General features: G+C 34.4%; 5 protein-coding genes across 5 annotated transcripts in view; 3 read left to right on the forward strand and 2 right to left on the reverse strand.

Annotated features, from left to right (window-relative positions):
• Positions 1-20,590: 20,590 nt before the first annotated feature.
• Positions 20,591-26,602, forward strand: LOC132552039 (probable U3 small nucleolar RNA-associated protein 11). The gene is made up of 8 exons (XM_060216182.1): positions 20,591-20,705; positions 21,573-21,634; positions 22,173-22,275; positions 22,968-23,084; positions 23,347-23,440; positions 23,715-23,845; positions 25,051-25,161; positions 26,066-26,602. The coding sequence occupies exons 1-8, from the start codon at positions 20,646-20,648 to the stop codon at positions 26,150-26,152; spliced, it is 765 nt and encodes a 254-aa protein (XP_060072165.1). The 5' UTR covers positions 20,591-20,645; the 3' UTR covers positions 26,153-26,602.
• Positions 26,603-28,471: 1,869 nt separating this feature from the next.
• LOC132552027 (small ribosomal subunit protein uS9m-like) lies at positions 28,472-42,367 on the reverse strand. Its single transcript, XM_060216174.1, has 13 exons — positions 42,281-42,367; positions 41,241-41,355; positions 40,600-40,766; positions 39,920-39,950; positions 38,693-38,772; positions 35,952-36,031; positions 35,151-35,226; positions 33,871-33,993; positions 33,554-33,596; positions 30,580-30,685; positions 30,176-30,345; positions 29,162-29,240; positions 28,472-28,701 (listed from the first exon to the last, which is right to left on the reverse strand). The coding sequence occupies exons 1-13, from the start codon at positions 42,365-42,367 to the stop codon at positions 28,689-28,691; spliced, it is 1,170 nt and encodes a 389-aa protein (XP_060072157.1). The 3' UTR covers positions 28,472-28,688.
• Positions 42,368-46,240: 3,873 nt separating this feature from the next.
• Positions 46,241-50,034, forward strand: LOC132552214 (uncharacterized). Its single transcript, XM_060216364.1, has 6 exons — positions 46,241-46,523; positions 46,806-47,030; positions 47,524-47,682; positions 48,222-48,290; positions 49,072-49,150; positions 49,620-50,034. Exons 1-6 carry the CDS (start codon positions 46,241-46,243, stop codon positions 50,032-50,034), a joined length of 1,230 nt encoding a protein of 409 aa, XP_060072347.1.
• Positions 50,035-51,324: 1,290 nt separating this feature from the next.
• On the forward strand, positions 51,325-55,620 carry LOC132552226 (uncharacterized). Its single transcript, XM_060216375.1, has 5 exons — positions 51,325-51,354; positions 53,434-53,564; positions 54,229-54,375; positions 54,818-54,982; positions 55,338-55,620. Exons 1-5 carry the CDS (start codon positions 51,325-51,327, stop codon positions 55,618-55,620), a joined length of 756 nt encoding a protein of 251 aa, XP_060072358.1.
• Positions 55,621-69,439: 13,819 nt separating this feature from the next.
• Positions 69,440-72,089, reverse strand: part of LOC132552235 (uncharacterized) — a 2,855-nt gene continuing 205 nt past the window's right edge. Inside the window, exons 2-5 of the mRNA XM_060216387.1 lie at positions 71,685-71,860; positions 70,829-70,942; positions 70,273-70,431; positions 69,440-69,737 (exon numbers count right to left, since the gene is read on the reverse strand). Of these exons, the coding sequence (XP_060072370.1) occupies positions 69,440-69,737; positions 70,273-70,431; positions 70,829-70,942; positions 71,685-71,860 (747 nt within the window). The remainder of the gene's footprint in view (positions 69,738-70,272; positions 70,432-70,828; positions 70,943-71,684; positions 71,861-72,089) is intronic.

The following is a 72,089-nucleotide window of genomic DNA, read 5'->3' on the forward strand; positions in this document are numbered from 1 at the left end:
ATAACTAGTATTCCTATCACCGTCAACAGCCCATTTAGCATTCGATCTCAAAATCGCCCCATTACACTTTTCTTTTTCAAACTTTTCCAACTTGGCTTGCTGTTCTTTGTATTGGTCAATGTATGTATCTATCTGAACGCCAGTAAGCTTAGCAGATAAATCACTTAATTTATTTTTAATTCTATAGTGTTCGGAATTAAATCTCTTTATTCTACTTTTACCATACAGTTGCGAAACTTTTTAAAATTTCATATCTTAGATTGTCCCACCAAATTAAAGGGTAGGTGTAATATATTTCATCTTGTTTTCTATCAGATATAATTTTTTTAATTTTAGACACAAACTCCGCTTCCAATAAAAGGCTGTTGTTAAGAATCCATAATCCTGGACCTTTCTCTACGTTATCTAATGATCGAGATCAAAATCTGTTTGAGTTAAGTATATATTGCTGAGTGATTTGACATGATTTTACACTATCTTCATACGAGTAGTTAATGCTACCATAACTGGGCGAATACGTATCTGGACATAATTGTGCTATTTTTTTAAGTAAAAGGGAAATAACTCTCTGAAAAAGGAGGGATATTCAAAGTCACTTAAGGGAGCACATCTCCATATTATACTACCCATTCCTGTACAAAATGTTTTTTTTATTGAGCAAATGCACAGCCGATCCGACTCTTTGTCTCTGCGAGTTATCGTCCCTTCAATCTACACATCGACAAGTCTTGCAATCACAGGTTGGAGCGTTTAACAGTTCTTTTACAAAAATGATAAAAAAAAATAATCTATTGTCACAATATGTATGAAGTCACTTTTGGGTGACAGGTGTAAATTTGGAATTTTGCTCATCATTAAATCTTAACAAGACTAAGTTTTTAAATATCACTTTGATTTCAGTTTTGTACATCACAGTGTGGAATAAATATTTCCTTGCAGTTTAAACAGAGACGTATATAACACGTTATATATGTCTCTGGTTTAAATAAGACAAAAACACATTAACACCGGAATATATAGCCCAACATGATAAAGGATATCGATATGTAGATTGGTTGTCAGAACTGATTTTGATTTGATTGATTTAAACATATTTATTGCCCCAAAATTGAGCAAAGGATTAGGCACAAGTTATTTCAACTTATGACCGCCTTTTCCTCTAATACAATACATGATAAATATTTACATGATAACATTAACAAGGCATACATAATATATTTAACATTTAGTACATTTTACTTTAAATCTGTTGCTGGATTTGATAAAAATTTGCACGTGTCAGAACTGCACTAGACATTTCCCGAAGGAAACAGTCCATTGAAGATCGAAAAGAAAATACTGTGTGGTATTTAAGATAATGATAGATATATATACGTATAATACGTCCCTGGATATATTGACCACGTTATGTAAGATATGACACAAAAACCAAATTGCGATTGATGTAGATAACACTTTGGTTTTCTCTATTGTTAAATTGCCCGTTCTTTGTATTTCTTTCCTCTCTTTATGACTGTGTGATAGTGCTGATTTTATCGTGTATTTTATTATATTCACAATATCATAATGTTTATATTTCATCTATTTTTATACGCGTCGATCCATTTGAATTCTATCCCGCGCATTGCGAGTGTGTATGCTTGTGAATGTCGTGTGCAAGAGTCACGTGGTGTAGTGTAAACCTGTTTGGCTAGGTCACGTGATTGGCTATTTTTATTTGTGGTCATTGTTTAAGTTAGTTTTGGCGCGAGTTGGGCAGTGTTGGTCAGCGCGGTCGTAACGACCGGACGTGTTCTTGGGTCTTCGTACTTTCAGTCGTGGTAGACCTTAGAATTTAATGTAAGTACCTGTTTAAAATATTAGTTTTTGATATGATAATTGATGTATGAAAAGTAATATTTTTAATTGGTTCATAAGTATAATTTCTGGGATAATCGTATTTCCTTGAGTAAAAGATGTATTTTTGGGCGTAGCCATTGTTCTAATTTTGGCTTAATATTTCAATTATAAAGTTAATTCAAATGGATAATTTTCCATATACTAATTGTACTTTCTAGGCTAAACGTACTCAGTACGTATAAGGCGACGGCCTTTCAGACAAAATTTACCGATCCTAGCCTTCTCATTGGCTGAAATATCGAAAAGAGTTAGAGCCCTCTAGCGGCAATTTTCTGCGTAAATAATGCCGCGATCTTTCAAATCGCTATTTTAAAAGCATCCACAATAAGTTTATTTTTTTTAATAACAATACGATTACTATATATAAAAAAAGTACAGTACGGTTGAACAATTGGTAAATTTTGAACAAGATGACGGAATTTGCTCACGGACATCCCCGACCTGTGCTGTTCAAGAAGATCTAGCTGACGTGATTCTTATCGTCTGCTGTGAGTATTCCTAGAAAACAACCATATTAACCGTAAGCAGAGATACGTCTTTGCCGTAAGTAAGCAAAAAAAATGGTTTCTTGTATCTTCAAAGTTTATTTTAACTGCATGACTTGATTTAGTGTATTTACAGTATGGCGGCTTATGATTCCTACACTGTACGTGCGAGTTGGCGCCATGATATGAAGGTAGTCGGGGGGCTTGGTTTGAATTATTAACTAACAGCACTTATAAACAAACAAAACTTACAAACAGCATCAATTTTGCTTTAATCCTTGTCGTTGTGGCAAGATCGTCTTAATATATAACATCACTTTACCTCATTAGACGTCACAAAATTGGACTGTTCGTCCGACGCGCTTCGTAGGCAAGGTACAATTGGTGCTCATGATTTATGAATAATATATGTTTAATACTGTACTGATCATGATTTTGACTTTGTTATAACTTAAATTTTTTGTCTTTTAGTTTTATTTGAGACGTATATATCACATGTATGTGATATATACGTCTCTGGTTTTATTTGAAGGTTGGTTGTGCTGATTTCTCTAGGTTTGTTAATGTGTATCAAAATTCCTTGAAATGAAAATATTCCTTTAAACAAAGCTCGTATAAAAAACCTAAATATTCATGTTTATAATCATCAATTAACTAGAACGAAATATTTTCATAACATATTTATTCATTTTGCGTGTAATTTTTGACATTCCAAATGTAGGAGATCAGAAATAATAGTAGCTATAGTGAAAATATTGTAAATTTTGTATATACATGAAAGTCTAGTTTAATCTCTCGGTACTTTTAGTACTTTGATTATAATTTGTATTCGATAGGACAAAGTATTGAAAGGCGGTTCTTACCTCACGTATATGTACCACTAGATATTTGTTGTACGTCACAACTGGGTGTGGAAACTCTCTTCTTACAGAAGAGGTAGGTACACCGTAGTTTCAGTATATACTGTATATTAACGAATGTCATTAATTTAGTAATTTCATGTGATTTATTGTCAGATGTAAAACTGCTAAATTCTTTTGGATTATTAGAATTATGATAACAGTTAAATGTAACCTTTTTAATATTTTGTAATAGCAGAACGGCAGAACGTGTAAGCGTTAATTACAGTGAGAATATAAAGGTATTAATCCATATATATATATATATGTTGTTATGGAATTGTATTTTAATCCTATGTAATGTTTCATGTTTTAGGTTTTTTTTTCATCCCTTTGCTAAATTAACATGATATGATTGAGAACCCCCCACCCTTCCCCTGGAAACACGACTATTACAACTGCATGACACAAAAATTAATTAACCTGATCTCTACACGTGTAATACATATCTGCAATTGCACTGGAGATAAATTTCGTCCAATACAGCACGGACATAGATGTATTTACATAAATATTTTAGAAATCTATTGATTATGATTAACCTGGAAAACAGGTTTCTTTAAAGCCCATTATTCTAGTAAGAATGGAAACATGAAAATCGTGAACATCAACAGCTAGATAAAACAGCAGAAGGTGCTTCGATTTACATGTACATGTGCGTGGACTAAAATGTATTACAAGCAATGACAATGCGAACTTAGAATGATCTTGGTTTGAAATTTAAACTCGCCTTTTGTTAAATGTAGGTTGCTTTTAAAAACGAATAAGAAAGGCCAACTGTAATGTATTGGATCAATAATGATAATACGGTCGGACACTGTTGTCGGTGATGTTGGTCATTCAGTTAGATCCTAGTCTGATAAGGCACCTACTCCTGATCCGGAAGTCAACACTTCACCAATGGTGGCACATTCTCCGAGACCACAGGGAGTGAGGAAAGCCCCGGCTTACTTGAAAGACTATGCCACATGAAACCATGCTATGCTTTTGTGAACTCTTAATTAGTGAGCTTTCAGCACTTTCAAGTTGTTTTGAATTATAAACCGGTCAATTTGCTTTGAAAAGGTTAATTAGTTCATGCAGAGACATGTAAAACATAATGGTTCATGTTCTTGGATAGAGTTTAATTTATATGTGCAAGGTTAGCATATTTCGGGAGCAGTGAATTCAAACCGCTGAAGACTTTATATTCTTTGTTTCAGAACAGATAACAGGACAAGAAATTAATGAATGAAAATAATTCAATAATCAACATTGTAGTTTTCAGGAGATGTAATGTATTGGATCAATAATGATAATCCTGTCCACAATCCGGATCCTTCTGATATTTCTGTGTATTACGTCACTGGTTTTTGTTACACATTAAAAAAAAGTTGTTGTAATGAGAAGTCATGCTTCTTTGATATTCCTGCGGGGCAAACATCCGTGCTTTCCTGCTAACCCGTGATCGGTACACTTCACCAACATTATGTGGCCTGGTGAACTATTTCACCATACAGTAATTGTAGTTATTTGCATTTGTCATGTTTTAATTTTATCATTTCTTATATAATGTTTTAATGCAGAGTATGTATATATAGATATACGACATATCTATATAGTAGTGTCTACTCACACTACCTGTGATATAAATAGATTTTTACCTGGACGTGTTCTATGTATGTTTGATCATGTGATCTACCTGTGGTGTCCAGTTGAGTATGTACTGTCCATGTCCTGTGACTGTGTGCATGATATATATATATGTAATGTCCAGAACTAACTTAACTTTGACATGACCTTTTAGTTGACCTTGTGTTTCATTGGTTGATACTTTTTGGAGGGAAAGTTCCTTTGTTAGAGCTTTCCACCCAGGGAGAAAGATAGACCTTTGAAAGAACCAGTTGTGTTTTTGAGGTCTTGGTACTTTTACCTATTGGCAAAGACAAGCATTCCAAAACGGTAAGTTCTTATTTTTAACTACTTAAGGATAGGATTTCCAGTATTGATAGTTCCAAGTGCATGAGGTTTAATTTATTACAAAATGTATTATTTTGATAATAGATTTGATAGAAATACCCTAAGTATGTATTATAATTAGAATAATTGATTTTACTGTCAAGACATCTTTTTATAATACTAAATTATTACACTTTTTGTTTAGATTGGATATTTTCATGATTCAAATGTACAATAGGGAAATAAGGCTAGAACATTGATGAAACCCATAGTCATAGTTTTTATATACATGTAGAAAACTAATGATTATAAATATAGTTATCTGACAGGAGTACTTTCCTTTTGATATTACAGTAAAGGATCAGATATACGTTTATAAGATTGGACTGGTCCAATGTAAAGGATCAGCATATGACCCTGAACCCATAGTTGGGGTAAGTAGTATTTTTATCTATTGTTTTAATTATATGTTCATCAAGTATAAATGCATCCTAGGGCGACTCATATGTCTCAACAATAGTCTGTTTTCTTTCATTTAAGAGTTGATTTGGATCATATCCATTATCTAGTTGTAAATGAATACTGTGGTTATTAGTTGACAAGAGGATTATCTCCCCTTGTTTATACTTTATAGTATTGGAATGTATAGCAACTAGGAAGAGTTTAATAGTAATTTTTTTTTTACCTTTCTAAGTCATCATGATTGATCATGTATGTACATGTATAAAGAGAGGTGTAGACATAAGTGAAAGAGGTAGATGATAGAGATGTTTGTTTTTTTGTATGATTAATGTAATTGTAACTCATGTTATTTTGTATTTGTAGGGTCCTCAATTCAATTCACCTTTCTTAGACAAGATATCTGATACACATGATTGTGTGCTGTTATGAAACCATGAATCACCAGAGATCGAACCCGACCCGGTTGTATAGTGTCTTTGATCCAGAGTGCTTCAAGAATTTGCAACCTGGTTACAAATTGGCGCCCATGTAGGGACTTGCACGGAATCGAGGGTACTCGGCATCCAGGTGAGAGGATCCGAGTGTCGCCCATATGGACTAGTCTAGCACACCATCTACGATATTATAGGTGTGCAGTGTCCACCTGTGTATTCTCTGGGAGGCAATTTCTTCCCCAGGAGGGGTATACAGTGTTTGGGATTTATTATCTGTGTGTGTGACTCATGTGGTTACGATGGGACTCAATGGAGGCGTTTGATTCACGTCATTGACATACAGATGATGAGATACAGCATACGGTAGGTGGATATCGTTTGAAGGCTGATTTTTCTTGAGAAAAGACTGCTCACAACACATTATCTTTATTGGTATCAGCTGAAATGATGCGACCTTGACCCAGGATGTACTTCTGGTTCACATTTTTACCTGTAGTTGTTGAAAGTGGACATTTCTGAGACATTATGAATATTTCAGTTGTGTTTAGTCCTCTTGTATGTTTATTTGCAGATTATCCCATTTTTTACTCCGAGCCATTTATAGTGTACTTTGTCAATTAATTTTGCATTATTAGGAAGCTATAAGGCCAATTTAGATTTTGTGTACTTTGTGTTTGGTAATTAGTATATCAGCAAGTTGTATTGGTGCTGACACATGTATATATTTTTCGCTATTCATTTTTTTGTAGTGCCTATATGGCTAGTTGATAGGAAACCTTTAGGATCTGATTTATTTTGTTGAAAAGTTTACGTTGTTCTTGGGGTTGGTACTGATGATGGCACCTGACTGTAACAGAAACTGTATCAATACATTTATGCTATCTCTGGTGCATGTTATGTGTAAATGTGTTGTGTATTTATTGCAGGTTGAAGAATACATGCCTCTGAGGTTTATATACTGAATTACCTCTCTTGTGTCACCAGTATTATGTGGAGTATGAGCATTTTGCTGTTTTTTTTTTTTTGCAGGGAAATTGTTACACCTTGTTTGTGTTCTTTCAGTTTTAGGTTATTGTCAATCGCTGTTCACCATTGCATTGTTTGAATTATCCAGGTATATACTGTATTGTTGAATTGTGTAATACAATATATATGACCCAGGTCTGCATTTTGGGATTCTATGATTATTATTGGTACTGGTATTTCCTTATCCTTGTTATGTCGGACATGTCTGATCCTGTTGTGGAGATAGAGGAAGAGGAGATGGAGCCTACCAACGAGGGGACAACCCTATTGGAAACATTCGCCAAGTTGGGTGTTAAGCCGAAGTTTGAATCTACCACAGACCTTGAACTATGGATGCTGGACTATGCCAGACACAAGTAGGAGGCTAACAGTACATCAGCAGATACAACGCCTCTCTACATTCTCTGGTGATAAGGGCAAGACAGACACTACGTAAGAGCAATGGCGCTATGAGGTTGATGGCTACTTGCGTGACAAGCAGCACTCTCGGCCAACAATCCTGCAAGCAGTCGGACGCTCACTGAAGGGAGAGACTGGACAGGTTGCCATGACAGTGGGATATGAAGCCATGTTATCAAAAGTCCTGGATAAACTGGATGGGATTTACAAGACAGACGAGTAAGGTGATGATTTGATGCAGGAAGTGTACACTGCACAACAGAAAGAGGATGAAGATGCCACCAGATTGGGATGTAGACTTTACCCTGGCCATGAGGCAAGAGAGTATGTGAATCCATTCAAGGCTAACATGCTACTTCGGAAGATTTATTAGAAAGCTGTCGGAGTGGTTTCCTCAGGCCTAAGTGCTCATAAGTATGACACCATCGATGATTTGTGAGCTGCAGCCAGTTACAGTGGAGACAATCAAGGACACTTCTGAGGAACATTTGGGAAAGCCCCAAGAGATACCAGTAAGTATCAGTACCGAGGATTTAACAGAACAGCTTATGAAGGGGAGAGAACTCGTATGTAAGTTTGACAACATATTCTCCAAGGATGACCTCAACATTGGGCATTCTCTTCTTGTCAAACATCGGATAGAGGTAACCAAGGTGGTGCCAACTTCTAGCTGTAGGGATCATCCGAAAGTCACTCTCCCTGGACCTCTAATATTGTCCAGTGCAGGAAGAAAGATGGGAAGCTCCGAATGTGTGTGGATTATCGACAGCTGAACCAACGAACCTACCACGGATACCACTGTGCTGGACATGAATACCACCAGCTGGAGATCGAGTTCAACAGATTACCTTTTGGACTAGCCAACGCATCGGCTATGTACCAATGGCTGATGGAAGAGACCTACACCTGAAGTATTGCTTCATTTATCTTGATGACCTGATCATTTTCTCAGACACCTACAGCTTTCTCTATGCCAAAGGTCAAGTATGTAGGTCATTTAGTGTCAGACCCACAACACCTTAAGTGCGATCATTCCTTGGTTTTATAGGATATTACAGCCAACACCAAGGAAGGCGGCCAAAGGGAAGTAGTCAGGGAGTGGAGGTGGCTGCAAGAGCAAAGGAAAAGGGCCAAATCAAATGACACGATTAGAGCAGTTTGTGGACCCATCTATCCAAATCCTTACATGGAGAGTTTGTGTCGGACACACAGTACAGCAACAACAAAATACACCAGTGAATATCCTATAGCTTGTGCATAATGTTTAAGGCGGCCTTGTGACGAACTGGTCCGGGGTCACATGATACTCATGTAAAAATTGAGTCCATACAAATAAATTAATTACAACAAAATTTTTTATTTACCAAATTTACCTATCTGAAACTGGGATTTTATATTATATTTAAATATTTGTATTCTTCCTATTATTGTATTTACATGTATACTATTTATGTACTTTGGTTTTTTCTTTGCTTTTCCTCCAGCCTCCACTTTTTCTGTTGGAGTACACAAAGTACGAAACGACGGAGTTCCTTGGTTTTAGAAACTTGTCGAGAGTGGTCTTTCTTAGATGACTGTTGAACAATTTATTGCCTCAAAGAACAACACTTTGATTTTGAGCATAAATGGGAAATTTTTCCAGGTCTTCTTTGATGTCAGTAGATGAAAATAAATTCTCAAAGTTCAGTTTTTTGATGCGTCATCATTTAGGCAATAAAATGGATTTATGTCCTTTGATATTTAGTGTTATTTTGCTCAACTTGTATAAAACAAAATAAAATGGATTTATTATGTCCCTGAATGGTGTGGAAAGTCTCCTTTGATTATCTCTCAATTATCGCTGGACTATATTATATGTTTGATTTTTTTTTTATAAATATATATGATAGCATCCCAGTATAGAACAGACAAAACAAACATCATGGGTCTTCAGATTTTCAAAATGTTACTTGGAAATTTAGACAATTTGACCTAAATCATCTAAAAAGCAAATGTGGTAACAAACATTACAGCATGTTATGACACAAACAGCTGGATGCTGTATAAATTTAAATAAACAGTATAAATTCATTCTTGATCAAAAACGTCTTCTGAACATCCCACTATACATCACAAATCCGGGTTATGAAACGGGCCTAGACAAGATTTAGTTTTCTGTTGCTTTATGAGCTCACACGTTTGGGGAAGTGGTACTGGAGCAATGGTCCTCCCAAAGTCCTTCACTTCCTTGACGGCATGTACAGCCCACTGCCAGACTTTTTGTTGAAATTTCTCTGGTATCTGCAAACAGATTGTAATACCATTGGTTGGTAATGTTAAATCCAGAAGTCCAGAGATGAACTGTACTTTTCTATTGTTCTAGTACTTCAGTCTAAAATGCATCTACTATGACATAACCTAGTGAACATACCGAGTTAAATACTTTGATATGTACTACCATGTAATCTGTACTTGTTCAACAAATACAACTCTTTACCAAGCGAAATGTAATCTCCTTGTGGTCGAAATTTCTTACAATAATTGAGAAAGAAATTGATGTACATCTAAAGATATAGCTTTATTTTTATTTTCCCCTTGATGATCTACATCACATAGGTACATATAATACAATGTTTTAAATTACATTCTAAATGATAGCTATCTAGAGAAAACGCATCAAACACTTGATGTATGCCTTGGTCTTATTCTTCAACTCCTTCTGAAGGCGATTTTTTCCATGCTGGTGCTTTTTCCACAAGCCTCTCGTTTGTCTAGCGACACAATTGTCCATAGCTGTATACTGGGCATTAAATCCCAGACTGTCCGTTCGTCCATCGCCTAGTTAACACAAATGAAAATATACGTGAAATTTACTATGATTTATAAATATCAATAAAACAGAATGGTGTGTATATATATATGTGTAAACCGATTCAAAACCACAAAACTGTATTAAAATATATATGAAATAAATTTTGTCTTGTGTTGTCACTTGGACTTGATGCCTGGAAAGCAAAAGAAAAAAAATGGATTTGCTGACTGTAACATGCATGATTTTTGTTTTTACCCCCCGACAAATGAGCCATTATATTAGCTATTGCATCAACTATGATGGAACTCTACCAAAGAATGAAGTTGCTGAGTAGACCTTGACCTCCTTTGAGTAGGAAAACATGATGATCATACACGTCTAATAAATGACCGTGACCTTGAAATGGGGTTACTCCAGGTACAAAAACCTCTTAATATGGGTAAATGGGCTGGTATTGTGGCAAGACATCACATATACACATGATATTCTTGATAAAATAATTTTATGCTACAAATTTCAGTTCATAACAAGTTTGCAACATACCAAGTACAACAATTTCCTTTTGTCGATATGCTTTCATAAGGTTTGTTGTTTCTGCTCCCAAAGATTCTCAATGGACGGCACCAAGTAGTTTCTTTGGATCCGGACATATGTCGATGAACTTGTGTGTCGGGAATTAGGCTTTGGGTAGTGAGAGGGAATATACATAAAACCATCTTCAACTTAACACATGAGAGTTACAGTAAACAAGGGAGGCAATCATGTAATAGTTACCTCCCCTTCGACTATCTGTGGTTTACATACAGCTACTAATTTGTATACATAACACATGAAAGTTAATTTAAGGAATTTTGCAAACAATGCAGTCTCGGCAAAATTATTTCCAGCACACATCAGATTCCCTCCATGAAGCCCTCTGTTGTTGAGTACCGGCTGTGAACACCTTTTATGTACAATGTGCCCACTGCCACATTTCTGCAAAGAAATATGAATACATAAAAATTAGCTAGCTTCATACAAAATGATGATTCTTATTTAAGGGTTTAAAATGTTATCTGTTCCTATATTCAGCTCTTTTTCCAAACCATACGGAGATCATTTTGAAGGGGAAAATAGTACCCTTAATTACATAAATGAAACTTGAAATTTGGTGCGGTGAATAAAAACTATGAGTATCAGTATCAAGCCACTGTGGCCAAGAAACCAAGGCTGGTTTAACGAGGCGCCAATGTATATTAAGAGGAATCAATATTTCCCTTCATTCAAATGGAAGACATAATTTGATTGAATATTATTTAATTTCTCAGCAAGAACTTACCCATGTGAGGTAGACAGCCTTTTTTTGGATTGGATTATTTCTATCGATTCTTTGCAATTTTTCATGTTGCATTTTACATCTATTTTGGTTTGAGCTAGTGCTATAAGCCTTTCCATATACACTATGCATGTAGAATCCTTCGTCAGATGGAAACAAGACTCCTAAACTAACACTCTCCATCATCAAAATCATCATCGTCATCTCCGCTCTCTCCTGCTCCAAATTCTTGGTCTGCCAGTGGCAATTTTCCCAGCTGTTCTGTGCTTTTAAGTCTGCAACAAAATGATTATGAGATTACCAAGTAATATCTCAGTAGACAGCAATGCCTACCTGTAACTTTTGCACAAATCTATTCTTATAGACATTTGTAATGTTTTATGTCTTATTCAGAGCCAAGGTCTTCAGAAACTTGCATGGTGAAGTCTTATGAAAAAATTCTTTACTTTTTAGGAGACTCTGGACAAATTATTATTTGTAGAACCTACGTACCTCTATTTTGTTTTTTGTTTTTTTTAATTGATGATAGCATTGTCTTACCAAAGATGGGGGTAAAACCGTTGATAACCAAATGCTGCTATGGACGAAAAATTGATTGCCTGTGATTTACAGACCTTGTACTGTTGAAAACAAAGCTCCGCTGCTGGTATCAACTTTAACACTGTTTGCAGGGGAAGAAAACACCATGTACAGAAAAAAAGCTCAAATTCGGCACAAACAAACACCATACCTTCTCTCGTCACAATTGAATGATGAATTCGGTTGATCTATCAGCAGAGTCACACTGTATTCAAATCCTGTTTCACAACCCCGCAAAGCAAGAAAACCCTGCTAAGCCACATACAAAAACATTCTCACCCCATGAGTGTGTATGGAATAACGAGTTCTTCACTGAATGCATGCCAACTGAAATTCCCACATGTTCAGAGAAATATCTGTATACGACTCCCGAACATTTACCTGCCGAAGGAATTTGCGATGTCGGAGAAGTACACAGTTTGAACGGGCCTGATGAAAAAACTAATGTCGTCCAGTCCTAAAATGGCTAGAGTTTCCAGTGGGGTCTGAATGTAGCCTTGTAAGAACTTAAATCCAACACACAATATAACACACAGGTATAGAACAGAACCTACTTCTATTTTGGTAAAAATTCCTACAACCAGCTGGCTTCTCCTCTCCCTGTCGCCAGACCTGCAAACATATAAGTCTGAGAAGTGTGAATATATTTGACAGGCCATGTACTGTTGAAAACAAAGCTCCGCTGCTTGTATGTAGCCACCAGTTTTGGTGAAATTGGTGATGCTCCACCACCATGGTGATTATTTCGACAGAAACAAAATCTAAATCAAAAATCACACACAAATGATTTTAGAAGATTTTTCAACAAAACATTCACACTATTTGACATTCATTACAATAAAATTGAACACCTTAAACAGGCCACCAATTATTCAATTAATCAAAACATATCTAAATTTGGTACAAATGTACCTCACTGCAACCTACAGCCACGATCCTTCAATTCAGAGCAGCCATGCGAAGTAATCATCTACAGCAGCTCCAGTACAGCCATGCAAGGTCTGCTCATCCCAGGATTCAGCTGTACAATATTATTCTGAGAGGATTTAATATTTTACATTATCAACAAAAACACTGAATACCCACCAGTTTTGTTGAATTGGTGATACTCCACCACCAAGGTGATTATTTCGACAAAAAATCTAAAAAATAAAGGTACAAATGTACCTCACTGCAACCTACAGTCACGATCCCCTAATCCAACCATTGCAACCATGTGAGGTCTAGTACATTCACACTAGGTCAGCTCATTCAAGGATCCATCTGTGAAATATTTTTGATTGGTGTTGAAATCAAAATTTTATAAAATGTTGAAAAAAAATCTAGTAGTTAATTTTACCTCTCCAGAGAAATGCAAGACCTTAGGGTCATGGAATTCACCCATATTCTCCTAGGTCAATGTCACATTGTGTATCTGATTTTTTTTTTCCTTCAAATTATTTTTATCATAAATATACAAGCATCACATTTCAAATAAACTTCCACTTTCATTCATATGATGCCATCATTCCAATTTGTCAGAAACAGGGCTGCAAAAATAGGAAATCCAAATGCCAATTGAGCCTGTGTTCTTCATCTTTCATGTGCTGAAGCTGATTTAGTTTTTAAAAAAAAAAGAAAAAAAAAAGAGCAACTTATCAATGTTTTCTCTTTAACAAGAGGCCCCCCAGACCTAAACAATCATGTGACCAATTTCAACAATGTCCACCAGTAATAAAACGGCAAAGGGCCATAACTTTGTAACTTAATCAAATCAATTCCATAATACCAAGGTTGCAGACCCAGGTTTCATCAAAATACATTCATAGTTTTCATGGATATTTATAGATTAACAATTGATTAAACAGCTGCAAATAGAGCGAAATTAAATCCTCTGAATATTACCAACTACACAATATATCAAAACATCTTCCATCTTAACACAACAAAATTGTAATCAGTCATCTGTCTCAAATCCCTCTGGTCTTTATTTCTAGGGCGCAAAACATTAGATAACCAATCTGTTTACAATGTTCAGTACTTACATAAGGTATCTGTTATATTTTCCATGTACATGTAAAGCAATGAGACACATAGAAACCCAGTCAAGATACTTTCTGCATCACCCAAAGAAATAAACTGTTGTCATGTGTATACCAATACATGTAATCGAGAATCGGAAAAAATCTCAATGGCCACCTACAAAAATGTATCAACCTGCTCTTACCTAGTTAGAAATAAGAAAATAATGTAAAAAGGTAAAATTAATTGCAACAAGCTCAAGTGTCACCAGTAAATTTGATACCTTATAGTTGACAAGAAAGTTAAGTATTTCACTTACCAGTGACACTTGAGCTTGTTGGGATTAATTTTATCTTTATATATTTCATTAATCACCTTGTATACCTTTGGTTTCCATGCTGAAGTGCAGTACCCAACTGAAGAACCCACCTACCATGAAACTGACGGCTCTAAAATAAACGAAAATAATGTGATATCCAAGATATGAAATTAATTTCAGATACTTTTTATCACATAACTAAGAAAAATTATATAATGGCAGATTTTAAAATAAAAATGTGGAAAATGAAATTAGTCGGGGCAGCCATTTTGTTGGATAATTTCATTTCATGATATTCAAAAGCTCCTGAATACCAGTTATATAAAGCAATGACTTGTTTTCAAATTCTCGTGTGTTCTGACAATGCACAGCAGTATTCAAACCAAGAGTTTTCTTGTAAGAACAAGAACGAACATCTCCCATTTGCCAGTTGAAAAGCTACAGTTCTGAAAAGATATTCCTGAAAAAAGGACACCATCGATTCTAATTCTCCTATTTTCTTCTTGAAGGTGTCAAATTATGAAATTTAAATGGTATAAAATTAAGTATAGGAACATTGACAAACAATTAAGCATCATTAAAGCATCATTGTATTCAATAAATGCTTAAAATAAGGGAAAGCAGTACTACATCAAGTTTACCATACATCAAATTATACATCAATGAATGCACATGCAGTGCAGTTTGATAAGGAACCAAGGAACTCTCAATTTTGGTAATGACAACTAACTTTCATTTTACATATAATAATAAAATACAAAATTTGAAATCCAGTCTAAATACATTCTAAGGTTGTTACTGACTTATGTTTTACCTGTTACCTACTGTAGAACAGTTTCCCAACTGATACCAATCCTTTTGAAAACAGATGAAATTCTCACCCACAAGAGCACCCAAATTACCTCCCTTTATGCACCAAAGATGAAATTAAAATAAAATCATTATGAACAAGTTTCAGTGTGTTTTTCATGTATTTATAGCAATTATGGAAAGGATTAAACTTAATCAAACATAGTAAAGCACATTTTAAATAGATTAATTTTTTTAATGTGCTTTATATATCACAATTAGTTTTTTGAATTTAATTACAATCCTTCTGAGTGTTTAGAAAATGATCAGATCAACAAATCCATATATCACTTTACTGTGTATCTCGAATAGGTATTGAGTAATATATATTTTCCCGCATAGTGTGTTTTGACCAATTCTGCTCTCAAATTAGGAAGAAAGGGAGGCAATTTGAAAAATTAAAACCTCAATAAGTCTTAAATTTACTTGAATAAAGTTGCAATTAAAACAATCTAGTAGTTTGTGCTGTGAATTTAGATAACTGAAAAGCAGATTAATACTACATATATATAGTCTGATATTATGATGTCATCAGTAGTATGACGTCATCAATTGCACTGTGATGTCAAAGGCTAGAAATCTCATAAAAACTTCAAATTAGCATCCGACACGTTTCTCTGTAATTAATTAACAGTGATATGACATTAAATATTCTTAAATGTCATGTGTATGACATCACAAACACCTATTCTTACTGCCCCCCACCCTTCTTCAAGTGTGATATTAGAAACCCTATGACATTACAATATTGTTCGAAAAATAGTATGTTTTTCAGCTGTAACTATGGAAATGTCATTTTATGACAATATTAACATGATTGTATGCCCATTCTAGGAGTAAAAATCATCAGAACAGAGAATTTATCCAAAATTCAAAAACTCATACTTTCCTTCTTAGTTACCATGGATACCACACATTAAACTATTGGAATTGCCCTGAAATCCAGTCTAAATACATTCTAAGCTTGTTATAACAGAAATCAGATGGTATCCCGTCCATTAACCTATATATAGGACTGGGGGCTATCCTTACCCTTGAGGACTATAAGTCTCTTGTTAAAACAGAAAGCAGATATTATCCCGCCCATTAACCTATATAGGACTGGGGGCTTCATACATCTTAGGACCAAAAAGTTTCGTTGTTACACCAGAAAACAGTAATTTCCCTACCAAATTATTTTCATGGTTCTCACAAGGTTTTGTTGTAACAGAAAGCAGATATCCCGCCCATTAACCTATATATAGGACTGGGGGCTATCCTTACCCTTGAGGACTATAAGTCTCTTGTTATAACAGAAAGCAGATATTATCCCGCCCATTAACCTATATATAGGACTGGGGGCTATCCTTACCCTTGAGGACTATAAGTCTCTTGTTATAACAGAAAGCAGATATTATCCCGCCCATTAACCTATATATAGGACTGGGGGCTATCCTTACCCTTGAGGACTATAAGTCTCTTGTTAAAACAGAAAGCAGATATTATCTCGTCCATTAACCTATATAGGACTGGGGACTTCATACATAGGACCAAAAACAGTTGTTATTCCAGAAAACAGTGATTTCCCTTCCAAATTATTTTCATGGTTCTCACAATGTTTTAATTTAAACTACGACATGACTATGGCGAGACTCTCTTTAGCTGTAAGAATTCACAAATATTCTCTTATCCCCGTGAAAAGAATGAGATATCGACACTACAAGAGTGCAGTAAGATTTGTATGGCCACACCGGGTCACACAAAGGGACAAACATGTACATTTTCTCGTGCGTGTATACGCAACAGTCACAACATACATCTAAAAGGTGTGTCTAAAACAAAGGAATTCTCATTTCTTCAAGTTTTTACACTTGGTACATAAATATATATGAGAAAACTGTCACTTACATGTCTGTTTCGCAGCAGGTGTTTTCTGAGTGACCAGTCTCGTGCCCAACGCTGAAAATTTCGTCGCAGCACTGAGCAGAATTCATAACAGTCCAATCTCATTGGTTGTCTGTCCCTTTTCTTTAACGTTTTCATTGGCCAATGCTATCTTGAGACGCAAAATTATTGCACGTGCCCCGCGCGCAGCTCAGGTGCACACTGTGTTACTGAAACAATAAAGCGCCCCAGGAAAGCCTGGTTCCTAAATTGATCTGAAAAAAAACATTGGATGAAAATTTCTAGAGTTTGATGATGATTATATTGATATTTTTTTGTTTTGTTTTTATTGGGATTAAGGTTGGGATGGTTTCGACTGTAAGCCCGGCCCGCTTAATTACAAACTATATATAGGCACACAGAAAATTAAGATATGTACCACATCTTGTGTCAGCTTAAAAAAAGAACAAAAGATATTTTATATATCTACGGTACTCTGTATCTTCTATTCACACCAGAGACATTCTTCTAGCCTCGTGTGTTCGTTGTATATTCAATGAAATTTGACATATTGATGACACATTTATAATAAATTGAACTTCAGTTATAAAATCAAGAACACCGCAAACGGACGTACGACATCCGTCTGACCAGGGACGTGCAACATAAATGTCACTGATCTGACCCAGGCTGGTTTTTTCTCTTTGATTAGGCGGGTTCTGCTAGACAGAATTGCCTGAAATGTTGTTTTTTTTTCTCTTCCTCCAAACATTTCATTTCTCACGTCCTTAATTTTATACTGTCACTCTTTATCGGATCCCTTAAATCTTAAACCTATATATTAATGGACCCCATTGGAAATAAGCCTATTTTATAGGCTTGATGGGTAATTCAAGGCCAAAGGCATTTTCATCTGGTTTTATCAAATTTCTCTTTTTTATTGATATTTCTAAGATTTTCAACTATTTTACTTAGAAGATTTGCAAGCACAGTGTTATTTAATTTCTGCGATACTAGTTTAAACTGTGGTATTTTAAGGTATGTGAAATTCTTCTGTGATATCTTATATTTTATAATTAATAATTTTAAGAAATCCACAATAATTTATTACTGATTTTAATTGTTATTGAATTGCTTATGTAATGTGATATTTGTAATGTGTAATTTTATTATGACTGAATAAACATAATAATAATAAAAATATATAGGAATGGAGGCTATCCTTACCCCTTAGGACTTTTAGTCTTGTTATAACAGAAAGCAGATATTATCCCGCCCATTAACCTATATATAGGACTGGGGGCTATCCTTACCCTTGAGGACTATAAGTCTCTTGTTATAACAGAAAGCAGATATTATCCCGTCCATTAACCTATATTGGGCTGGGGAATTCATACATCTTAGGACCAAAAAGTTTCGTTGTTATACCAGAAAACAGTAATTTCCCTACCAAATTATTTTCATGGTTCTCACAATGTTTTAATTTAAACTACGACATGACTATGGCGAGACTCTCTTTAGCTGTAAGGACTCACAAATGTTCTCTTATTCCCGTGAAAATAATGAGATATCGACACTACAAGAGTACAGTAAGATTTGGATGGCCACACCGGGTCACACAAAGGGACAAACATGTACATTTTCTCGTGCGTGTATACGCAACAGTCACAACATACATCTAAAAGGTATGTTTAAAATATAAAGGAATTCTTATTTCTTCAAGTTTTACACTTGGTACGTAAATACATATGAGAAAAATGTCACTTACATGTCTGTTTCGCAGCAGGTGTTTTCTGAATGACCAGTCTCGTGCCCAACGCTGAAAATTTCGTCGCAGCACTGAGCAGAATTCATAACAGTCCAAGTTCATTGGTTGTCCCTTTTCTTTAACGTTTTCATTGGTCAATACGATCTTAAGACGCAAAATTATTGCACGTGCCCGACGCACAGCTCAGGTGCACACTGTGTTACATGATAAAGCGCCCGAGGAAAGTCTGGTTCTTAAATTTATCTGATTTGATCCCGCCTATTAACCTAGTGTGAACATAAATGATTCGTGTACAAACGGGGGAAAAATGCTTTCTAAAAAAATATGAAATATATTTTTCAACTTTCTATTAACTCTTTTATGGAATTGAGTTATAAACCCTGTGACTTTTATCTGAGTATGTGGAGATCTGCCATTGTCCATAATTCATATATGGATATCAACAAATGATTGATGGATACGAAAAAATGATAATGTATGAATATCCATAAATGAATTTTGAATTAAATGAATCTTTCATATTCATAAATGAAACAGAATTATTGATATCCATAAATACATATCGTGTGTATTAGAATTATTTATGGATATCCATAAATTGAAAAATGGACATCCATTTCTAGTCATTTTTCCGCACTTGCGCTTTCCGTACATCCATGCAGTATTATGAAGTTCTGTTTCAGCACTGGCCAGATTTTATTCCGATCTCTGATTCTTGTTGTTATATTATTAGATTGGCTTAGGTGATCTCTCTAACTGACACAACAATACAAGACTGGTGTTAGGGGAGATCGGAATAAGACGAGAGCAATAAGTAAATAAATATGATATAACATAGATGATATTCCACAACCATCATCAAAATCATCATCTGTCTGCCTCTCTCTCTCTCTCCATGTTTCACATGTATTCAGTAAAATATGAAATGTAATAATCTACAGAGTAATGAAAAATAAATTTATCACTAAGATTTTCTCTGTGTTTTAATCAGCGTTTTGATGCATTGTCACGGTTAGGTCAATGCATGTTTGCACTTTTCAGACCTATTTCAACTTGCTAACAAAAGTGCTGGTTTTGTTGGTAATAGAATCAATACAAATAGCAACGAAAAGGAGACACATTCGTGGTTTGTTGAATAATATCTTAAATCTATTGTTCCATAATGCATCCAGTAAGTATTCACTTGTACATTGGATGCATAAATATCAATTCTTTCGATTTTAAACAATATTCTAACATAATATTATAACGTGCACCTTTTGGAGAATAATGTTCAACTCTCTTGTTTAAAAATGTGTTTATTATACATAACTATTTTTTTTCAAAATAAGAATGTACTGAGAATAACGCCATTTTTTAAATAAAAAGACGTCAAAACACAACATTACTTTTTTCTCACTTTTATTTACTCTTCATCATCAAATTGGCGTATCCTTGTCTAGGTTTTATAACAGTGGTAATGTCTACGTACTCGAACGCACCGCAAGGTAACTCTTCAATCTAGAGGAGTAAAATACAGTACATCCTACGAAAGCAGCACGTGAGGCTAGACATAAAATCTAATTTCTGCTGTTTTTCGCGTATAGTTTCTGAATATCGGGTTACTCTATCTGTTAAGATGGCGTCATTGAGGAATTTAGAAAAAGCTAGAGCGAGGGAGCACAGGGAGAGAAGCCAGGTAATTAAGATTAGTTGTAGCAATATGTTTGGTAGGGCAGCGATCCTGTCGTTCTTACTTGTTCTATTTCTAAAACCAGCTGAAAACAATGTCCGTAGACATTAAGTGCCTGTTGATAGAGACGGAAAATCGATGGTTATTTGATAATAATACATTGGACGATATCCTCGCCGATAGACAATTATTTTATATATTGGATTTCACCCGCGTTAACAGGTTGGTCACAACTCCACATATGGATAAAACTGTAGTTCTGCAAATGCAGAAACGTTTAAAATAGAATCACATAAAGTTCCATTTCAATTTCAAACATTTACAGTTTAAAAGGGCATCATCTTCGAAACATGACCCAAAAGCCAATGCTACACTCTGCATATTCAGTGTTTAGCCATTTGGAATATCTATTGCCAATGTTGTAGTTGAGCTTTAATTTTTTCCTGTGTTCTATTCTTAGCCACCCTTAAAAATGGACGCGATAGATTTTGTGATTTATTTACTTTTCGTGTAAAGATGCACGGTGTTGCATTGGTTATAGGGCCATGTCAACAAACATGACACTTTTTTTGTTGCAGATAATCAAAAGATTTTTTTTCTATTTTAAATGAGTTGGCATTTGAGTAACTAATTGATCACTCAAAGCAGTAACAATCACTCAAGTGCAAGATTATTAAGGGTTGTGCCCAATCTGGTTGATACATTTGATAGCTGATAAAATCAAATAAAAGTGAAAGTTTTAGTCTACTGATACAGTGTAACTGCAATACAATATTTTGTATTGCCAGCATGTGATAATGAAAATACAAACTGGTCTCTCAACTTCTACAATTCAATGATTATGATATGGTCTGTCTTTTTTTATGTTTGAAGCCAGCAGCAAGAGCTAAACTGGGATACCTGGAAAAGAAGAAAGACTACAAAGAAAGAGCAAGGTATGTCCTTAACTTAGTATTTAAAACAATGAAATGTCTACAATGAAATCAATTTAAAAAAGAAATATGTGTATATTTCAGCTACAGCAGCACGAACTGTATGAAAGGAAACATTAATTATCTCTTTATATAAGAAATATTGACTCTAGCATAAAGTGTGACTTTACAATCATCCTTAAACAAGTGGAAGGCGAACCATTGAAATGTCCTCTGCTATGACAATTACTGCATATAAATATAAAGGGCCTTCTGCATTTATCTGTTGAAGGTATTACAAAGATACCTAAATTTACACTTTCGTTCTCAATTTAGTTTATAACTTTGTATTTGTTTTATGTTCTAGTGTATGTGATGTAACATTTGTGTCCTGATTACCTGGAAAATTTGACAATTCAATTGTCCATACTGTCCCTTTTATTTCATTGATCACATATACATACAGACATATATATGTATACATAGATGTAGTTCTTGTCCAGTACATCAACAGGGTGCAGCATACTGACCTTAAAGTACTATTTCTATTATTTTTGAACAGTGAATACCACAGACAGCAAAATACCATAAAATCACTGAAGAGAAAGGCTTTGAACAGAAATCCAGATGAATTCTACTTCAACATGGTCAAAACTCAGAAAGTGGTAAGTTTAAAAAAAACCCTTAATGTTGTACTGCTTTTCTTTTTGTCACATTTCTTCAGTGAACTAAAGTGTGACTTTAGCCCTGATGAAGCCCACATAAGTTCAGACAAAACCAGTCGACATATCAATAAAAATCCCACAGCTTACCCCAAGTGTAGGGTACCAAGAACGACTAACTCTTATACTAAAATCACAGCAAAGGCTGTAGTCCCTGGTAGTATGAAAATATAAATGGATTTTTACTAACATAGTTATGTCGTGTGTTATTTTTATCTATAGGTCTATTTATTCAACTGTTTTCTTCTGTATTGATGACAAATGAGTGATGAAACACCAAAGTTAATTTGGAAATATTGAATTACTGTGTCTTTTTTGTTGGATTATTCATTTTGTGCAATTATAGTCCCTTATGTACATATCTAATATAACCTTAATGTTGATAAGATTGAAGTTTAACTTAAAGGAGCAGTCCATTCCCTGTACACACAATACTCCATTGTGTGTATTTACTTCAATTGCACAGGTCATTCGTTAGATTGAAGTTGTAAAGAGTTGTTGAAATGTCACAGTCGCATACATTTTCTATCAGACTGTGCCTTACAAAAATCACTTTACCTACCAGGAATCATGTACTTACCAAGCTGACCAAAGGATTTCTAATAAGACTTGAATGTTTGATTTATATATGACAGGATGGAGTCCATCAAAGAAAGGCAGAAATGGAACCAGAGGTGACGGAAGTTCAGACTAAAATCATGTTTTCTCAGGACCTGCGATACGTTAATATGAAGCGCACGGCAGAATTAAAGGTAATTTTGCATGCGAAAAAAGCAAGTTTACGTAAAAAAACCATGTAATTTCAATGAGTATTAATCACCAAAGTAATAAAGATGGTGGCCAAGTGGAACAATCGATTATGCATTTGTCTTTCGTTACTGTTCTAATGGCACATCAGCAAAAAATTTTTTTTTTCTAAATTTCATAAGTACCGGTAGTTATAAACAGCTTTTGTGTTTTTTAGCAGACGACTGAAGATTTACTTACATTAATAAGAAATTTATATTTTGACAGAAAATAGAGAAGCTGAAGGCATCTTTACATCTCCTTGACGGTGAAGACAAGCCGAAAAATAAGCATATCATTTTTGTAGACTCAGAGAAAGAAGGTAATTTTCATGCCTGTCATTTTATATGCACGAGATTGTTTGCACTGGTATGATACAATAATACATGTTCTAAAATTTTGCCATTATTGAAATTTGAGAAAGTTTGACTGCTTATTATTGCATCCATATTGCATTGTGGTTACATGATTTATCCAAGAAAAATCAGATGACGTTAATTGTGACTTGAAGTTTTTATACACTGTATGTACCCATTATATACATGAACTGATCACTCTAGTTTAAGAGCTTAATGTTTATTTTGTTAATCATTCAGTGAAGAAATTTGATGCAGCGAAACACTTTGACACTCATCCATCCCTCCTTGGACGGGCATACAATAGGCCCACCACACAGATGTTACAGGCTGGACAGATTCCAGTTCCGACCGACCACACAGAATTAGAGGTAAATCTGTGTCATTTTGAATTACTTCAGTAAACTATTGTTCTAATGTAATGAACTACTGATCAGTTTTTATAGACATTTTTTCATGCAGGGCTATATGATAAAACAATAAACACTACTGTGACTTCTATTTTGTAATTTGACAAAAATTTTGCTATTTCCTTGTCTCTGATTTGTTGACATCTTACATTTCTACCTGGTATATACCGAGGTAGGTGAAAATTAACACTACATACCCAACATTAACTTTCAAAAGCATCATTTACTACTTACAGTTACATTTAGAACTGATTTCTGATTGCTTCCAACATGTAATGGTTTTAACCATTGGTACTGTCTTATTAGCTAGATGAACAGGCAGGCCATATTGGCCTCTTGTTTCTTTAGCACACTAGGAGGGATAGCATCTTTGTGGTTTACAAACTGATGTTAAGTTTATGTTTCTTTTAAAGAAGTAGCATGTTAAAGGAACCTTAATGAATATCTATAAACAGTTTTGGTGAAAGTCTAAATTCTGCATTTTCCTTTTGGGAAATTCAATGTTAATATAAACAACCATTTAAATTTTACTGTTAAAGTTGTTAGATCTATTTTACATCATACTTTTTCTATTGAAAAATACTTATACTAATATAATTAGTTGACTACACACTACTCTTAAAAATTCAAAATTTTAGAAATAAGTTTTCATGCCTCTTGATCTAAAGATTAGGGGAATATTGTTTTGTGCTGTCTGTCTTTTATCAGCTTTAACCTTGACCATAACTACTGCACTGTAAGAAGTAGGGTTTTTATATTTGGCTTGTGTGTTCCTTGTGACAAGACTTTTCCTGTGGTACCAGAATTTTTGACCATGTGACCTTGACCTTTGGCCTACATTTGTAAAATTTTAACATCGGCTTAACTATTGCATCATAAAAGGTAGGGCTTGCATATTTGACATGTGTGTTCCTTGTGAGAAGACCTTTCTGGTGGTATCATGCGATGTGACCTTGACCACGACCTTTGACCTACATTTTAAAGTAAAAATAATCATAACCACAATGAATACAAGTGTTTCATGCATGCAGTTAGTACAAGCCTTACACAGTACAGTTTTAGTGTCCCACTTCAGAATATTTTTGCAACTGGGGGCATTTTGTTTCGTAAACATACCTTGTTTTATAATGTTTATAATTTAAACCAAAAATTGTCATATATTTCAGGAACTGGCTCAGGAAAAGGAAAAGAAATACAAAGAACTGACCAAGAGGATTGAACGAGAAAAAGAATTGGGCATTATTGCACAGAAATTGGAGATGAAAAAACATCTTATGGTACAAAGTTAATTATATATGTACTTCAGTTGTGGTGAAATATATTCTCATCACATTTTTCATTTCATTTATATATCATAAAAGAAGTCTTTGAAATGTTATATGCAGGAAAATATTGAGTTGCTCTGTATATAAAACTGTTTATCACCTTTTACACAAGCTTTAGGGTCTTTTGACCTTGAGATGACCTCTATGATAAATACATGATACTTTTATATAATATTGTGTGCTGAAACCACAGAATTCTTCAAATCATGATACAGAATATTTTTAGTTTTATGATACTGACTTTATATATACAGAAAAATATTCCCCCAGGGATTCTCTGACCTTACTGATTTTATTTTTTTTTTCCTCGGGTGTTAAATATGCCCTTAAGTACTGGGTAATTAAAATATATATTAGTATTCAGACTTTTATTTCAAGTTTTAAACCCCTTTAAGGTTGAAATTTGGCAAAATTAAAAAAAAAAAACTGACCAAGTTCCACATAAACACTATAAATATGTTGCAAAAGGATGAAATACTAGCTTACAGGTATCTAAGCTGCACTGGTGTATTGTCAGGTATCAAATCCTTCACCATATGTTTAGTCTTTAGTTTGGGAGAAAAATTAACCAATATGAAAGTGTGACTGCCTCATTATAAAAAAAAACCTCCAAAAGCTTGGAACTTCTACTCGATTGCTTTGCTGTATTTGGGACATCTTGAAATTTTCCTGTCTGTAGAACAGGCCCATATCAGATTCCATTAGTTATTGCTAATGTACAAACTTTATTATACCAATTTCCCATTCATTGTGACTTTATTCTAGTGTACTAACTATGTAGGTCTCAGCTTATGTTTGATGTCTTGTAAGTATGACCTGATAATACTTTTGATTCTTTCGTCTTTTCCTCCTACAGGCCAAAAAAGAAAAGAAGAAAAAAGTTGCAGATGAAACAAAATCTTCTGCAGCTCAATACAGATGGTGTACTCAGAGAAAAAAGTGAACATTTTTCCAAGTTTTCTTGGTCTGTGGATAAAATCAGGAGAGTCAGCATCCCACATTTTGTTTATCATACAAAAGAAAACAATGATAAGAGACAAAATGTGAGACAAGATACACTGTTGAGCTCCTAGAATTGAGGTTTCCAGGAAAGATTGCATGAAATCCGTGTCCAGCTTTCTGATGCTGTCGTCAGTGCAGTCTTTTTCGGAATGGTCTGATCTAGAAGACCATAAGTCAGAGTTGTTCTCCGACAAAGACCGTACAATTCAGATTACTGTGTCCAGTAGTAGAACAACTGATTCAGACAAAAACTTTCACTTTTGAAGCATCCAAGCTGGTCTTGATGTCTTTAACAAAGGTGTAGAACATTGTTCCAACAGTATTTTAAGCAGTTCTTGTGTAGAACATGTCCATTGTGATATCAATAACTTTTAATAAAAAGTTCAATGTCGGTCATAGTTTCAGGTCTTTTTGATGTTTGTGAGCAATGGGATTCTTTCACTGACAATAGGAGCTTCTTGCTGATATTGAATAACTTATGGTGCAGAAAATTTGTGGAAATATGTTATATACAAGAACTGAAAACATTTCTGATTCTATTTTTCAAATGGTATTCACTTTACTAAAATTTGACGAAAATGTACAAAAAATGGTATGTGAAATATTTTAACTGAACCTTTCAATCTGAATCAATTTCTAGAGAAATATGTATGGTCAGTAAACATTTCATGTGTGGTGTTACTTAAGGAAGGGGGCACTGCTCTTGGTAATTATCCAAACAAATGTATTAAAAAAAAGATTAAGTCCCTGAAAAGGGGCACAATGTGCCTGGGTCACTTCTCATCTCACATGTCACATGTCCATGATTTGTTCGGGCTGAATGTGATACTCTATACCTAATCTTTGCCAGGTTTTATCAGCTGACCTGCCTAAAAAATGTGTGAACTTTTAGGGGGTCCATATCTGTCTATCAATCTGTCCATTATCGACATTGATATATTACCATGAATGTCTAGGTCATGATTATTACCCAGCAGTGTAACAGGAAAAGATATTGATAAAACTTTTCTAATTAATAACTTACACCAGTTTTCGAGGTCACTGGTTAAATAATCATTGAAAATTAATTTAATTAGATTTAAAAAAAGGATGTTCCGGCGTGGATCACATGTAGTCAATATTTATCACACGATGCAAGTCCAAGGTCACGGGATATCCAAAAAATATTTATATCTTTAATTTTTTTTATGAACTTTGAAGTAGGAGGTGTTAAAACATTTACAGTGTAACAACTGTATTGTGAATATAGTTTTAAACAGTCTTTGGAATAAGTTGTGCCTAAACCATTTATCACATTGAAAAAATCAACATTCTACTTCAACGAACATGTTAGAATAAAATAATCAGAAACAGTGCCGAGAATATATGAGTTATCTAACATCTGTTCATACATTTGTATGTTATATCACAAAATCAACACTGTCCAAAAGATTCCAAAATATGTTCAATGTACAAGCTTTTCGCCTAGACATAAGGTGACACTGACTTGTGGAAGTTATATATAACAGACTTTGTTTTGACAACAAGAAAAATCAAGAAAGCAAACCGAGTATTGCTACAGCAATATATGTCCCCTTCCTAAATTCACAAGTTATCTATTGTGATGATTCTTTTTTTACCCAACAACCCTGAAACTCCAACTTGTTTAAGATAATTTGACATCTTATAAGTGTTTAAAAGTTTGATAAGAATTCCTTTGGGAATGAAGCCACTACAGTGCTGAAAATGATTTTTAAAAAGTAAGTGACCTTGACCCTGACCACAAAAAAACCTGAAACACAAAGTTATCCAAGATATTTGGGTGTTTAATAAGTGTGTGGAGTTTGATAAGAATCCCTTAACAATTGAAGCTACCAGACTGCTAGCAGAAAATAGACACAAGAACTCACCAGCAGACAGAGTGAAAAATTATAGTACCCACTGTTTTTACCAGTGGGGGACTAATAATCTTCCCAGTAAACATCAATAATTGAAAAACTTCAAAATTCAGTACTTGGGATAAGGAGTGATAATTCATGCAAAATTATGTTAATATTCAAAAGTAAGCTTATAAAACCAATATACTTCCCCCCCCCCCCAAAAAAAAAAATTGCATTGTCATATATCCTTATTCTATAAACTGATTTCTAATATTTGTATTTTAAGTGAATTTTAATGTATGACTTTTCCTTGAAAACGTTTCTGAAATATATATATAAGAACATTGCCTCTAGTTCAAGTTTTGTCAAAAGATGAATATTGAAAGATTATTTAAACATAATTAAAGTCCTTGTATTACATTTTAATACATTTTTGGCATTTACAGTAATTAGTTATAATTCTTAATTTCACATCTCTTCATCTTGTTCCAAGGTTACTCCAGAGTCCTTACAGTGTAACATAATGTAGATTTCCAGTTCGACATTTCTTTGTCATGGAATCCATAGTGTTTGAAACAACAGCACAAAATATCTATGTAAAAAAGTCCTGGTTGTTGATCATCTTTTTCTCCTGAAATAGTGAAAAATAAAACTGGTAAACGTTTGAATTATGACAAGATATATGCATATCTAATTTATCTCCATCAATTGTCCCTTAAGCCATTAAAATCTATACCTGGCTTTAAATTTCTTCAGTTTGGACGAAGATTCAACAGATCTCTTACAGTAAAACATACAGCTGTAAGTTAGCAGTGTATACAGATTGACTAATCAGCAACAGTGACACAAAAAGCACTAACCAATCCAAAACATGGATACATGTATTTTTTTATAAAGTATCCACTCATTTGATATCTGGATGGAGGCTGTGATGGTATGGATTAGGTGCCACAGCTTGATGGCTTGTTTTGTTTTTGATATTTGAAAAATACCAGCCAGACTTTGAAAGTGACCATCACCATACAAAATCCTTTTATACTTATCAGTCATACTCAACAATATTCTATAAATACTGAAGCCATTCCACCCACCAAGAGTATTTACGTCGAGCTCCTTCCTGTCCAGGCTTGTCTCGTTCACGAATCCTCGGATCTTCTGTCAACAGTCCAGCTGTAGAAAATCAAGGTTAGAACACATTAAATATTAAGGTTAAAAAACCACAAAGGTCAAGGTAAAACATGATAAAAGTCAAGGTAAAAACACTACAAAGGTCAAAGTAAAAACATTACAAAGGTCAAGGTTAAAACACTTCAGCATATAGACTAATGTCTTGTTTAATTTCATGAGTGTAAAATTTTGTGGAGTTTTTTTTTTTGTGTTTCAAATCGGGAACACATGTTTGGGGAAATTATCTTTGAACATTATAGTTGTCAGAAAAATTAAGAATTCAATGGAATGCAAAAGTTTTAATACTTTCACCCTTTCATTTAGACTAATTTCAGCTGACTTTTGAACAAAGTGATTTGTAGTCCACCACCTAATATTTTGTACAATAAGATAAGGCAGCAGAGAAAGTGAGTCAAAATGTATGAAATTATTTTTTTCACCCCCATACTGAACTAACTCTAAGCTATATATGATATCATAGATTATTTTCAGGAAAGTTTTAATCAAACTTTTAGCACATCATACATGGTCACTATTTGATAATATCTGTGGACAAAATAAAACCGAACCTTCATTGTACAAATTCAGTTGCTTAATATGATCTCTAGTGCCTTTGGTAATCAAATTTGAACAAATATTATCAGCAAATCTTGAAAAAACTTTTGAACTTATTTAAATATGCATAATGAAGAAAAATGATTTTTCGCTAACTGGACAATCAAGTGACATGTTTTATCACGTGGCAGTATAACTATTGTAGAAGTATCTTACAGTATATATGACAAAATCTGTACACGTGTGATATTTCAAGACATGCTAATTACCAGGGTATGTGGCACTACATTTCAATCATATTCTTATCAGAAGAAAATCTATAAACTTTCAAGAGAAAACATCCACAAGTTTATCAGCAGGAAAGTTTTCGACTTGACACCTACCGATAGTCAACCGTGTCTTGATATCATCACTGACGTATCCAGCCAGGGCTTTAGACATTGCCAGTCGGATCGCCCCTGACTCTGATGATTTACCTCCCCTGACTGTTGCGGCATACACATCCACTTTTCCGAGCAGTTCACAGACTATCAGTGGTGTCATGATCTGTTCCCTGCATCAACAAACAATGCAAGTATAGAAAATAACAGTGATATTAATACTGAATCTGTCATTTTACTTAAACATTTTATTATATTTTCAAAAACAGTTCCTTTTCGAGAAGACAGTGTTTTTTATTCCTATTACATCATTTTACTCCTACAGTGCAGATCAGATTGTGAAGTGACAATTGTCCTGACTTGTTAAAAGTCAAAATTTAACCACCGTATCCTGATAAAACACCTACCTATGTGTATGATCCTTGAAGTACAGTATATCATTTCCGTTGATTTCAAATTTTCCTGTACCATTAAGATACACCTTCACATAAGCTTTACAAGATTTTCGAGAACCTGAAAAAAACGAGTGTAAAAGTGAACTAAATGTAACTGAAATTGGCGTAAATGTATAGAAATCTGTTGGAGAAAGAGACGAGAGTATGGGGATTAGTGTATAGGTCAGGGAATAGAGTGGCCAGCATTAGCAGAGGTTGCTAGCTAGAAAAGAAAGGATTGATATGTTGAGAAAATTATCGGAAAATATTGTGTTTTGGGAAGTACATATAGGCTTGGAGAAGGAAGCTCTGAATGATAAAACAAGCCAATGTCAGCATACAGCTTAAAGTCCACTGATCGTGTGAAGTTTAGAGTCGACTTTGACATGAAATATTGAGAGCACTGTATTTATCAAGTAATCATTCCATCAAGGCTAATCATTCCACCTATATCTGTTACTGTTCTGTAGTTACAAATATATTCTCTTCAATGGTCCTGTTATGTTACTCGAACCTGTTGAATCTGACTCAGAATTTATATGTCGGTCAGCTGAGCTCTTTACAGCATAAAAATAAGTATGCCATGTGTTAAGCACAGGTATAGATAGTGATGATGGGACCACGTGGAATGTGGGAGGGGTTTGTAGATTTATGACAAGAACAGGAAGAGTTGTTGGGCTTAGGGTGAGAATGAAAAATTTGATGAAGACTAAGGTGAGAATGAGAAGACAAAGGTGAGAACGAGATAACTTGGTGGAGACTAAGGTGAGAATTAGAAGACTTGGTGGAGACTAAGGTGAGAATGAGAAGACTTGGTGCAGACTAAGGTGAGAATGAGAAGACTTGGTGCAGACTAAGGTGAGAATGAGAAGACTTGGTGGAGACTAAGGTGAGAATGAGAAGACTTGGTGCAGACTAAGGTGAGAACAAGAAGACTTGTTTGAGTCTAAGGTGAGAATGAGAAGACTTGGTGCAGACTAAGGTGAGAATGAGAAGACTTGGTGGAGACTAAGGTGAGAATGAGAAGACTTGGTGCAGACTAAGGTGAGAATGAGAAGACTTGGTGGAGACTAAGGTGAGAATGAGAGAAGACTTGGTGAGACTAAGGTGAGAATGAGAAGACTAAGGTGAGAATGAGAAGACTTGGTGAGACTAAGGTGAGAATGAGAAGACTTGGTGGAGACTAAGGTGAGAAGAATGAGAAGACTTGGTGAGACTAAGGTGAGAATGAGAAGACTTGGTGGAGACTAAGGTGAGAATGAGAAGACTTGGTGGAGACTAAGGTGAGAATGAGAAGACTTGGTGGAGACTAAGGTGAGAATGAGAAGACATGTTGCAGACTAAGGTGAGAATGAGAAGAAGACTTGGTGAAGAGACTAAGGTGAGAAGACTTGGTGAGAAGACTTGGTGGAGACTAAGGTTGGTGGAGACTAAGGTGAGAATGAGAAGACTTGGTGGAGACTAAGGTGAGAATGAGAAGACTTGGTGGAGACTAAGGTGAGAATGAGAAGACTTGGTGGAGACTAAGGTGAGAATGAGAAGACTTGGTGCAGACTAAGGTGAGAATGAGAAGACTTGGTGGAGACTAAGGTGAGAATGAGAAGACTTGGTGCAGACTAAGGTGAGAATGAGAAGACTTGGTGGAGACTAAGGTGAGAATGAGAAGACTTGGTGCAGACTAAGGTGAGAATGAGAAGACTTGGTGCAGACTAAGGTGAGAATGAGAAGAGAAGACTTGGTGCAGACTAAGGTGAGAATGAGAAGACTTGGTGAGACTAAGGTGAGAATGAGAAGACTTGGTGCAGACTAAGGTGAGAATGAGAAGACTTGGTGCAGACTAAGGTGAGAATGAGAAGACTTGGTGCAGACTAAGGTGAGAATGAGGAGACTTGGTGCAGACTAAGGTGAGAATGAGAAGACTTGGTGGAGACTAAGGTGAGAATGAGAAGACTTGGTGGAGACTAAGGTGAGAATGAGAAGACTTGGTGGAGACTAAGGTGAGAATGAGAAGACTTGGTGCAGACTAAGGTGAGAATGAGAAGATTTGGCGCAGACTAAGGTGGGATGAGAAGATTTGGCGCAGACTAAGGTGAGAATGAGAAGACTTGGTGGAGACTAAGGTGAGAATGAGAAGACTTGGTCCAGACTAAGGAGAGAATGAGAAGATTGGTAGAGACTAAGGTGAGAACAAGAAGACTTGTTTGAGTCTAAGGTGAGAATGAGAAGACTTGTTTGAGTCTAAGGTGAGAACGAGAAGACTTGGTGGAGACTAAGGTGAGAACGAGAAGACTTGGTGGAGACTAAGGTGAGAACGAGAAGACTTGGTGGAGACTAAGGTGAGAATGAGAAGACTTGGTGGAGACTAAGGTGAGAATGAGAAGACTTGGTGGAGACTAAGGTGAGAATGAGAAGACTTGGTGGAGACTAAGGTGAGAATGAGAAGACTTGGTGGAGACTAAGGTGAGAATGAGAAGACTTGGTGGAGACTAAGGTGAGAATGAGAAGACTTGGTCCAGACTAAGGTGAGAATGAGAAGACTTGGTCCAGACTAAGGTGAGAATGAGAAGACTTGGTGGAGACTAAGGTGAGAATGAGAAGACTTGGTGGAGACTAAGGTGAGAATGAGAAGACTTGGTGCAGACTAAGGTGAGAATGAGAAGACTTGGTGCAGACTAAGGTGAGAATGAGAAGACTTGGTGCAGACTAAGGTAAGATTGAAAATGGTTGATGGGATAAAGATGAGAATGAGAGGTTGGTATTAAGGTGAAAATGAGACAAGCTGGTGGAACTAAGGTGGGATTAAAGTGAGAGTGGGGAGTATGATGATATCATAGATTATTTAATGTAAAATTTGTTTAGAGATTGACTTGTGTCTCTAGAGTTAGAGTGACTACAGATGTCTATAGGTGACTTGTATAAACAGTATAACACCTGGTCATTTACATACCTTCACCTTTGTAGTAGAGTTTTCCCTCATCATCAACTTCAGGCTATAATAAGAGACCAAAAATTTGTCAGATTTTTATGCAATATCTTTGACCAATGGACTCATCATTACTTAAACATAAATATCACATACTGTCTGATGGGAAAGAACAATGTCGTTGATTTAACAGGCACCTATATACAAAATAGGTAACTCCACATTATATGCAAGCAATTTTTTTTTTTGCTGAAATCATTTATGTTTTTATTTTTGAAAACAGATAAGTCTAGAGAAATAAGTGTTTACATCATTTAAAATCCATGGAATTTTTAACTTACAGATTTATGTTTATAAGAAACAGCTGATATCAAAGGTTTTCTAAATGACATGATATATTCTTCCTCTTCGTCACAGAGGTCGTGCTCCACCAGTTTCTCCATTAGTTGAATAAATCGATCATACTGAAAAAAAAAAAACATATTTCATCAGAGAGCAACAACAGCTCTTTGTATGACAAGAAAACATTGCTTAGGGAAACTACAAGAAAACATTGCTTAGGGAAACTTTTATTTTCATAATTGTCATCCACACTTGTGGACTTTCAAAATTTTCATAGGGGATATTTTACATTCTTGAATACAAAAAAAAACATAAAATTTGCTTATACTCTCCGGTAAAGAAATAACACTTGAAAATGGCATCTTTTGAGTTCTTCATTCCAATATTAATCATTAGATCTTAGAATAAAATAACAGATAAGCGAATTCACATGGAGAAAATAACTAACCACCCAATGTCACAACAAATCACTTCAAACCACCCATTCAGTATTGTACAAAATACAGACTTGTAAACAGCACCCACCAATATAAATCTAGAATTAGATAAAGTAACAATCAAACTGTCGCATCAAACAGTTGTTTCGCCCTTCTAGGACTCGTCAGTGATGCTAAGGGAATAAATTTTGAAACCTAGGAGGTATGAAGGAAAATCCAAAATGATCAAAAGAAATACTAAATTCTGCCTGGGAGTCACTAGCCCCATCATTCAAAAAATATCTTGATATATCTGATGTTTTAGGCAAAACATTTAGTTATGTATTAATATTCTGAATAACGTTTTTAATGTAATGACTAGCAATGTGGCTTGTAAGCAAAGAAACAATAAATACTAGCTGCAATCTCGGCTAGAAAGAACTTCTCTTTAGTTCAATTTGTTGAGTGTCAGACTAGTAAGCCAGGGGTCCCAGGTTCGAATCCTAGTGGAGGTATTAAAATAAAGAATGATCTCTGTTACACTGAAGCCCACATAAGTATTTAGAAATAATACTTAGCCATACCCAACCAGTATCGCTGTAACCCCTAAAAACTTGAGGATGAGTTATTTCCTGGAGGGGGAGTGTGTAACCTTGGTTAGTACCAGCCACAATATACTGCTCAGTGAGAGAGTACTTCTCTTTAAATAGATAGGTTGAGCATTAGACTAGTAAACCTGGGGTTTTGGGTTCGAATCCTAGCAGAGGTATTAAAGTAAATAATGACCTCTGTTACAGTTACAGTATTAAGATCATAAACAAAAGAACCCTATGTTCCTTCGGTGGGTAGAACCTAATACTTACATCTGTTTGATTTACGTTCTCTCTTGTCTTTACTTTGAAGTCCTCATAGCTCAGCCATTCAGAAGTCATCACGCTCCTGTAATAAGTGAGAACAATTTTAGTGAAAAATTCATTTCAAACTAAAATAAATTACCTGATGTTCATGTTTCTTTTCTGGACCATTAGAAACACTTTTCAACAGAAAATATCTGTACAGGATGAATCTAACAATGCAAATTTTGTTGACGAGTTTTATAATTTTCTACACAAGATCCTAGAACAATTCCTTAGGAAATGAGGTCAAAGGTGACAGTGATCCTTTGTGAAGGGATGAAACTGACATTGGCAATATCCCATCACTTCCCCCACAAATGTCTAGGGCACACATTGTAACTTTAAGTACAATTTCTTCCATCGCTCAGAACAATCTACGTCTTAATTACTGATATCATACAACAAAATGATAAAATAAATTTAAATAAAAAAAAAAGACGAAACTTTGCTGTCTGCTGTAAACCATATTAACTCTCTTTTAAATGCAATTTCAATCCGTAAATTTTACATATCAAACAAACTAACAGATTCATGTAAATCACTGCAAATTAACAAAGGAATGATCACTTGCATTGGGTATCATGAATCTATTTTAACTAATATTTACAAATGACAGGATAATAAATATGATTTTAACAATATATATTCATACATTTCTTTTTACATGCAGTTCATCCTGAACATTGATTGCTGTGAACTTGCTTTGAGAAGGAAATCATGGTATATAAAATTTTCCAGATCATACTACAAGATTTCTTCATCACTTACTGTAGAGGTTGGGACCTTTTTATAATGAATTTGTTTTCCTCCATCTTAGCATCCAGCTTCTCTATCTTTTGTACAATATCCTATTAAAAGAATGATCAAAGACAGTGTAAACAAAATTACAGCAAAGAATTAATAGTATGTTAAGGCTATTTTACAGCAAACAATAAACAGCCTATCAAGGCTATTTTACAGCAAACAATAAACAGCCTATCAAGGCTATTTTACAGCAAACAATAAACAGCCTATCAAGACTATTTTACAGCAAACAATAAACAGCCTGTCAAGACTATTTTACAGCCTATCAAGTCTATTTTACAGCAAACAATAAACAGCCTATCAAGGCTATTTTACAGCAAACAATAAACAGCCTGTCAAGACTATTTTACAGCAAACAATAAACAGCCTATCAAGGCTATTTTACAGCAAACAATAAACAGCCTGTCAAGGCTATTTTACAGCAAACAATAAACAGCCTGTCAAGGCTATTTTACAGCAAACAATAAACAGTCTGTCAAGACTATTTTACAGCAAACAATAAACAGCCTATCAAGACTATTTTACAGCAAACAATAAACAGCCTGTCAAGACTATTTTACAGCAAACAATAAACAGCCTATCAAGGATATTTTTACAGCAAACAATAAACAGCCTGTCAAGGCTATTTTACAGCAAACAATAAACAGCCTGTCAAGGCTATTTTACAGCAAACAATAAACAGCCTGTCAAGGCCACTCCAGTAACAATTCTTCATGATTTGATTCTGATGAGTTCGGAAAACCATTTCCAAAACTATGAAGTATCAAATTTGAAACAGGAAAAGCTTGAGTTGCAGCACAGAATCAAATATTTGATTTCCAAAGATCACTGGGACTTCAGGTTTTGTTTAGTGGTGTAACTCTGAGAATTCAATAGATTTGCCTAAATGTATTAGGCAGGAAACTGAACACAATCATTTAAGTAATTTATGCTTAGTGGAATAGCCCTCAGCAGAATAAACCAATTTTAATTAAGTTACCAAGGAGATCTATCTGGAAGTCTGGTATTTTCTCTCCTTTTCTTTTCTTTTAATCTGTTATTTTTGTCAGCTGTATTTCAAAATCCCAGGAGTTTTATCAGATCTACACAGTATCAAGCACAATACTGGTACACTACATTATAAGAACAAAATGTAGGACAGACTGTGTACAGACTGGAATTTATATCTGGTTCTGATCAGAATGGAACTGGGAGACCAACACAACAAATTTAAATACATATCCATCCTTATAAAATTTGTTTCCAAAAAATTACTGTAATATCAAAATTAAATGAAAGATTGAAAATCTGTTAGCCAGATTACTTTACAGATCAGTCTCTAAAAGAAATATAGATAATTGGGCAGGAAAAGTCCTATCAGGTTATATAACTAGGATATAAATAAAATAATGATCAGTCATCATTGCCAGTCATTTGCGATCATTGTTCGATAAAGAAAACTGAGGTTTTTGAAAGCCGACAGTTTTCATTCTGTGTTTGAGTTTCTGTGTTTGCTTCTCAATCAGGATCCTACACTTGAAAAAGTTCCTTTCATGATTTCTTAAGGAAGGGAGATAACAAAAATTGTTGAAGGATGGATCATGTATGAAGTATGATGTCAAAATACAAAACTGCATTTGAATACTCTGTAGTTTCAGTTTAGAACATGTTCAATATAAGGAACACCATAAAATATTTTTGAATTTTTTAAACCATACACATGTGTGTTAAGCTGCATATCATCCAGTTGTTCATTCATGATGTATTCATATAAAAAATACATTGTCAGGGATTAATACAGACAAATTTCATTACCAGAAAAGGTGTAGCATTCCCCAAGTGATATGTTCTCCTCTCTGAATGTAAACAAATTCCCCATTGAGGAAATATACTGAAAACATGGAACATTTCCCCAAAAAGAGGGAAACTTTTCCCCAAAACAGAGCTAATTAGTATATCTTTACTTAACATATTTACAAACCTACTATTAATCTAACTTCAACACTGTCCTTATTTTATTGATGTAATTTTCATGTATGTCATATATTTTGATCCTACCCCTCTCTATTAACTTAATGAAGAGCAAAAGGGCTATCTGAAATTTAGAATCAATTTCTCAACACAGGCCAAAAATTCCCCTTTTTCTTGTGATGTTTAAAATACTGAAGAGTTCCCCATTGAATACTGATAGATGAACTTGCTCTATACATTGCCCCTGTGCACCCTGTTATCCTAAATTATTCAAAACAAAACGCATTATCAATATCATATTGGATTTTGGAAAATGAAAAGTGATGTATACCAGGTATTCTTTCAAAATTTGTCACATTTACCTTGAAATCTGGACATATATCAAAAACTATAAGACTGCAGACACTTTTCATCCATTCTAAGGTATTCCTATTTTGTATTTCATGTTTATTTTTGTTGAAAAAAATTACTGATCATGTTGTTTGCTGGCAAGATTAGCAACTAGGTGCTAATTGAGTGTAACATGACGGTCACATGACTGTGTACTGTGCTTCATACATCTATGTAGTAATGGTGGACATAGCATATGGTGATTTAAGAATACAGTAAACACAACAAAAGAAATTATCGAAATGAAAGTAATTTCAAGATATGTATCTTTCCTGTGTGTTTAACAATAAAAATGTCAGTGTTACTCTTCATGTGTAGTTTGATCATTCCTGATAAAAATGTTGACAGTCTCAATCAATACTTACATGCATAAATTGGTAGTAGTTAGGCCGTGTTGTGTAAAACATTGGATGAAACGGTCTACCATCCCTGCCAAATTGTGCCTCTGGAAACATGGAAAAACAGTAAATTACAACTGCTTCCTAGATAACAAATATCATGTGCAACAAACCCAGGCTTTGCCCTGGTAGCATTCCCATCCATATCTATTGACATTCATTAATAAGTATTTCATTGTCTTGTAATAAGCCCACCCCCCAACGTTGAGTCAAAGGTAATAGTTTGGCCTTTTGGGCCTATTGCAGGAAAAATATGATAGGTACGTTAATCAGTGAATAAAATTTTCCACTGTACAAGAAAATTAAAAAGCTTACCTTCCTCTTCCTCAATATAACTTTCACATTTTATCAAATCATTTTTCTAACACCAATGGAAACCCACGAGATGTTGCTATTTTGCAAGTTAAATGATAATGTGTCCTCAATACTTGACTTAAACAGAATATTACTGTATTTACATCTAACAATTTAACACATTTTAACTTTGTGGACAAATTTCTTAACAATAGAATAAATATTCAATATAAGTTAATTGTACAAATAATAAGAAAGTGCTTTCAGGAACATTTTCTGCAGGTTGGTAATGTCAATAGACTATAAGTTCTTATAACACAACCAGTAGAATATTATACCATAGACGGGGAAAATTCCAAAATAGTTGACAGGGTAAACAACCTTTTCAGGCAGCTGGTCAAGGAGGCCAATGGATACACCACAGCAGACCAGTACTAAACAGGGATGAGGGGGCTAGAGACACTCAGACAACTATGACCAAGTGTTAAGCCTAGCGGAATCAACTACAGTATATCTTTACCACCTTGTGCACTTTTTTTCTATGATCTGTTTATCATCTTGTTACACTATTTTCAACCATAGTGTACATAGGATTATAGTACAGAATAAGTTGGTCGATTCCTTACCATCTCGTACACTGCATACATCAATGCTAGTACAGTACACTGGTCATTAGTCTGATGAAGGTGACTAAAACACCACACTCAAATCTTCTACCAGTGAGAACTTTTATTCTGTTTAAGGAAGAATAGTTGCTCTTATCTTTAAAACACTCAATATTTTGCCAGACTATATATCAATGTGTTGCTGTCAACCTACAGACTAAGACTTAAGATAAACAAAGCACCTGTCAACCTGCTCGCTTTCAGTTATATGTATGTGTTTTAATACTATACTTACTTTTTTTATGTGGAAGGACATCATCTGCTTCCTGATAATAAAGAAAAGAATATTAGGAAAAAAAATAGCAACAATGAAACATTTCAATGTGAGATAAGATTGAGGAGATTTAATCACAAACAGATCAGATTTTTTTTTAATGTTTACTCAAAACAAGGTAGGGCAAACAGTAAGAGGAAAATTTGGATATATAAAACAGTTGAAGAAAAATAACCTAGTGTTACAGGGCCCATACATGTGTAATGAGTCAACCTTCTGATGCTATTTTCGATAAAAAAAAATTCTAATATTTCAAACAAGAAGTCCAGTGGGCCTGAATATCCCACTCGTTTTGCATCTTACGAAGATGATTTTGACAATTTTTAAGTCAATTTCTGTAACCTGGAGAGTTCATACCCCAAACATGCTGCTACACAAATACCATAACTCAGGTCCTAATGGTTATTCAAAAGAAATTTAAAGATCTGTCCACCTTTGACCCCTATGACCTTGAATGTGAGTGAAGGTAATTTATATGAATTAATTTGGTAGCCCTTCATCCCAGCATGTTACAGGTCCAACATCAGCATCCTAGGCCATCTTGTTATTGGAAAGGAATTTTTTGGCAAGTGAGCTAAAATTTGATTAACTCTAGCTCCCCTAGTGTGGCATGCTTGTTGCTGATAAGATAATGAACTCACCAACAGGTAGGGGTGAGCTTTCTTGTCAAACAGTCCTGATGGCATAAGGTATCTCACAGCAATCTTGACATGTTCCTTCGTAAAATCTTTATGATGTATGCCCATCATGTTGGCGAGATGTTTTCTCCCAAGTTCATACTCATATGTCAGTGTTTCTTTCTCCTTTTCTATGTAAAACACATTAAAAATATACTGATGATTTTGTAATAAACATACAACATAATGCATTATGTTGTATTTAACCTACAGTGAGTTCACACAAAGAAAATGACATATTCAACAAGGTTGGTGGACTCACTAGAATGATTTAATATATTTATCTATTCCTAATGTCATTCAATATGAGACAGGTTTTGAATAGCTACCCATTATTGTTGCTAAACTTTCCTGGTTTCCTGGTTTTGATTTGTCCTAAACTAGAAAATATCTATAAGACATGATTGATAAGAATTTGGTGCAGCCTGATGTCATGCAACAGATGGACACCATATTCTTCCAATCGCCCAATAAAACAGAATGGCACAAAAATATGTTATCTATTTCACTAGTCAAGGAGATCTGGATATCTTACTATGACTTTTTGCATAAAGATAAACTCTTTCCAGAACCCTGCCTGTAGCATAATTATATAGGGTGCAAACCATATTTCATAGCCGTTTCCAAATATGCCTTCATAGCATTGCTGATTGTCTTTGCCTTCGCTGACTGGTCTGATGATGGATCTTGGTGTCTCTTCACAGTAGTATGAATACCACTCTGTGTATGACAAATACATATATGATGATAATGACTAAAAAATGTTTTCTAACATGTTGACCTATATAAATGAACTTCAAATGTATAAAGTAATTCAAAGTATCAGCAAGGAAACATTTTTATAAAGGAAGTTAGATCACTGATGGGTTCATGGAAGCTCAAGTAACAATAAAGAAATCTTTTTGAAAGAACAAGGGAAAAGGACACTCTTGCCAAATGCCCAACAGGAATGTATAGTCATTATTTATTTCAATGCCTCCACTAGGAGCCAAACCCGGGACCCCTGACTTACTAGTCTGATGCTCAACCAATCAAGCTAAAGAGAAGTTCTCTCTAGCTGAGTGGTATATTGCGGCTAGAATTTTACCAGGGTTACAGGAATCAAGTCTGGCTCTTTACAGTGATAACTTCATGTCTATGATACCTGATATGATCAAGAGCCAAAGAAATATTATCCTTCAACTGAATGACAGAGACCGCATTTAATACTACGTACAAGCTATACCAATCTGCTTCTTTTTCTGCAAATTCTTTTAATGACCCTGCGTTTCATTTACTAACTGATTACCCAAAGCAGTAACTATTCCTCAAATGCAGGACTATTATCCATACCCGCCTATGTAAATATATCCGAGCAGGTGAAATTATTCAATTTATCAATACAAAAGTCTAAGTGAATATATTTTATCTTAACCATCAGTAAATACATTCGAAGACGGACAGTAAACTCAACAATATCTGCAAAACCTTCAGTATGTTGAAGTAGGACGATTAATGGGTAGAACGTAGACATTTCAAAACTTGCCCCAACTTCAAGGTTACCGACCCGGTTAATTAACCAACTTCTATTTGTACAGATAATCAAATGTAGTTACAACGCATTTTTAGAAACGTGTATTGATACCGGCTTTGAATAAGTACATACTCTCGAATTAATGCTAAGTGTCGCTCCTTGTGAATTCGCCAATATTTTGAGGAGCTGCCTCCACGCCAAAGCCCTGGAGGCGGCCATCTTTGCTGTCAATCTGGATCAAGGAAACGTTTGAAATAATATATCTATAGCGGGGATTCGAAGCTCTCCAAAGACACAAGTCATCTGTTATTATTATATTTTTTGTTTTGTGTTATTTTGTTTGTTTGTGTGTTGATTTTACCTTTTAAAACTTCATTTTTTTGTCTTTTTTCTTTTTAAACTTGTAGACGGAGACAAACAGTACCCTGAGTTATAATCTTTAACCATATTCGTTGTCTGGACTAGTGGGTTCGTTCGGATAGGGAGTCCCTGTGATCCCTTTTCCCCCCACTTCATTTATTGTGACAAATAAAAATCAGTTTGATTTGGTCTTGAAATATATCACATCGTTACTGAGGACATATATTGAAATATGACAAAAGTTATTAATTTTCCTTGGGATTTGGTCATCAGTTTTCGAGGTGTTGTTGATAAGTGTGTATCCGGGTGTTGGATGTCTGATACAATATTTGGGCTATGTAACAATCAATCTACATGTAGGCTTTGAATCATCTCGGAGAATTCCGGTCACGTAACTTCATATTCAGGTGTTGCACCCTCAAGTTAAATAAAACAAAAAAGAAAGAAAAGAAAAATGCTCGCTTTCCTTCATTTTTATGTAGACAATAACGAAATACGAAGGGAGACTTAAATTTAAAACGATTTTGAACGTTAATCGTGACCTGTGTAGTAGTGTCATATTAGCAGAGGGCCCAACGTATTTGGTATGATGAGCGTGTAATTTGGTATGATAAACAAATATAGTCGTAGAACGCTGCTTTAGGATTCAACAGTGAATACAGAAACCAGGCTTTACCTAGATATAACATTTTAGAATGCAATATTTTAATGAATATCGTGTTTGAGTGATAAAATCACTGCTGTTTCCATTCGTGGTAGACATATTTACTGATATTTTAGGTTTAGAAGTTGTTTAACAAACTACACGATATTCTGAGACAGAAATCAGCAACCCACATATCCCCCTCATGACGTTTTCAACTGGACAAGCACACTAAGTCAATTTAAACAACAGTGTGACATACAAATCAAAATCTCAAACTGCACGCCACGTATTGTAAGTGTTACTGTTTGTTTGGGTGATAGTCATTTTGAGGCGAGGTCTCACTCTAGTAGCTGGCGGATACCTCACTGAACAACATGCGGGAAAGCCTCCGTAAACTGAATTAAGCAGTGACAAAGGTCTGTAATGTCATATCAGCGTAATCTTGATTACAAGCCTGTAAAATCTTCACACTTTCGCCCTTCAATGGCAATAAATACACAAACGATAGCGTATCTATTCTCCGACCCTCGAACTGGACAATAAACTTATATGGACTGACCATTGAAGATGACCACAGATACTCTATAATTGCTCGGCAGACACCTTTATGGATACAAACTTTATTAGCAAAATTATCGCCTTAGGAGAGAAATGATTCTATAAAATAATGAGAATTTTGGAGAGGTGTTGTTGATCGTAAACAGAATAATGTTATTGATCGTAAACAATCCATTGTCTAGTTCCGTCACAAATAGATGTTCCTCTCTCCTTAGAACCGTAACCTGAAACACGTGTAGAATAATGAGAATACTACTTAATTTGCATATTTGTAGCATAAGTGAATACCTGGCACTTTGAATAGGTATTATAATTACTTCAGTTTTCAATACTAAGGGAGGTAATGTTTTCGTGATATAATTACATAAAATAGTTACATATAGTTTGTAATCAACTTTTGTTAACATCTACTAAAAATTACTGACGTTAATGAAAATGTCCTGGAGAAGAAATCAGCTAGTTTCGACTTTTCTCATTGGATGTATATTCTGGACTTCTGCTGTCGATACAGGTAATGACGTTGGTTTGATTTTTCATTGCTAATACAATCCTCTCCAGATTTCTAAGTAAATTTCGTTTCGTTTTATTGAAAATTTTGAATTGATCATAGTATAAGAACTATTATAAGAATACGTTTTTAAAACTTCATCACTTGAGGAGAAATATTGTATGGAAGAACTTCATGTCTGAACGAAATATGCAAACATTTTATTTATGTATTTATTTATTTTATTTGTTTCTGCGATATTAACTCGCAAGTAAGGATCAAATAGACTAGAAATGAACTTGCTTGTTTTTAGACTTAAAATTGGACATTTTTTAAAGAAACATTGAACTATATAGAGGAAAACCCTGATTTAATAGCACTCCTTCATTTGTTGAAGGTTCGTATACAAAATCATCTCTCTCTTCACATTTCAGGAGATTAGAAATAAATACTTTCATAAAAAAACACACCAACATCACATTAACACGACACATTACGTCATGAACTTTGCGCTCGATTTTCGGACGTTTGTGACGCTTCTGAAAATTTTGGTATTTGTATATAGCGTGTCGTCTTTGGATGAGATAATGGGGATATGTTAAAAGAGGGGATCGGCTTTTTCTCACAAATATTACACCTACCTTCGGAATGTCCAACGGGTTCTGCTCTAAATTATTGTTTAAATGACAACAATCATACCTCACCGTCGTTTGTAAAATGTTGAGTTCTTTTTTCTAAAGCTTCAGTTAAGTTCTGGCTTTTGTTTTATAAAACATTTGTGAAATTGCTGACACAAAAGAAGAAACGGACAGTAAAGAAAATTGCTTATATTACTTTATAAAACAATAATGAAATAAGATTTTTATATCAGATAACCACGGCCTGTTTTGAAGGCTTAATGATATCGATATAAATCTTTGGAGATAAATAACCAAGCAGAAATTTTCCTTAAGATAATTAAATCTTAGTCTCATTTAATATTAGAATGTAAAAACTTTGTATTCTCCACTACATGAACATGTGTATATATAACTTAACCAGGTGATAGAAAATCAAATGTTTTTTACTATAATGTACGGTATAGAATATTTATGTAAAAAGAAGCATACGTGTTTCCTTTAAACATATTCTGTGACACATAAATGTATATACAACGACGGGATTAGGTATGCGGTACAACAACATTATCAACCCCCACCCCTCTTCCCACACACACACACCTCCACCAAAAAATGAAATGAAACAACAAAATATAAACAAGAAACCTTGACTGAAATCAGTTAATTCAGTAGACAAAAAGGTAAACAAGTAAATAAAAAGATAAATAATGTAAATAACATATGTAAGAAGTCAGAGGACAGTAACGCTACAAAGACGTGTTATAGATAAACCAAAGCTGTATATTATCCTCCGGGTTGGGTGTAAGAAGTTTACCTACTCTCCCTATTGTATGATCGCAAGAGGCGACTAAACTTGGGATCTTTTTATTTTTTCTCATTTCTGAAGATATTTCATCTTCACTATTCCCCATTGACTATGCCTAATATTTAGCTTATAGTTGACAGTTCGCCTTTGTGAGGAAGGTTGTAGGTCCTGTCAACAGGCCGAGACCCACCAGGGTCAAACTCAATATTATTCCGTTTTACTTTCAGCATAATTAGTTTAAAGTCTGGGTTACACCGTCACCATAATGTGATCGAGTGAAGCCACAGGTATTTGACACGAATTCCAAACCCACAGACCCTATATATGCATTATATAATATATATATATATATATATATATATATATATATATATATATATAACACATATGGTCTACGGATTGGGTAGTCGTGCCAAGATCATGTGAGTGGGGTTTCCTAATGGAGCTCTTTAACAGTACATGTATACTTCAGTGAGAGTTCAATTTTGATAGAGAAATTATCTAAAATGAATAGATGTGTTAGAAAAAAAATCAAACTTGACATTGAAATAGGAAGGAACTTCACATGTGTTGCTTGTTAACAGGAACGATCAACACCAAGTGCTCTAAGGTCAATATGTCCCTAACATTGGCTTGTGATCAAAGTGAGGTTATCTATATTCACGAGACAACCTTGACCGACTGGCCAGGATCGATATCGGCGTCCACGTGCGAACTGCCTCTGTGTAATCAATATTGTCGTGCATCCACACACAATCACGATATCCACTTCAACGGCCGGCAGACGGCACAGTACACGTTTTTGCGGGAAAGTTTGATTGGACACGATTTCTTGACCGGAAATTGCAATGCATCATCGTCTTCAAGTTTGGTTCATATTCGTTACGAGTGCTTGGCAGGTATTATGTTTTAACAAAATGTTTGGGAATTGAAATATTTCAAGGAAATACAAAACTGAATGGCGCTCGTCAAATATGATTGAAATTACGGATAGTAGAGAAAAGGCATATTCCGTTTCTTAGGATTTCCGTGAAAAATACATAATAGCTTTTGCTAAAATGTTTCTGAAATTCCGATATTTTCTTATCCCAAGATATCGCGTTTCATCATTAATTTTGGTGTGAATATTGTGTTCCGTAATACAATGTTATTGTATTTTTTTTTTCTTTTATAATAATTAGCAAGCAGCCTAAATAACGTGTGTAGCAACGCCAAAATTACGGGCCTGTCATCCGGGTTCCTGACAAGTCCTGGGTTTCCAGGTTCGCCCCAATCACAACAAAATGGCTGCCAATGCGACCTGAAAGTATCAGACAATGGTATCGTAACAATGACAGCTATTATCATCAACCCTATCCTTACTGACCAACAACCCAGGTGGACATTTGAGGTCGTCGATGAAAAAGGTAGCCTTTATACACGCTATCGTCTTTTCACTAGCATGCATTGTTTTTATGTCCTGCTATGTGCGTGTATGTTGCAATGGCGAATCTGAACATGGTGTCGTCCATTATGAAAAATGTGAAGCATGATGGGAAATATGGAAAACAAAAGTGCATACCGTATTTAAAAAACAGTTTGTATGCATAAACGCATTGTTTTGTATAAATGAACAATTCTTTAAGAGTGGTAATCAAAATCAAGCTGAGAAAATAAATGACTTTAAAAAAATCTTTTTGAAAATATTATTGAATACAATTATTGACATTCTGAAGGTAGATCATGTATCTATATATGTTTTTCTTTCAACTCTTTTCTTAAGATTACTGTTTCGGTAGTAACTATTTGAATAAAATAAAGTGTCATAATTTCATAATAATGGAATTTTGTTTAAAAAAAGTCACATACAGTACATAACTAAACTGAACATAAAAACCAAACAATTTTAACCTTTCACAGGAAAAGTTCAAATCATGGACTCTCAAGCATTGTTTTCATCGACTATCGACATCCACTCCTCGAACAAAATAAAAGTGAAATTTTCAAGTACCGGTGACACAACAGGAGGACGCACCCACTTCACTTCCTATCCAAGTGGTTTCTGGGTAAAATACTCAGGTAGGCCAAAGTTATCTACTCGTTTAATTCCCGCAATGCATTCTGGGGAATGTTGTTTACCAGCAACAGAGAACAACATACATTATTCCTAAGGACAATATTCTAGAGTCGAAATATTTTCCCGTATTAAAATTGATCTAATGGTAACTTAGTGAAATTGGTCTTCGGAGGTAGAATATGATCCAAAAATACATCAAACTGGACACCAATAGATCGGTTTTAAACGATAACATCATTAGCCGAAAGTGATGATAGAACGAAAATTTGATTTTGTAAAAAAAATTAGAAAAAAAAACTAGGCTAGTGACCTTCTGAAAGGTTGGCAATATGTTTCAAAACTCCACAAAGTGAAATATTTATCTTTGAAATATTTCAGGATTATATAGATTAGAAAGTATGTCGGGAGAAGGTTGACTTTCTTACCGTGACGAAAAGATCAAAATTGTAATTAAAAAGTATGTTAGTGATGGAATGTAAACAAGGCAACATAGATAAGAAAGTAAAACCTGACTTGATAGCTGAGAATGTTCTTTTTGTAGCATTTCCACTGTTCTCCACGATAACGCTCCAATGTACAGCGCCCCCTGATGGGAAAGCTGTATCTGCAGGTACGCCATATTGTGTTATTGTTATTTATTGTCATTATTTATAATTTTCATCATTTAACTTAATATTTCTGAAACTATAGGATTGGTTTTATTACAAAAAGCTCCCTAACCAGTCACTTGTCTTACAATATAAGATTCAAAAGGATAATGACCTTGACCTTGGCAAGAGACATAGCTGATCGCCGCCATTTCTCTTAACCCGTGGTATGCTTAGATAACTTTAGCTGGACTTGTTTACATGGTGACTTTCAATTTACTTATGTGGGTATGCCGATAGTCAACATGTTGGTAATTAATACATTATGGTATTCGATCACAGAACAGAATTTCCATAATATATTTATAATATAAAACATTATTATATAATGTGGCTGTATGTCTTCTGTCATTGGATGAATCCCTCACACTTGACTTTTGCTAAATTGTGACATCAAATGGATATTTCCTGTTCAATCGGTTCATATAAAAAAACGGTTAATATCAGGCGCCACTAAAACAGATTCTGGAAATACCCTAACATCCGGGTTCCTATAACCGCAACGCAACCTGAAAAGATGGAGTCGGATGGTATGTCTGCTTCTCCTGCATGGATTGATCTTTCTTGATTATATAATAAAACAGGTCGCCTCGATCAATATTTTTTTCTTTTAAATAATAGCACAACATATTAACCAAGTAAAAAGTCCATAATAGTACAATATCTTATACGTAATTTAGTAATGTATTACGTTTTAACATAAAAATGGTTGCCATAGATACTACTAGATTTGTTTATTTCCAGTTACTGTCGGTGTATCGTGTGCCTTGGTAATTGCCTTTATACTGTTTACACTAGCTGTGGTGTATGTTGGCCGTAAATGGTACGTACAGAGAAACACTTAAATTTTTACATCATACATCAATTCCTGATAAACTTTGGTAATGTCAATAATCTGAAAAAATATGCTTTATTTGGCTCCATCCTGCAAAGCAGTTTTGTGATGGAGGGACTACCCGACTTTGCCTACGTAATTCTATAGGCCAGACATTGAGCATAGACAATGTCGCTTTATATTGTAAGAGGAAAAATTGAAGCAATGTGTACTTGATTTTCAAAAATATTTTGCTACCATGGAATCATATTATGACTGAACAAGGAAACATCATAGTCGTTGGCTACTATATTTACGTCAACAACAGTGGGTTCGATATTGAATGAACGTCTCGAAATTCACGGAATGTAGGTATTTGATGATGGTATGTCTAGAACAAAACTGGAAAATGAAGTTTTAAGTAATATTATATATTAATTGATAAGTATAATAATATATAATTTTCGGATTGGATCAGGTGGCGGAACAAACACCCGAAATTACGAGTGAAACAACAACGGAAAGCGACACCTGGCGGTGGGCATGACAATTACGGACTGGAGTTTGATTCCTCTTCAGACCGCTGGACGGAAACGGAAGTACCGGATTTTAGTGGCAATAGGTGTATGTCACTTCCGGAAATTTACCTTGCTCAACAGATAGGTAAAATGAAACTAGCAGGACATTCAACCCCTCGCAAAGGTCGTGTTGAAGGACGGCGAAAAATCTCAACTGCAAGTCTTCCCTCCACATCGTCACATGGGTTATCTGTAATCACGAACGAGATTGTACGAGAGTTTGATGAGTTTGACGACATGACCGGAAGTTACGAGTCTTTTGCCGCGGAAATTTTTTATCTGGAAGGAATCACTTTTGACGAAGTCGAAGTGTGAGGCGTGATGTCTTGTTGACTGTTGTCAAGAGCAACATTGGTTAAGCTATTTTACGAATGGCACTGCATCTTTTTATATGGAAATGACCTGCTGTTATGAGAATGACTGTCATATAATTTGTTTGGCCATTACAGAACTAAATGATTGACATTCTTTAATCACTTAAAATTATTTGAAATCATTAGACATTATATCAACAGAGTACATATGTGTTGGAGTGTTTTCATTCCACCTTTTTTATTGGGGTGGGGGGATGGGCGTTTTTCAATACGTGCATGACCATTGGTAAACATACAGGTATCATTTATTTTATTCGTGTTCTCAACAGGTCGTTTATTGAGACTGTAATTCTTCAAGTCATTTCGCTGGGTTTCATTTGTCTACATTTTGTTTCTAACTAACAATTGAGAACAGTTAGAGCGGGGAAATATTATGACATACAGATATTGACTTGGATATATGGGTATTTTACGATAAGGAAAATATGAAAAAAAAAACAAACAAACAAACAACAGCAAAATACAGACAATCCAATAGAATGTTACGTCAAATAGAAAGTCGATTAACTATAATAAAATAAGAACAAAAGAAAAATTAACACGAAGTCTCTTGAAAAAGTTCAAGGATAATAAGATCAGGTGTTCAGAAAGAATAAGCGTTTTCTGCTTCATTGACGACATCCGCCATTTAAATCTTGGTCAATCCAAGTAAGTATCACGTTCTCATATTAGAACAAGGTATACAACATACACGGCATTAAAATCTAGATCTCAAGATCAACACAAAAGTTTGGGAGAGTTATCTACCTTTGCGCACTGATATGATTTGCACTGACTAGTAATTCTTTAATACGAGTTACATTTCCTTGCCTGTGAACAAAACAGCCAAGATTTTCTTTTAAGTTATGATAAAACAACATTGTGTTCTCGGTAAATAAAATGCTAGTCAAAACATCTTACACTATGATTAAAAAATGAGACTGTGCAGTTACGAATGAATTATTAAAGAGTGGTTGTACTTTAAAAGACTTTACGATTTATTGAATTGGTTCAACCACAATTAATGACATGAGATGGTTGGGTGGCGCAGTGATAACGCACTCGTCTTTCACCGAAACGTCCGTGGTTCGATTCCTGGAACGGACGTGAAAAGGTATGGGGTCTAATCCCCGGTTTCCTCCCAAAGTAGGACCCTTGTTTCCAGCCTGGCAAGCAAGAGTGGCTTAGGGAAAAAACTTGTTTCGCAATTGTTTTAAAATAAATAAAATTTGTCCATTTATACCATTTAAGAATGAACTATAACCCGTTTTGCCAAGCCAAGGTAATTCAACAGAAATAGTAACTAAAAGAAATTCTTGATATATAGGAAATTAGAAAAATAAAAGATTGCACTAGCGCTGCTCTCGACAAAACAATTACAAAAAAATACAAGTTTTTTTAATGCAGGCGTTTTCTCTAAGAGCTGAAATATTTCTAAAAAAATTAATAAGATTTCAAACGACTAAGTATGGAATGGTAGCAACAACATTAGTCATAAATTTGATTATCATTTTAGGTAAATAAACTTTGAAAATGTAGGACACAGTATTGTTATGTATTGTACTTATTGTATGGACTAGCTGTTATCTCAGTGGGAAGTTAGATGTTTGAAATGTTATAAATAAAATGTAAATTTTCACAAAATCCATATTTCCACGTTATAATCATCGTGATATCATTATTTCTGTTATGTTTAATTCACATGCGCTATTACATTTAAATATTACACTATACTAACCATTCGTGTTTCCAGAAAGCTAATATAATTACTGGAAACACGAAGAAAAAATGCATTATCATTTCAGGAAGCTAAACAAAGATTGTACATATGGCACAATACAGCAGAGTCAGAGAGACAGATAATCATTAAACTGCGTTATACCGTTGTTTTGTCCTTCTAAATCTCGTCAAAATTGACTGAAATAAGTGTAAAAAATCTATGTCGATAGCTTATACTGCTCCGTATCTCATTTTGGTAAATAAATGATATAACCACTGGACTCGGGGTCAAGAGAATTAGAGAAAATAAAATATAGTGAAATAAAAATGGTAATATAGGAAAAAAGCAAAGAAATAAATATCATATGTTATCGATCTACACTTAGGCCGAATTATCCAATATTATATTGACAAGATGCATCTTATATAACCATCGTTTTCTTGTTACGAAAAAAAAGTTGTATTTGATGTTTTTTATGAGATATTCAGAGAAAAAAAATTATAATAAGGTATAATATTTGACAAAATTATGCCAGTATTTGTCTCGTTTTTTTTTTTTTTTTTTTAATTTTTTTAACTTTTCAAAATAATTTCTATATCCTATAGAGTTTCTGATTTTGATGGACTATCACTGGTTTTATTTTTCAAAACTTTGAAGGACACATTAAAACATATATTTCTTGTGTTATTATTCTTTGACTGTATACACAAAACTATATTTGTATTTTCTTGCTATAAAAAAATAGTGAATTAATTAAAGTTCTGGATATGAGCAAACAAGGAAGTTAAAAGTGTTTTATACAATTTGACATCGGTTTTCATCGTAACCACATGCATATTATTATATAACATATATCAAACTCTGAAATGTTTTCACCTTAACGGCAAAAAATGCTGAAAAAAATATGTTTAAAAAAAACAAATGTCGTTCCCAGTCTGGAACAATACGACTATTAATATCAACCGCAGTCAACGGGATCCTGACGTCACGAATATTTATCGTCAATCTAAATGAGCCGGTATGACGAAAGTAGCCTGTGGCAATTTGTTATGAGACGTCAGTGACAAAGAATATAGAACATATCAGGTTGTAGCTGTATATATTTCCTCGTTTCGGCGGCGTGTATATAAAGACACATATCACATCTCGCTTTCAGTGTGATCTCTTCACTGGATAGAGCAACACTATGGTAAGACTGAAGATTTATTTACAAATAGATCTTGTGTAAATCTTGACAAACGTTTATAATAGGAAAATTATAGCAGATATTAAAAATATAATCATTGATATGTATATAAACATTTTTGGATCTGAAAAGCAAAATTGTGAATGTTTCTACTAAGTTTTCTTGGTTTGCATTTTTAGTTTTTAGGATTTATAAAAGAATATAAAACAAGTTTTTTTTGTGTATAGTCACTGCATCAATTTGAGAAACGAACTTTTAAAAAAATATTCTACATGTATATTTTTTTTCATTTTTTATTCTTGTAATATTTCTTTGTAGAGACCAAAACAAATAAGTATTTATGAATTTTATACAATTTGCACGTATAGAACACGGTATATTTACTATAGAGACTGATATACGTGTACCATCATTATATATTAATTGACTTGCATCTTTGTCTTTTCCTTTTTTAGATTTTCATCTTCGTTCTTAGCGCTATAGCAGCCAGTCTATCCCCTGCTGAGGGAATACCACTAGTTAAAGAATGCACAAGATACAAACCCTTTGTTAAAGACTGGATTTGTCAAAAGGAAACATTCGACGCGTAAGTATATATATATGTTATGATATTAGGCGCTAATATGCTTCAATTTTCTTTCCTATTGACTTATGAAGTTATTACATATTTAATTTTCTTAATTCACCGATTCCTTTTCTGAAATGTCCTCGAAATATGAACTTTTCCCTTTGTATATTGAAAATGGCGAAATTTCACACCATTTAGTGAAATGGCGATTTACAATAGCTTGTGCGTAATTTAAGTTTTATTTATCTATTTATTTTATTTATCTATTTATTTTGATTGTTGTTGGCATTAAAGTTGTTCATTTTTATCAGAGTTAAATCGATTAAATGTTATCTTAAGAGTTATGAAATTAACAAAATAATTCGTGTATGAAAAATAAAAAAAAGTGATTTTAAGTCAGTAACGAAAACGTTTAAGGTTGCAATATGAAAATGACAAAACCAGGTAAATTTAGATAAATGTTAATAATGTCATGTTTCCAAAAAGCAAACCGCGACAGTAACATCGAAAACAAATCATCAAAATTATTTTCTAAATAACCGTGATAATGACATCACTGAATTTTCCCACTAAATTCATGAATTACTTAAAATCTTATTTTATACGTCTGCCTGTCAATTTTACAATGTTATAAACACATTTTTTTCGCTGTTATATTGACAATAATGCATTATTTTACCAGGCACAAAATTAACTATGAGCTGCTCTCAAGCCAAATCGTGACGGGTACGCGAAGGCAATATCACGGATCCAAATATATTCCTGAAACCAGTGAATGTGTTGTAGACATAGACAAACCTGCACCAGTCATTGCTAAAGTGAAAACCAGGTAAGCACTTATGCATTTCTTCTCTACTGTATGATTTCACATCCTTGTGTTCAGTATAAAGAGTAAAGCTGAAACATTTTTTTTTACATTTCAAGACAATATTTCATTTTCATATGTAAACGTGTTTCTTAATACAAATTAGCATTGCTAGTTTTACTTTTGCTGTAAAATTTCTTTAACAATTCTTCAGTTTTTTAAGCTGTCACTTTATTTCTGAAAGATGCATCTTTTCACATACAAAACAAATATAAAACACCTTTCGTTCAACCTGTTGTTTGATTGTTTGCCATCTACAAGAGGGATCTAGTTTTCCCCCTTATGTAGTTGAAGAATAGTTTGTTTTAAATTTGTTTGTTTGAAAATTTGATATTAACAAGTATATATATTTGAAAGTCAGTTCTTAGTCACAATATGGCTCATGGAAATTATCTTTTTTTTTCAGGCATCGTCTCATTCAGTTTGAAGAGCTATGTAAAATGAGAAAAATTCCTATTTGGAATGTATTCCATTTTCTCAACATCGGTAACAGAACTCAACGATTCGAATGTATAGTTGTCAATACAGACTGGACAAAACAGGATATGTATTACGCAGAGTGTGTAAACCCGTGAGTATTTCGCCATCAAGCATTTTTTTTTCTTTTTCTTTGATACTCGGGTTCTCGGGTTCCGTCATAAAATGCCAGCGTGCACCTCTCGTGACGTGATTTACGGTCGATAAAGAATGAAGAGATGTGTTTAAATGTATCGATACCAAATCGATATCTTTGCGATTTCATTTTCAAATGTTCACCTTATTATATCTTGATATCCCAATTGGTAAAAAATATTAAAAAGCAAATGGATTTGATTGTACATTAGACACCGAGAAAACACTTTAGAGCCACACTCTTCAATGTCTATTCTATAAGATCGTAATGCTTATTATATGATTATAATGATATATTTTTTTCTTCATCACAGAGTTGTTAAATCGCACGACAAATGCCAAATGGACTATGGTACCCGTGAAGAATTTAGATGCGTTCAATCAGGATTTGTCGAAAAGCGTATTTTGGTATACTGTCCCGCTGCAGATGACTACGCATTCAAAATAGTAAAGGTTCCTACAACTTGTAGCTGTAGAAAGTGTTTCCACTGCGAAGGAACGGAATTGCTGTTTGCTGATTTACTCGCCGGTCTGAACAACCGATTTACACAACCAATCACCCCTATCAAAGTGAAACCCATGGGCTGCAGCAAATAAAGGATCTGATATATCCAATTGCATATTGAAGGTTTTTCCTTCTTCAAAGAAGCAAATATTTGACTTCACGAAATAACTGTGGTATTGAATACTGCAACGTTTTCTCTCCATTCCTGTCGTTGGGCTGGTGCAATATGTTAATGTTTTCTTTGTAAATTGTTTTGTTAACTCGTCAACTGTATAAATGTACATAACACCATTTGTCTGAAAAATTGTGAATTATTTTTGTTTTAATATTTGTACTTGTTTTTTTTTACTTTGCATACAATGCTTTATCTACTTTTCATCGTAAATAAACATGAATATAAATATGCTGAAGTTGTGTCATTTATCAGCAGATGAATCTCATTGAGAAATATTCTATTTTTTCGCACTATATCAAGTTTGACGTGTTTGATGTTCGTGGTATCGTTATTGGTTACACGGCTTTATTCGCCGTGTCCTTTTTTCAGGGGTCTTTGTGAAGATATGTTTTTTTATTTTTATTTTGCGCCAATATCATCGACTTTCAGTTTGAATTAAAAGGATAAAATTTCTGGCTGATTAGTGCTTTCTTAGAGCCCTTTCTAAAGACTTTAAAAACTATTGTCGGCATCAAAAATCTCTTCTAAGGTCAGTTTGGACGAATTGAAATTAGTGAAAATGTGAATATAGAATTAAGCTGACTAAATACAGTGTAAAGCACAGTGAGGAAATCCGGAACTCGGTCATCGATTGGATCGTAGATTATATACGCACTGTTGGTTAAATGCTTTATTTGACCTACATCATCTTGGGTTTTAAAATGTGCAGAAACATAAATCTGTTTAGGCTCAGTCATGGTCAAGCTAATGTTTATAAATCGATCTGACTAGATCGATATAGAATTTCCATCAATTAAATTCAAGTTTGTTCATATGCTGAATTGAGGCTAACAATTCCTCTAACATCAGCAGATCATTTTTGTAATAATTTTTTGTATAAAAAATCTCGTGCTGAATGTCATGACATACGATATAGAATATTTTTGTATCGTCACTAGTTTTTCCTTTTTTACTGTTTTTTCATGACACGAAAAAGGAATTTTTGAAATTTGGAATGAGAATAAGAAGTGCACCTCGTGGAGACTGGTTAATATACGAAACATTTTTCAGTAGCTACTGAACATGATTTATCAAATGTTCTCTAGAGTTCTTCACAATATAACCCGTATGTTCTTAGGGCTAGTGCACAGTCCTATCTAGATTTTGAAATGCTCTAGTCGAACAATTTGGAATTTCCTCACTAGCCTCCTAGTATCCTTAGTATCACTGCTGGATAACTATGATAACTATTAGCAATAAAGCTCTGTCTATGCATCCAATATGAACGAGGAAGGTCCGTCAATTACCAGGATATCATTTTCAAGTAACCTAAAAGTTAGTACATGTAATAAAAAAAGAATGACCGGCTTTCGTTTCGTCTTTTGCAAGATTTGATAAAGTTTCCGAGAGTTTCTTTGAGCACCTATTTTGGAATCATGAAGCATAAAGGATTAGAATCATACGTATCGTTGATCATAATACAACATTAGCACTCGAAGAACTTGTTTCGATATCAAAGCGAAGACAACGGGAGTCAAAAGATACGTAGACAATGTTATATAAACGCCATATATATATATACTTCACATTTCCTATAACTAAGATTCGACTATCAGGTAAGTATATCCTGTACAGGAATTTCAATAAAATTCATCACTAATACTGTTAAGTTACGGTTTTACTTCTGTTGACCATGACAGATATTATATCTGATAAACATCTCTTCGAGATAAGCGAGTATTCGATATAAGCAAGTTTAATGTTTTGTGTAAACTTAGGCAGGGATCGAAGAAATTCTTCGAATTAAACGAGGCCTTTGAATTATACGACTTCGAGATAACGAAGTTGGACTTTATGTATATACATATATTTACACAAGTTAAACAAACACCTATACAGAATGTCAATATGTGTCAGACCACAAGTGTGTTATACTTTGATTTTTTTGGAATGTTCAGGAATGAAATTCTTGATGTGCTTGGTACTTAGTGATATAAACGGTATCTCTAGGTGAAGTATCAGCTGTAATTTGCAGGAAAATAATACTAACGCAGGAAAGGGTATTTTTGAGCGATTTTACTTTTCACTATTTTAAACGATTGTAGGAAACCGATAAAAATAACTCTAGCACGAATCTTTAAGCAAAACTGCGAAAATTTGAATCATAGAAAGGACCGTGTTTACATAACATCATAGTAGATACAATATATTGTCAGATATTAAATTTATTTCATTGTAATGCTCAACAACATCACGTTAATCTTTGTGTTAAGAAAACCTAGTGTAGTAATATACATAGATAAGGTTAGAATTTAACCTTAAAATAGACAGCGCATTGAAACAAAATAATGTATGTCGATCGTCCATGATATGCCTTAAAAAGCCTCTTGTTGCAGATATGTTTCCATTTCCACTTAACATGGTGGATGTGATCGATAAAGCAGAGGATGCTTACTCTTCCATAACACCTGATCCTTGTACTTTCTCAGGAGCCTCTGTGAAAATCTTTCTTTTGTTTATACTTTGCCCTAGTTTAATAAATTTGAGTTTAAATTTTGACTAAATGGTTATGCTGATATTTTCTTGATTTTTCCTCAGAACATTAAACATCTGGGTAACTGGAGCATGAATTGGAAGTCAAATTCAGTGGAATAGGCTGCACATGATAACGGATAGAATTGTAGCACTACAACATTCAACAACTTCAAACCAATTCCAAAACGTTTTAACGTTACGCCTGGAAAATGATATAGCTGAAAGGGAGGGAGGGATGGGGGAATGCGAAACATTAAATTATTACTAAGAGATAACAGTTTATCCTATAAAAACCAGACGTTTGGCCGTCGTCTCTCACCTAGTATTTCCCAAATCTCATTGAAATTGGAAGCTTTAGCGCAACATGAAGAGTAATTGGAATGTTTTAACACACGATAATGAACACGGGACAAGATGTTTTCTTTTCGCATACCTTATCGGCCTTATTTTGCCAATCAAAATATGTTAATTCTAGGTATTCTGGTTAATTAGCTGAAAATTTATAGAATTTGATCGCGTTATCTAGAATATGGGTTGAGACCATTTCTTTTGAAAAAAAAATTGTGCTTCGTCCCAAACATCCGCCAGACAAATGATTCTAAATTTTTCGGTTAATCAGAAGAAGTGGTTTGAAAGTGTTAACAAATGTTACCCTTCTGACCTTGAATATTGGTCAAGGTTATTCCTTTCCATGAACTTTGTCGGGCGGTGTCTATGGATTGTTTCAATTAAATATCACGACATGTAGCCTTTTGGTTATTGAGAAATCTTTTCAAGTTTAAAAAAATACGTTAGACAGGCAACGGGCAACAGACGGACGACGGATGTAAGACGGATGGGCGGAAGACTACACAGGTGAAAAACTTGTGTATGTTTGATGGTGCGTTTGTGTGATAGTGTGTTTGTGTGATGGTGTGTATGTGTGATGGTGTGTTTGTGTGATAGTGTGTATGTGTGATTGTGTGTATGTGTGATGGTGTGTTTGTGTGATGGTGTGTATGTGTGATGGTGTGTTTGTGTGATAGTGTGTATGTGTGATGGTGTGTTTGTGTGATGGTGTGTATGTGTGATGGTGTGTTTGTGTGATAGTGTGTATGTGTGATGGTGTGTTGGTGTGATAGTGTGTTTGTGTGATGGTGTGTATTGGTGTGTTTGTGTGATGGTGTGTTTGTGTGATGGTGTGTATGTGTGATGGTGTGTTTGTGTGATGGTGTGTATGTGTGATGGTGTGTTTGTGTGATGGTGTGTATGTGTGATGGTGTGTTTGTGTGATGGTGTGTATGTGTGATGGTGTGTTTGTGTGATAGTATGTATGTGTGATGGTGTGTTTATGTGATGATGTTTTTTGTGCAAGTATTTTTTTATACTTATAACAAACCAGCACATCCATTCTTCACTGTGTTAGTGTGTTTGTGTGATGGTGTGTTTGTGTGATGGTGTGTATGTGTGGTGTGTTTGTGTGATAGTGTGTATGTGTGGTGTGTTTGTGTGATAGTGTGTTTGTGTGATGGTATGTATGTGTGATGGTGTGTTTGTGTGATAGTGTGTTTGTGTGTATGTGTGATGGTGTGTATGAGTGATAGTGTGTATGTGTGATAGTGTTTGTGTGATGGTATGTATGTGTGATGGTGTGTTTGTGTGATAGTGTGTATGTGTGTATGTGTGGTGTGTTTGTGTGATGGTGTGTTTGTGTGATGGTATGTATGTGTGATGGTGTGTTTGTGTGATTGTGTGTTTGTGTGATGGTGTGTATGTGTGATGGTGTGTATGTGTGATAGTGTGTATGTGTGATGGTGTGTTTATGTGATGATGTTTTTTGTGCATGTATTTTTTTTATACTTATAACAAACCAGCACCTCCATTCTTCACTGTGTTAGTGTGTTTGTGTGATGGTGTGTTTGTGTGATGGTGTGTATGTGTGATGGTGTGTTTGTGTGATAGTGTGTATGTGTGGTGTGTTTTTGTGATAGTGTTTGTGTGATGGTATGTATGTGTGATGGTGTGTTTGTGTGATAGTGTGTTTGTGTGATGGTGTGTATGTGTGATGGTGTGTTTGTGTGATGGTGTGTATGTGTGATGGTGTGTTTGTGTGATGGTGTGTATGTGTGATGGTGTGTATGTGTGATGGTGTGTTTGTATGATGGTGTGTATGTGTGATGGCGTGTATGTGTGATGGTGTGATTGTGTGATAATGTGTATGTATGATGGTATGTTTGTGTGATGGTGTGTATGTGTGATAATGTGTATGTATGATGGTTTGTTTGTGTGGTGGTGTGTTTATATGATGATGTTTTTGTGCATGCATTTTTTTATACTTATAACAAACCAGCACCTCCATACTTCTCTGAATCAATTCACTCCATCATCCTGTCCCCTTAAAACACTTGTCTATCAACAAACTAAATGTTTGTTCCATATATTTACCTGTCGTAATTCCAACCTTTTCAATTAATTTATTCATGTTGATTGACAATATGGTAATGCAACGTCACACAACAGGCACAATTGATATAGAAAAGTCTAAGAAACTGCTTAACATAATATCGTAAAATATATTGCTTTAAAAAAGATAAGAATAACTCATGTTTTGCATTTAACATAAGGATGGACTGTTTTCTACGAAAAGTATTTCCGAAACGTGAATAACAAATACAATGATGTATTGGACAGTAAGTAAACAGAATGGCGCCTTCAATTGCTATTTCATAAGTAAACGTATATATGTACTTTACCTAAACAATATTCTAAGCCATCTGTTAAAACTTATAAACAACTTATTGTTTGTGTCTATCGTATAAAGTTAACAAAATCAAGGACATGACAGACTCTTCTACATCAGTCGCATATCTTAATTATTACTTCAACACAAAAAAATTTTCAGGTGAATTTTCCATTTTTTGATAGTGGTTACCTGGTTTCTCAATCTACGGTTTTGTATGTCATAGTTGACTCGTTATTCAAGTGTTTGGTCCCGATATCACGATAAGATGTCAACAGCTGACAGCGGAAATTACACAAGTTTTGTGAGAAGTAGGGTGATGAAAAAAAGTTGAAATTTTATGTTCGCCATCATGAAAGTTATGTTTCCCTGTTTAACATTAAGTCAGGAAATCGGATATCGATACAATTCCTATCATTTCCGTTGTAAATAATCAGATCTAATTTTTTTGAAACCTAAATGAAAATACTGCTGTGCGGTATGAGGTTGGACGTCTTTAATGCTCGTTATTAAGTCTGGTGGTTCCAATTCTTTTTCTCTCTGTTTTCATTTGCGAACGTACTAATACTTATTTGGCAGGTGTCCTCAATGAAGCAGAGGACTATCAACCTTCCGGAACACCTTGTCTTAATCTCATCGAACCTTTTTAGAAGTCTTCATGTTAATCTTTCTTTCATTAATATTTTGCTAAGATTCTGGGGACCTGCTGGTATTTTCTTTGCTATCTAGAGTTACGTTAACATTGCCGTCGATGAATCAAAAGACTGAAACCCAACTTTCAAAATCATTGGCCTCAATATCATTAAAAATCACAGGCGATGCGAAAACATTCAGTGCCAAGGACCTTTAACTTGAAACCAAAGACACAACTGTGGAAAATAAAATTTTGACAGAGAGAAATATTAAAATCTACATTAATAGGTATTGTAGCCCACTTTAAGTGTTTGGTTCTTGATCTTTTTTGTTTTATTTATTTATTTATTTATTTTATTTTATTTATTAAATTAATCTATCTATTTAAACCTACACTATAGCAATATCAACAACATTAACATATTGCAACTTTCCTTTCACAATATTTTTAAAAAGTCCACCAGTAGATATAAATGGATTTTGTCATTAAAGTCAGCGTAGCGAGAAAAAAGGGTCACTGACTACAAAAATTCACGTGATAGATGTGCTATGTTTGTAACATATATTCTTGTAAGTCAAAGTTTATGTGAAAAAGTATTTGAAATGACGCCTCTACGGTAAATCGTATTTGAATGGGCCCTAGTTTGTACGTTGATCTAAGATAGAGTATTATTAATGTTAAATTACAGCTATTCTTCAACATCATCATTTAAAAACAAAGCATGATGATAGATCGCTAAAACATTCTATCACAAAAATTGCTCTTTATTTAACAGATAAGACGGAAGTAAAGAAACACCTGTCAAACACAAACAGGTAATCGTTTATATATTTTGTCAAAGTGTAGTCCTGTCGTAAATCTTGTTTACTGTAAAACCATATATTTTCGAGGTGAATATTATTTTTGAATTTATACAATTTTGTGCAGTGATTTTTTGGACTCAGATATTTGAGTTCTGAACTCAACCTTCTACAGTGGGATTCGCTAAAATTTTAGATACCTGAACTCAACAGTATTTCCGAGATAGTGCTCTAGACTCGCAAGAACAAAATCCTACAAAATTTCTTATCTTTCAATCTATTATGAAGATATATTTACTTTATACTGTATTAAAAAAACACACACAAAAAATGGCCACTAAATCCTTTTTTCTTTCTCCTTTTTATGCAGATAATTTTCACATGTCTATAATTATACCGATCACTGATATTTATAGAAATGAAATTTATCAATTATATTCAACACAAAAATTAGGTTTCAAAACGTTGATTTCTTGCATAATTTATCACAGTCACGTGCAGTTTACTTTTTAGTTTCAAACAAATATAAGATGAACAGAATTAGTCAGGACTTGAGGTCATTAAAAATCTCCCTAAATCCGGGTTCGCAGATGTTTTCTCAATTATTAATTAAACAAATGTAAAATGCAAAGAGAACTTGTGGAAATTATATGCATGCAATCAAAATAAATAACTTCATGAGAGAGAGTCAATATTTAAACTTGGAAAAATGGTTATAGCCGATGTGATCTCAACGGCCTCTAATCAGTTACAGTGAAAATAAGTTCATAAACATAGAGCAGAATTAAAGAAGTAATAGAACCAAATTTATATATCCTCCTTGTTGGACCATGGCACGCCCCTCTTCGTGTTACGCGTTACCACCTCTTAGTACACTAGCGCTCCTCTTTGTGTTACACGCTACCACCTCCAAGTTTATTAGCGCCCCCCTTTGTGTTACGCTTTACCACCTCCAAGTTCACTAGCGCCTCTCTTTGTGTTACGCTTTACCACCTCTAAGTACACTAGCACCCCTCTTTGTGTTACGCGCTACCACCTTTAAGTACACTAGCGCCCCCTTTGTGTTACGCTTTACCACCTCCAAGTTCACTACCACCTCTAAGTACACTAGCGCCCCTCTCAATCACCAGAAAGGAATTTACCCATTCATGAAACATCGTCCAATACATAACTACCCTGTTATCAGTGTAATAACACCTTTACATAACAACCCTGTTATCAGAATGATAACACCTTTATATAACAACCCTATTATCAGAATAATAACACCTTTACATAACTGTCTTGTTATCGGTGTAATAACACCCATCACATAACTGCCCTGTTATCAGTGTTATAACACCCATTACATAAATATCCTGTTATCAGTGTAAAACCACCCATTACATAACAACCCTGTTATCAGTGTAAAACCACCCATTACATAGCTGCATTGTTATCAGTGTTATAACACCCATCACATAACTGCCCTGTTATCAGTGTAAAAACATCCATTACATAACTGCCCTGTTATCAGTGTAATAACATCCATTACATAACTGCCCTGTTATCAGTGTAATAACATCCATTACATAACTACCCTGTTCTCAGTGTAATAACACCCATTACATAACTACCCTGTTATCAGTGTAATAACACCCATTACATAACTACCCTGTTATCAGTGTAATAACATCCATTACATAACTACCCTGTTCTCAGTGTAAAACCACCCATTACATAACAACCCTGTTATCAGTGTAAAACCACCCATTACATAGCTGCATTGTTATCAGTGTTATAACACCCATCACATAACTGCCCTGTTATCAGTGTAAAAACATCCATTACATAACTGCCCTGTTATCAGTGTAATAACATCCATTACATAACTGCCCTGTTATCAGTGTAATAACATCCATTACATAACTACCCTGTTCTCAGTGTAATAACACCCATTACATAACTACCCTGTTATCAGTGTAATAACACCCATTAAATAACTACCCTGGTATCAGTGTAATAACATCCATTACATAACTACCCTGTTCTCAGTGTAATAACACCCATAACATAACTACCCTGTTATCAGTATAAAACCACCCATTATATTACTACCCTGTTATCAGTTTAATAACACCCATCACATAACTATGTTGTTATCAGTGTAATAACACCCATTACATAACTACCCTGTTATCAGTGTAATAACACCCATTACATAACTACCCTGTTATCAGTGTTATAACACCCATTACATAAATATCCTGTTATCAGCGTAAAACCACCCATTATATAACTACCCTGTTATCAGTGTAATAACACCCATTACATAACTATCTTGTTATCAGTGTTATAACAGCCATTACATAACAACCCTGTTATCAGTGTAAAACCACCCATTACATAGCTGCCTTGTTATCAGTGTTATAACACCCATCACATAACTTCCTTGTTATCAGTGTAATAACATCCATTACATAACTGCCCTGTTATCAGTGTAATAACATCCATTACATAACTACCCTGTTCTCAGTGTAATAACACCCATTACATAACTACCCTGTTATCAGTTTAATAACACCCATTACATAACTACCCTGTTATCAGTGTAATAACATCCATTACATAACTGCCCTGTTATCAGTGTAATAACATCTATTACATAACTGCCCTGGTATCAGTGTAATAACACCCATTACATAACTGTCTTGTTATCAGTGTAATAACACCCATTACATAACTACCCTGTTATCAGTATAATAACATCCATTACACAACTGTCTTGTTATCAGTGTTATAACACCCATTACATAACTACCCTGTTATCAGTGTAATAACATTCATTACATAACTGCCCTGTTATCAGTGTAATAACATCCATTACATAACTACCCTGTTCTCAGTGTAATAACACCCATTACATAACTACCCTGGTATCAGTGTAATAACATCCATTACACAACTGTCTTGTTATCAGTGTTATAACACCCATTACATAACTACCCTTTTATCAGTGTTATAACACCCATTACATAACTACCCTGTTATCAGTGTAAAACCACCCATTATATTACTATCCTGTTATCAGTGTAATAACACCCATTACATAACTATCTTGTAATCAGTGTAATAACATCAATCACATAACTACCCTGTTATCAGTGTAATGACATCCATTACATAACTGCCATGTTATCAGTGTAATAACACCCATTACATAACTACCCTGGTATCAGTGTAATAACATCCATTACACAACTGTCTTGTTATCAGTGTTATAACACCCATTACATAACTACCCTGTTATCAGTGTTATAACACCCATTACATAACTACCCTGTTATCAGTGTAAAACCACCCATTATATTACTATCCTGTTATCAGTGTAATAACATCAATCACATAACTACCCTGTTATCAGTGTAATAACATCAATCACATAACTACCCTGTTATCAGTGTAATGACATTCATTACATAACTGCCATGTTATCAGTGTAATAACACCCATTACATAACTACCCTGGTATCAGTATAAAACCACCCATTATATTACTACCCTGTTATCAGTGTAATAACACCCATTACATAACTATCTTGTTATCATTGTAACAACATTCATTATATTACTACCCTGTTATCAGTGTAATAACACCCATTACATAACTATCTTGTTATCAGTGTAAAACCACCCATTATATGACTACCCTCTTATCAGTGTAATAACGTCCATTACATAACTGCCCTGTTATCATTGTAACAACATTCATTATATTACTACCCTGTTATCAGTGTAATAACACCCATTACATAACTATCTTGTTATCAGTGTAAAACCACCCATTATATGACTACCCTCTTATCAGTGTAATAACGTCCATTACATAACTGCCCTGTTATCAGTGTAATAACATCCATTACATAACTGCCCTGTTATCAGTGTAATAACATCCATTACATAACTACCCTGTTCTCAGTGTAATAACACCCATTACATAACTACCCTTGTATCAGTGTAATAACATCCATTACATAACTACCCTGTTCTCAGTGTAATAACACCCATTACATAACTACCCTGGTATCAGTGTTATAACACCCATTACATAACTACCCTATTATCAGTGTAAAACCACCCATTACATAACTATCTTGTAATCAGTGTAATAACATCAATCACATAACTACCCTGCTATCAGTGTAATAACACCCATTACATAACTACCCTGTTATCAGTGTAATAATATAAGACTCTTTTCTATATGGGTATGTAGGATAGGGATATTCCACCCGAGGGGTCACAACATGTGGTAAAACCCGAGGCTTGCTGAGGGTTTTTACCATATTTTGTGATCCCGAGGGTGGAATATCCCTATCCTACATACCCATATAGAAAAGAGTTTTTTTCTCTCATTTCTAATCTCATATTATCAAATATTTGCACTCATCTCGCGGTAGCCGTCACTGGACGCCGCCATTTTTCAGATTTCTATTTTTTTTCCTTGGGCCATATACATCAAAAAAAAAAAAATGCTGAAACAGATTCTCCATCCCCGAACGAAAACATAATATGGACTTTGAATATAAACATCCAACGTCAGTGTTTAACTGTTTTTTCTTCAAGCGGGCTGGGTCAAATACCCTGTCAAATATATCACCCAGAGACATGCGTACGCGTTCAAATATAGTGCCTTAAAACACACAATAAAACAACGCTTTTCTTTTTAATATTTACTATTGCTCAATGTATAATATATCATAAACACGTTTTACATCTTTGAACATGTTGGTCAAGTTATTAATACTACTTCACTGTCAATAGTAATCTTACAAATCTTACACATTTATTAATGGAATTCTTGGTTTGCTTGTGAGATGACGTCACTTACGTCACGCATTTCGCGCCACACCGACAGGAGGAAAGTTAGTCATTGTCACTTTCAATCACACGTGGACGACGGCGGAAAGGCTGAGTCCCAGGGTTGGTGATGTTGATATTTATAAAACAGTTTTGTTAATACGAGCCTGCAAACAATGACTCCAATCGACTATGCGTGTTTGTGGATGAAGCGGATGACGAGGACATAGTCGATGAGTGCGCGGGAAAAAACTATGAATTACTCCGCGCGCGCGGCTTTATTACACAGGCGCCTGTGTAATAAACGTCTATCATGACCATGTTTATTGCCCTGGAGAGGCCTATCTGACACAGGTGGAAATGAGAGAACATCCATTACATAACTGCCCTGTTATCAGTGTAATAACATCCATTACATACATAACTACCCTGTTATCAGTGTAATAGCACCAATTACATAACTGTCTTGTTATCAGTGTTATAACATCCATTACATAACTGCCCTGTTATCAGTGTAATAACACCCATTAAATAACTACCCTGGTATCAGTGTAATAACATCCATTACATAACTACCCTGTTCTCAGTGTAATAACACCCATAACATAACTACCCTGTTATCAGTATAAAACCACCCATCACATAACTATCTTGTTATCAGTGTAATAACATCAATCACATAACTACCCTGTTATCAGTGTAATAACACCCATTACATAACTATCTTGTTATCAGTGTTATAACACCCATTACATAACTGCCCTGTTATAAGTGTAAAACCACCCATTACGTAGCTACCTTGTTATCAGTGTTATAACACACATCACATAACTGCCCTGTTATCAGTGTAATAACATCCATTACATAACTGCCCCGTTATCAGTGTAATAATATCCATTACATAACTACCCTGTTATCAGTGTAATAACATCCAGTACATAACTGCCCTGTTATCAGTGTAATAACATCCATTATATAACTACCCTGTTATCAGTGTAATTACACCCATTACATAACTACCCTGTTATCAGTGTAATAACATCAATTACATAACTACCCTGTTATCAGGGTAATTACATCCATTACATAACTACCCTGTTATCAGTGTTGTAACACCCATTACATAACTACCCTGTTATCAGTTTACATGAGTACGATATCTCCTCACTGAGTTGTTAGTCAAAGACTTTCCAGTTTCTTTGTCTTCAAGACCTCTGCTAATTGGATAACCATCGTGCATGCGTTTTAAATGATCACAAGGCATCAAATCGCGTTATTTCATACAGATCACGCCACGGACAAATGTAGACGATTTCTCTGTACACGTAAACACGATATTTATCTTATTTCTTTGGAGTTGGGTGCATAAATACCGAGTTTTGATGTTTGCATTTGTTTCAGTGAAGGAGTGATTTTCTTGGTCACCATGAGCTGATGATTGGTGTCCATGTTGATATTTTTCATGGACAGACGATGCGCTTGAGAAGCAGACCGATATCAAAGTTCACATGTTAACCAATCAGAATTGTCAGACAGGAACAAGTGAACGCTTTGAATGAAAATTACAAGTTTATCACGTGACATATCAGTTGTGAAGCAGACTTAGGTATGGGATTAAGTATTATAACAGCCTAATTCATTGCAATAACACCTGGCGGCACTGTATTGGCTGAAAGGCTTGTTTACTTCAGTTGTGACGTCATAACTTCATGACGTCATGTGTATTGTGACGTCACGTAAGAAAGAGATATTGAGCGAGGATATAACATTGAATTTGCCATAGTTTAATGAATACGCGCCCTTGGTCTGGTAAAATGAAAAATTGTAAGAATACGGTTTTATAAACCTAATGCAGAATGGAAATTCAAGTGATGTCCTCTGCTTACCATTAATTGTTTAAAATGTTAAAAAACCACAGAAGACAGACTATAAAATATAGGAAAAGTTTTTATTGCACGTTCCTTTGGAAAATATCACGTCGTTGGGCAGGTTAACAAAATTAACATAAACAAATTACAATTACAAACAACAACAAAAACAAAGTAAATCAACACCAAATGTCACTTTAACATTAAAACGGATCATATTTATCAAATGTATGGAAAAAATCGATGGTATTTACAATGCTTATATTTACTTATCATCATAAAACTTTCACACAAGGCATAATATGTACATATTTCGTATCAAATCTAAAAGTTGGATCTAGGGTTAAGTCTCTTTTCATTTGTTATCCACTCCCTCTGTTAAGAGAACGACTGAGAAGGGATGACAGCCCAGATGCTTGTTTTTCCTCCGCTTTTCGTGCCTTCTCTGCGTTCATCTTTTTCACATAATCGTCAGTAAATGTGCATTTGGCTAGTTTTGGACTGCACGCCATAGGAACGGATACTTCGACTTCACGACATTGTCCCATTGCAGCTGTAGGGCAGAAGACGATGAGCTTCCTCCTGATGAAACCGTCGGGAACACAGGCATATTTCATCTGGAAGTCGTTAGTCCATGGCACGTTTAATGCAAGTTGTGAGCTAAAAAGTAAGAAAAACACAAACGTAAGGAAGCTTGATTATTTTACTCAATCCTTTGTTTAACTTCTTATTTATTCACACTTTGTTGTCATAAAATAAATAAATAAACAAATGATAAATATATAAGGAAGATTAATCGAAATAAAACGCATTGTATGCATAAAAAAGAATGTATGGATAAATTTTAAAAAAGAAAAAGAAAAAAATGTTTTCATATACAACAATCTTAAAATATCTTTTTTTTCTAAAAAATCTTTCTTTTTTCATGTGAAAATACATATATAAGACTGATGTCAAAAACAGAAATAAATGACGTCAGAGATTTTATGTTTTGAATGCGGAATAGTCACGAACACATTTGTATCAAAATAGATTTCAAAGTTTAAAAAAAAAGTTTGGAAATAAGCCCATGTCTGGTATCAAAAGTCAAGTTATGAAAATTGCCATAATGTATGAAATTTTGTCCACCTTTGGCTTGAGTCAGGGGTAACGTTTTGACTCGCCGGGCTTATTGAAGGATGAAGTCGGTACTTACACACAAGACTGGTATTTGAAGTTCTGGAACTCCGGATACACTACAAGACAGATTCCCATTTGAGGTCTGCCATTGCTATCATAGGTTATGTTTTCAATCGCCACAGCACCAACTTCGATGCTAGTGGATGGACACAAGTCTTTACAATCCTCATAGTCCCTGCAGAACAAAAACAAAAGAATGGTTTTCAAAAAAAGCAATATCGTCAATCCTGCTTTACAATTTAGAGATAAAAAAACACCGTACATATGTAGCAAAGCAGAATATATTGTAGTAACATATATTTTCGTGGAGATAATTTAAAAAAAAAAAAACAATATTTCGTAGAGCCTTAATAATATGAATAAATATATAAATAATATCTTGTACAATTTTTAATACTAGTTCATCGACATATGAACCTGTTCTTTAAGAGAACCAATAAAATCAACGAAAATAAATCTCTCGCGAAAATTGATATTATTACAGTATGTATATGAAATTACGAGAATACAGCATTTTCAAAACAGAAAGCCCAAAATATATATACGAATTCGATCGTATTGGTGTTACTTACCCTTCTCCTCTCATGTCCGGGAGAGCATTTTGGTAATTGGAGTAGTTGTCCATTTTTTGGAGAAGAAGTTGATGTTTTGGAAGATTAAAAGAATGATCAATTTCCGCTTCATAACTGAAAATAAGAGTAAAATAAATAGATAAAGATATCAGAAAAAAAAACTTAAATAAAATTACATACAGTAATAACTACAATGATTGAAACGATTAAAACACTTTGATATACTAATTAATTCTGATTTTCAATTCAAAATACTGTAAACGTAAAAATTTCAGTGGTGATCTTATTTTATTTTTTTTTCTTGCTGAAAATATCGCGCTAAAATATTATTGCTCTAATAGCAATTTTATTGGTGAAAATAATTAATTTATCTTTTTCTTTTAGCAATCAATAGTGGATGTGTTATTTCGTCATTGCGCTAATTTGCCAAAAAGTGATGATGCGCGAAGATATGATAACACCAAATTTTGTACATTTACAGTATATGCTTTTAGATTGGCGAAAAAAATAAAATAATGAGTAATAAAGCATAAACGAGTTAAGAAAGTTCTGATAAACAAAAAGAATCTAAAAGTCAACAAACAATAGTGTAGAACACTCTTCGAATTGAAAATGTATTACTGTATTTTAACAAGTCTCGAAACAAATTAAGAAATACTAGCGTAAATGAGAACTTTCTCTGATCCGATACTTTTGAAAAAAAAAGCAACCAGTGGAATATAAATAAATAAATAAATAAAATAAATAAACAGATAAGAATTAATAAATAGGTATTATGTGTACATTACTTAGATATATACTCTTAACTGCGTCGTTTTATTTCTTTTTTCAAAAGTTAAAAAAGCGAGATTCTTACATTTGGGGAAGATGACCAAGTACACTGGGCGGAAAAAAGATACCGTCGTCCCAGGTTTGGTATCTGTAAAGCTCCTTCTCGCATTGTTCTACATCTGGTTCTATAATCCCAGGCGCCGTCAGAATCGGTTCTTGTCCTAGAGTAGCCACCAGCAGGGCACAAAACACTAACACTACCTGATAAGGGTTTAAAAAAGGTCAGATTGTTAGTGTGTAAATTACTTTAAGATACCTGCAGAACTTCCAACGTAATTAAAACGAGTTCAATAACAGATCAATAACAGATACATATTTATTTCAAAAGTTTTTTTTTAGTATACTTCTATAAAAAGCAACATTTACACGTGCTTGCAGTTTGAGGAGAGGGAAAGTCATCGACAAATTGATTTTTTTTTTCCATTTTTCA

Source organism: Ylistrum balloti, unplaced genomic scaffold, assembly GCF_031769215.1.
Source record: "Ylistrum balloti isolate Yb309-2 unplaced genomic scaffold, AGI_CSIRO_Ybal_v1 Utg369630, whole genome shotgun sequence".
NCBI lineage: Eukaryota > Metazoa > Mollusca > Bivalvia > Pectinida > Pectinidae > Ylistrum > Ylistrum balloti.

Excerpts from the sequence above, each read along its gene's own strand:
- LOC132552226 (XM_060216375.1), top strand. The coding sequence starts at position 51,325 with ATGAACTATAACCCGTTTTGCCAAGCCAAG. Across the intron at positions 51,355-53,433 it reads ACCCGTTTTGCCAAGCCAAG|ATTTTCATCTTCGTTCTTAG; the intron begins GTAATTCAACAG and ends TTCCTTTTTTAG. Across the intron at positions 54,983-55,337 it reads TACGCAGAGTGTGTAAACCC|AGTTGTTAAATCGCACGACA; the intron begins GTGAGTATTTCG and ends TCTTCATCACAG.
- LOC132552214 (XM_060216364.1), top strand. The coding sequence starts at position 46,241 with ATGTCCCTAACATTGGCTTGTGATCAAAGTGAGGTTATCTATATTCAC. Across the intron at positions 47,031-47,523 it reads TGAGGTCGTCGATGAAAAAG|GAAAAGTTCAAATCATGGAC; the intron begins GTAGCCTTTATA and ends AACCTTTCACAG. Across the intron at positions 49,151-49,619 it reads GTGTATGTTGGCCGTAAATG|GTGGCGGAACAAACACCCGA; the intron begins GTACGTACAGAG and ends GGATTGGATCAG.
- LOC132552039 (XM_060216182.1), top strand. The coding sequence starts at position 20,646 with ATGGCGTCATTGAGGAATTTAGAAAAAGCTAGAGCGAGGGAGCACAGG. Across the intron at positions 23,085-23,346 it reads AGCGCACGGCAGAATTAAAG|AAAATAGAGAAGCTGAAGGC; the intron begins GTAATTTTGCAT and ends ATATTTTGACAG. Across the intron at positions 23,846-25,050 it reads CCGACCACACAGAATTAGAG|GAACTGGCTCAGGAAAAGGA; the intron begins GTAAATCTGTGT and ends CATATATTTCAG.
- LOC132552027 (XM_060216174.1), bottom strand. The coding sequence starts at position 42,367 with ATGGCCGCCTCCAGGGCTTTGGCGTGGAGGCAGCTCCTCAAAATATTG. Across the intron at positions 41,356-42,280 it reads CACTTAGCATTAATTCGAGA|AGTGGTATTCATACTACTGT; the intron begins GTATGTACTTAT and ends TGTCATACACAG. Across the intron at positions 35,227-35,951 it reads AAAAGGTCCCAACCTCTACA|GAGCGTGATGACTTCTGAAT; the intron begins GTAAGTGATGAA and ends CACTTATTACAG.